Here is a 72089-nt window from a genome sequence, read left to right as displayed (position 1 = left end):
GAAATGAACACGGCAGCTTACTCGGGGAATTTAAACGAAAGATTTGTAAAGCTTGCTTTATTACAGCCTAGTTGATCAGGCCCTGATCCATCGGGAGGCCTGGTCATAGACCGGGCCGCGGGGGCGTTGATCCCCGGAATAACCTCCAGGTATATTCCCCAAGGAAAAGTAGAGTTCAAAAGCTCCTCCTCCTCCTGAGGGCAGGTCCAGACCGTCTTCCGAGCTTCTTAATAACCAATACACGCTGGTGAATCAGATTATGATTAGAAGCCGAGTGTCTAGTGATGCTGCATACAGTTCTTACTCCACAATTAGGAAAATGGTGATCGAGATAGCAAGCCACTCGATCCTTCAGTGTGACTCTCGGCTGTCCTCAGGATGATTTTCTAAACGGAGGATCGTAGGATCCAGCACCTTTGGAAAATCTCAAAAAATATTTATAACTCAAGCTAGAGCCTTGAAAATACCCAGTCTACTGTTTTAGGTTTCGACAGCGTTTTCGTGATTTCTCACATGATCAAAGAACTGTAAAAATAATAATGTGAGAAATCACCAAAGCGCTTGAAAATTCGCTGTTTTATTCACATTGGTTATTTTGCATTTTGTGATATCACCTGTTTACTGGAGGTGGAAAGTTCAGTGTCTGCACTCTACAGGAGGGGTTTGGGATGCTTACTGTTTAGAGGGACATCTAAACTTCCGTATCCGGATTCATGAGTGAGGTGCTGGACTCACTAGTCAAGTACTGGATTGACAAGCGAGGCACTGAACTTGTGAGATTCACATGCACGGTAAATGTATTTCTCAACCACATGAAGTTATCTCTTGCAATGTTTTCATCGTTTTAACAGTACCACAACAGTGTCCATCCCCCCTCTCTTGCCCAGAGTTTCTCCCGCTCGTTGACGGCTTCTACCCTTGTCTACATATTTTACCCATTGTCTACAGCTTCATCCTCGTCTACATCTTCTCCCTCCCCGGCTGCATCTTCCTCCCCCGCCTACATCTTTCATCGACAGTTTTGTCTGTCGTTTACAAGTACAGTCATCAAGGTGCGTCACTTACCCACTCAGGAAGATTAAGACGACTGTCAACAGTTCTCTGGGCGGCTTGAGCCAAGACCTTCACTTCTGCAGCAGAGTATCATCGACCACCATAGCGACAACCAGACAAACGCTTTGAGTACGATTGCTCGTCCGTGTTTTCCTTTTAAGCACTCTTCGAAATGCCTCTGTCGGCTGCTTCTGTTCAGCTCTGGCTGAGGGATAGAAACCTTTTCGGGAGAGTTAGTGTGAAAGACCGTGATATTAAGAGAACTCGAGGACCCATCAACGTTAAAGAGCCTATGGTCACCACATACCCAGTGTTACTTTCACTTCCTCGCCGCGTTAACGCACTGCTTTTTGCTACTCGGAGGGTGTAGTAGAGGAGCCTGAGTCACTGTTTTATGAGGAACAAGATAGACTGACGAAGCTCCGCTGACGGTGCGGGTGTGAGGAGGAATGAGATGCAGGGAGACGGTGGGAAGAAGAGGCAGTGACGCTTGTCCCAGTTTGAGTGTGGTGATCACTGCTACTGGCTGCCTTTCCCACCACCTTCCCCTTCCCCTTCCCCTTCCCCCTTCCCCTCCCCCTTCTGAGTCCACACTACCCCCCACCCCTTCCCCCTTCCCCACTTCCCTCCCTTCCATCCTCCCCTCAAGGTTCCCTTGATGCTGGTCAATGACCATGCATCCAGGAACCAGGAGCTGTCCTAATTCTGATCAAACCTGATAACCTACCAGTCTCCAGGTGTTGCACAGCCTCCCCAGGTTCAGCGCTTCTCCGCTATAATGAGGATTATTCTGGGTATTTTACATTATATATCATCATTGTACTTACATGTATACCTGCGCATCAGTAAACTTACTAAAGAAATGTGTATAAAATTGTCTATTTTTTTTTTCATCCAATATTTCTATGAGGTAACTTAAAAACTTTTATAACTAATGTACCTATATCATTAGTGAAAACAGAATAGCGGTTTCTCTGCAGAAACCTCAGAATGTCTCTTCTGGTTGTCTTCAAACTTATACCACTGGAATAATCCCAGGATATACTATATATCCCGAGGGATGTGATGAATGGTTTTGAAAACCGACAAGTTGAAGAATTGAGACACTTATGCAACACATGGGAATCTTTATTGAAGAAACGTTTCGCCACACAGTGACTTCATCATCAGACTTCAACGCTTGCCCAACCTTTGGACGACGACCTACTTACACTAGTGGCAGGTCCCACTGTGATCCCGCCGCCTCCTGCTTCAACTCATCTCACCGCAGTATATAAGCCACCTCTCTGGCCCTATGCTGCACTTCCTTCAAGAGTGATGGACTGAACACATCGATTCCAGGTTGAGGGACTGATTACCTCAAACCTCAACTCTCCTTACCCACTTCTACTTCGTATTGGACTGATGAAGCCACTGTGTGGCGAAACGTTTCTTCAATAAAGATTCCCATGTGTTGCATAAGTGTCTCAATTCTTCATCCCGAGGGATGTATCTCTCTCAGCGTATATATGCCGAGAGTTTATTTTAATCCCTATTATAGAGATTAAACTAAATTCTCAGTGTACATACACAAAGATACACAACTCGCGGACTACTCAGCCTGTGCTGAAGTCTTGAATGAGGATTATGGGTAGTGTGACGTCAAGACTGTGAATGAACGTGCGTGGAGTGAGGTGTTAAGAGGGAGTGCATCATCAATGAACGTGCGTGGAGTGAAGTGTTGGAAGAGTACATCAATGAACGTGCTTGGAGTGAAGGGTTAAGCGGTAGTACATCAGTGAACGTGCGTGGAGTGAAGTGTTGAGGAAGAGTGCATCAATGAACGTGCTTGTAGGTGTTGAGGGGAGTGCATCAATGAACGTGCTTGTAGGTGTTGAGGGGAGTGCATCAATGAACGTGCTTGTAGGTGTTGAGGGGAGTGCATCAATGAACGTGCTTGTAGGTGTTGAGGGGAGTGCATCAATGAACGTGCCTGTAGGTGTTGAGGGGAGTGCATCAATGAACGTGCTTGTAGGTGTTGAGGGGAGTGCATCAATGAACGTGCTTGTAGGTGTTGAGGGGAGTGCATCAATGAACGTGCTTGTAGGTGTTGAGGGGAGTGCATCAATGAACGTGCTTGTAGGTGTTGAGGGGAGTGCATCAATGAACGTGCTTGTAGGTGTTGAGGGGAGTGCATCAATGAACGTGCTTGTAGGTGTTGAGGGGAGTGCATCAATGAACGTGCTTGTAGGTGTTGAGGGGAGTGCATCAATGAACGTGCTTGTAGGTGTTGAGGGGAGTGCATCAATGAACGTGCCTGTAGGTGTTGAGGGGAGTGCATCAATGAACGTGCTTGTAGGTGTTGAGGGGAGTGCATCAATGAACGTGCTTGTAGGTGTTGAGGGGAGTGCATCAATGAACGTGCCTGTAGGTGTTGAGGGGAGTGCATCAATGAACGTGCTTGTAGGTGTTGACGGGAGTGCATCAATGAACGTGCTTGTAGGTGTTGAGGGGAGTGCATCAATGAACGTGCCTGTAGGTGTTGAGGGGAGTGCATCAATGAACGTGCTTGTAGGTGTTGAGGGGAGTGCATCAATGAACGTGCTTGTAGGTGTTGAGGGGAGTGCATCAATGAACGTGCTTGTAGGTGTTGAGGGGAGTGCATCAATGAACGTGCTTGTAGGTGTTGAGGGGAGTGCATCAATGAACGTGCTTGTAGGTGTTGAGGGGAGTGCATCAATGAACGTGCTTGTAGGTGTTGAGGGGAGTGCATCAATGAACGTGCTTGTAGGTGTTGAGGGGAGTGCATCAATGAACGTGCTTGTAGGTGTTGAGGGGAGTGCATCAATGAACGTGCTTGTAGGTGTTGAGGGGAGTGCATCAATGAACGTGCTTGTAGGTGTTGAGGGGAGTGCATCAATGAACGTGCTTGTAGGTGTTGAGGGGAGTGCATCAATGAACGTGCTTGTAGGTGCTGAGGGGAGTGCATCAATGAACGTGCTTGTAGGTGCTGAGGGGAGTGCATCAATGAACGTGCTTGTAGGTGCTGAGGGGAGTGCATCAATGAACGTGCTTGTAGGTGTTGAGGGGAGTGCATCACTGAACGTGCTTGTAGGTGTTGAGGGGAGTGCATCAATGAACGTGCTTGTAGGTGTTGAGGGGAGTGCATCAATGAACGTGCTTGTAGGTGTTGAGGGGAGTGCATCAATGAACGTACTTGTAGGTGTTGAGGGGAGTGCATCAATGAACGTGCCTGTAGGTGTTGAGGGGAGTGCATCAATGAACGTGCTTGTAGGTGCTGAGGGGAGTGCATCAATGAACGTGCTTGTAGGTGTTGAGGGGAGTGCATCAATGAAAGTGCCTGTAGGTGTTGAGGGGAGTGCATCAATGAACGTGCTTGTAGGTGTTGAGGGGAGTGCATCAATGAACGTGCCTGTAGGTGTTGAGGGGAGTGCATCAATGAACGTGCTTGTAGGTGTTGAGGGGAGTGCATCAATGAACGTGCTTGTAGGTGTTGAGGGGAGTGCATCAATGAACGTGCCTGTAGGTGTTGAGGGGAGTGCATCAATGAACGTGCTTGTAGGTGTTGAGGGGAGTGCATCAATGAACGTGCTTGTAGGTGTTGAGGGGAGTGCATCAATGAACGTGCTTGTAGGTGTTGAGGGGAGTGCATCAATGAACGTGCTTGTAGGTGTTGAGGGGAGTGCATCAATGAACGTGCTTGTAGGTGTTGAGGGGAGTGCATCAATGAACGTGCTTGTAGGTGTTGAGGGGAGTGCATCAATGAACGTGCTTGTAGGTGTTGAGGGGAGTGCATCAATGAACGTGCTTGTAGGTGTTGAGGGGAGTGCATCAATGAACGTGCTTGTAGGTGTTGAGGGGAGTGCATCAATGAACGTGCTTGTAGGTGTTGAGGGGAGTGCATCAATGAACGTGCTTGTAGGTGTTGAGGGGAGTGCATCAATGAACGTGCTTGTAGGTGTTGAGGGGAGTGCATCAATGAACGTGCTTGTAGGTGTTGAGGGGAGTGCATCAATGAACGTGCTTGTAGGTGTTGAGGGGAGTGCATCAATGAACGTGCTTGTAGGTGTTGAGGGGAGTGCATCAATGAACGTGCTTGTAGGTGTTGAGGGGAGTGCATCAATGAACGTGCTTGTAGGTGTTGAGGGGAGTGCATCAATGAACGTGCTTGTAGGTGTTGAGGGGAGTGCATCAATGAACGTGCTTGTAGGTGTTGAGGGGAGTGCATCAATGAACGTGCTTGTAGGTGTTGAGGGGAGTGCATCAATGAACGTGCTTGTAGGTGTTGAGGGGAGTGCATCAATGAACGTGCTTGTAGGTGTTGAGGGGAGTGCATCAATGAACGTGCTTGTAGGTGTTGAGGGGAGTGCATCAATGAACGTGCTTGTAGGTGCTGAGGGGAGTGCATCAATGAACGTGCTTGTAGGTGCTGAGGGGAGTGCATCAATGAACGTGCTTGTAGGTGTTGAGGGGAGTGCATCAATGAACGTGCTTGTAGGTGCTGAGGGGAGTGCATCAATGAACGTGCTTGTAGGTGTTGAGGGGAGTGCATCAATGAACGTGCTTGTAGGTGTTGAGGGGAGTGCATCAATGAACGTGCTTGTAGGTGTTGAGGGGAGTGCATCAATGAACGTGCTTGTAGGTGTTGAGGGGAGTGCATCAATGAACGTGCGTGGCGTGAGGTACTGAAGAGGAGTGCATCAATGACTAGATGTGAGGCTGCACATTAGAGTTGTAATGATTGTGGTTTGTTTGTCAGGAAACAGATAAGTGTCTCTAGATGATGACCTAAAGTGACCAAGTATCAGCTGATGCTGTTTTTCATCAGATGAATCGCCCAAGTGATGCTGCATCTGTCTATATCCCGATTCTGGGGTTTCCTCGCAAAATGAAAACTAAAGAATTATCTTTTCATTAAACCCCCCCTAGGCTTCCAGGGGAGGAGGGGGGTTTGTGTGTGGGTAGTGTGTGTGTGAGGGGTGGAAAATGGGTTGGTGTGTGAGTAGTGTGTGGTGGTGGAAGGTGGATTGGTGTGTGGGTAGTGTGTGGGGATGGAAGGTGGATTGGTGTGTGGGTAGTGTGTGGGGATGGAAGGTGGATTGGTGTGTGGGAAGTGTGTGGGGGTGGAAGGTGGGCTGGTGTGTGGGTAGTGTGTGTGTGAGGGGTGGAAAATGGGTTGGTGTGTGGGTAGTGTGTGCAGGGTGGAAGGTGGGTTGGTATGTGTGTAGTGTGCGGGGGGGGGAAGGTGGGTTAGTGTGTGGGTAGTGTGTGTGTGTGGGGGGCGGTGAGTGGAAGGTGGGGTGTGTGGGTAGTGTGTGTGTGTGTGTGGGGGGGGGGCGGTGGGTGGAAGGTGGGGTGTGTGTGTGTGTGTGTGTGTGTGTGTGTGTGTGTGTGTGTGGGGCGGTGGGTGGAAGGTGGGGTGTGTGTGTGTGTGTGTGTGTGTGTGTGTGTGTGTGTGTGTGTGTGTGTGTGTGTGTGTGGGGGCGGTGGGTGGATGGTGGGGTGTGTGGGTAGTGTGTGTGTGGGGGGCGGTGGGTGGAAGGTGGGGTGTGTGGGTAGTGTGTGTGGGGGGGGGGCGGGGGTGCCGACCAACACCTGCTTGACCCAATACGAGCGAGTGTTGACACTGGGCATCACCCTCCTACGTCGCTCCTGGAGGAGATCTCTCCAGGAAAAGCTTGTGACTGAGGCACTCCTGCTGTACTTACCCAGAGTTATGGGGACCCCCTGGGGTTTAGAGGGCCCCCAGGGTGCGGGGGTTCTGGGAGTAGGTAGGCAGTTTTGAAATTTGAAGATCAATTTAATTGTTTAGATCATTCAACACTTTTTATAATAAATACAAAATAAATAAAAAGAGAAAAACTACTAGCATGATTAAAACACGTAATTAAAACAAATATTTTCATACCAAGTATGATAATGTATGGAGAAAGTGTGAGCTGCTCAAGAACGTTGAAGATACTTTCTTTCCCCTCCGTCATCTTTCTCTCTCTTTTCTCTATACCAGGTTAAGATAACCAGAACTAGTTAAAAATTCCATAAAATTGTTAATGTTAAAAGATTCTCTCCTAAAAGTTCCCCGAGGTCCCTAAAGTCACATCGGTAATTATTTAAAAAAAAACGACGAAAGTGGAAAGGTCTAAGCCCTGAGTAAACAGCTTAAAAGCATTTCATAGTCAGCTGCACTCCACAAGCTACACAGGCAGGGCGATGGGCGGGAGCACCTGCAAACAGGTAGCTATGAGTGAGATATGTGTTCCCAATCTTCAGTTTAGAAATTAATTTCAAAGTGGCGATTCCTGGTGAAGGAACCCTGTATAATTTGCGTCTTGTCTCTAGGCCCATCACTTCCCAAAGATGCCTTGGCATCAGCAAGTGCAGCAGGAAGTAACTGGCCGAGGAATAGATCTGAAAGCCATACTCCAACATGAAATGACACAAGCCTGCAAACAAGTGGAGAGCGATCCACGGAGTCACTCTTTCCCTTAGGTACGGTGGGAAAGCAGAGTACCCACTTTGAGCTGCTTTATATGAGAAGCCACGTCAGGCCACTATCTTCTGTAGTGGCCTGACTGCTTCTAGGGAAGTATCACACCATGGAACAGCACATGGGGAACAAGGCTGTCATCCCGAGCGAGTAAAATATTCACTTTGTTAGATACAGCAACACAACGGTATCTTGGTACAGAGGACATCTTCGACAACTGTATTGCACCACTAGCCATGAGAAAGGTTGTATTTGAGAAAAACCTACCCAGTAGGTTTGCTACACTGCCTCTCAATGATTACCTTTTTACTTCTACTAGTGAGCCCAGCCTCTTCTGTCATCAAGATTATCTGTGCCTCACCTTAACAGTATATAGTCCCCGTTCTGTAGCTTCAGCATCACATTGTTCCAGACTATGGAGCACAATTCTTCTCCAGGCTGAGGGACTGACCACCTCAAAACTACGTCTTCGAGGAAGATGGACTGATCACATCTTTACATCTCTACTGCTTTTGCTGTCTCCTCTGTAAACGTTTCAGAATAAAGATACCTAACTGTTGCATATATGTTTTACTTATCAACTTGTCTGTATAGTATACCATTATCATATTTCCTTAACCTGCTGGTCGAGTTGCTCAACAGAGGGCGTCGTTGGTTCAGTCTCACAGAGCTTACAAGTACGTCTTCACACGATACATATCACCTCACTACTCCAAACATCACCTCAGCATCATACAGATCATCTCATTCACTACTAGAATGACTCGAGCCTGGAACATGTACGCCATAACATTAAGGGGCGTTTAAGGTGTCCCGCGCGCGGAGCAAAAAAAAATTCGAAAATATATGAAAACTGAGTTATTGTTACCAAAAAATAGCTGAACTTTCTGGCTACACGCTGGTATAATTATTATCCTTGTACGATGTTTCTAAAAGGAATTACAGCCATTTATAACAGGCATGGTGACAGTGCTGACGCGACATATTGCGTAAGAAGCGCTGACTCAGCTTTGTTGACGTTTTTGTTGCGTTTTCCCCCGTGTTATTTTGATCGTTTTCGTACATCTTTATGTCTAATATAATACAAATTCACCATCTGAGATCATGCCAGAGTGGGCGGAGATAATATGGTCAAGGAACCAATCGGGAACCCCTCGGAATAGTGCATAAAATGGCCGACACCTCCAGCCAACAAAATATTCCATACCCACGCTAATATCAATTATAAGGCTTATTTATCTATCACAATTGATCTATTATGATATAATGCAATATAATAATAGCATATAAACATAAAAAGTACACCTCAAAAAAAAATATATAGCATAATATGACGCCCCAAGGAATAAATTTCTATCGATATTTCCCCTGAAGGTGAAGAGAGGGTCCGCCCTCTCTCATCAGTGATGAGAGAAAACGTATTTACAATGGTTAACTGTAATAAACACTCGTAGGCCGCGGAAAAAGTGTAAAATAAAGCGAATTTTTCGGGGAAAAAAATTATTTCCCGGGCAGCGGGGGTGCCGCGCGCTTCGGCCTATATCTCGAAAGTAAGTTATTTACCTATTTATGGATCCCCTATCCTTATTTATGAATGAATTGACTTGATTTTCACAACAAACATAGAAGAATGATTGCTTTACAAACTGTCAGAAGCGTTTCTGAAGTATCCCAAATATTTTCAGATTTGTGTGGGCAACAAGACCGACATCTTCCAAAATGTCAAAAAAGTTATGAAACTTTATTTTTTTTAGCATGAAGATAAGATTTATTATATAATTGCGGTCTTACATATGATGGAATTAGAAGTGTTCTATCAGCAGAAAATGTCAAAACCACTTTTCCAAGTACCACTGAGTACTTGAGTACTGCCAAATGTAATTTTTCGTAAATTTTGCATATTTCATTTCCTTTTTGGCCGATATTTTTGAAACTTCAGCACAGGAGGTGTTATATAAGCTTCTAATAGTACACCAAAAATGAATGTAATCGGTTCATAAATAAAGACGTCAAATTTTTTTAAACGACGAAAGTGGAAAGGTCTAAGCCCTGAGTAAACAGCTTAAAAGCATTTCATAGTCAGCTGCACTCCACAAGCTACACAGGCAGGGCGATGGGCGGGAGCACCTGCAAACAGGTAGCTATGAGTGAGATATGTGTTCCCAATCTTCAGTTTAGAAATTAATTTCAAAGTGGCGATTCCTGGTGAAGGAACCCTGTATAATTTGCGTCTTGTCTCTAGGCCCATCACTTCCCAAAGATGCCTTGGCATCAGCAAGTGCAGCAGGAAGTAACTGGCCGAGGAATAGATCTGAAAGCCATACTCCAACATGAAATGACACAAGCCTGCAAACAAGTGGAGAGCGATCCACGGAGTCACTCTTTCCCTTAGGTACGGTGGGAAAGCAGAGTACCCACTTTGAGCTGCTTTATATGAGAAGCCACGTCAGGCCACTATCTTCTGTAGTGGCCTGACTGCTTCTAGGGAAGTATCACACCATGGAACAGCACATGGGGAACAAGGCTGTCATCCCGAGCGAGTAAAATATTCACTTTGTTAGATACAGCAACACAACGGTATCTTGGTACAGAGGACATCTTCGACAACTGTATTGCACCACTAGCCATGAGAAAGGTTGTATTTGAGAAAAACCTACCCAGTAGGTTTGCTACACTGCCTCTCAATGATTACCTTTTTACTTCTACTAGTGAGCCCAGCCTCTTCTGTCATCAAGATTATCTGTGCCTCACCTTAACAGTATATAGTCCCCGTTCTGTAGCTTCAGCATCACATTGTTCCAGACTATGGAGCACAATTCTTCTCCAGGCTGAGGGACTGACCACCTCAAAACTACGTCTTCGAGGAGGATGGACTGATCACATCTTTACATCTCTACTGCTTTTGCTGTCTCCTCTGTAAACGTTTCAGAATAAAGATACCTAACTGTTGCATATATGTTTTACTTATCAACTTGTCTGTATAGTATACCATTATCATATTTCCTTAACCTGCTGGTCGAGTTGCTCAACAGAGGGCGTCGTTGGTTCAGTCTCACAGAGCTTACAAGTACGTCTTCACACGATACATATCACCTCACTACTCCAAACATCACCTCAGCATCATACAGATCATCTCATTCACTACTAGAATGACTCGAGCCTGGAACATGTACGCCATAACATTAATGAAGTAAAATTAGTTGACCAATCCAAAATCTGGCTCACAGATGGTTCTAGCTTCATCCTGTTCTCTATATAGATGTTTCATAAAAGGTGATGCTAGGAAAGGTTTTCAAATGAACTGACATTTGTAAACAGCTCTTAGCTTGTAAATAAAGGTAGAAACTCTTAACCTAACCCTGTAAAGAAATCCTCATTGTGCAAAGAGAGAGAGAGAGAGAGAGAGAGAGAGAGCAAGAGGCGGGCAGTATACACATGGGATGAGACGAAGGAGATACAAGCAGGCAAGACATCCAGCACTAGGTCAAGTGGTCCTCCTGCTTCCTTACTCCCAGGGGTCCCTCTGCTACTGGTCACGAGAGGGTCACTCCCTTAACCCCCAAGGGGGGGGGGTCTGAACTACTACTGTTCTTAGTGGAGCTCCCCTCCCCCCCTTTGAGGGCCCTATTTCCACTAGTAATGAGAATCCTTCCCTCACCCTTGGAGACCCCCACTATAACTATCCATACAAAGCTTCCGTCCTGCCCTACAGAACCCTTAACCACTGGATGTAAGAAGCTCACACACCACCATCACTGTAGTGAAGAATATGTGGAAACCCATTTTCTTACTCCCACCAACATCTATGTGGATTTCTAACACATTTCAGCAAATTTCCCGGTTAGGTTATGTTAAGTTAGAGTAGCTTAGGTTAGGTTAGATTAGATTAGGTTAGGTTAGGATAGATTAGGCTAGATCAGGTTAGAGTAGATTAGGATAGGATAGCATAAGTTAGGTTAGGTTAAGTTAGAGTAGCTTAGGTTAGGTTACATTAGATTAGTTTAGGTTAGGTTAGGATAGATTAGGCTAGATCAGGCTAGAGTAGCTTAGGATAGGATAGCTTAAGTTAGGCCAGATTAGATTATGATCTCATCTATCCATAAAAGAAAATTATAACATACCACAACGGAAAAAAATGTAAATATAAGAAAAAAGGCGACAAAAAATATTCTACGAGGTGAACAGAAAACTCAGATTTTCACTGTTTAAGGAACCTTCATAAGTCACCCATTTGACTGTCTTAACCACAGTGGAACAAGCTAAAGGTAACAGTGGGAGGTGTATTGCCCATGGACAGGGCGGAGGGGGCGTTGGCCCCCGGAACTCCCTCTAGGTAGGTCACACATGTTATAATCACATAAATATATCATGTAGATTTAACTTATGGTAAACTAATGATGTCTATGAGATTATACTTAAATAACTAGCACAAGGGAGAATGAAACTTATGACAACGTTTCGGTCCGACTTGGACAATTAACTAGTCACTAGTTGATGGTCCAAGTCGGACCGAAACGTCGTCACAAGATCATTCTTCTATGTGCGAGTTATTTGTGTATTGTTCCAGTCAGGGTATTTTGTCTTTTCATTCTTTAAAGTCAATGAGATATATTTCCAGAGTGTCCCTGACAGTGGTGTCCCTGACAGTGGTGTCCCTGACAGTGGTGTCCCTGACAGTGGTGTCCCTGACAGTGGTGTCCCCGACAGTGGTGTCCCCGTCAGTGGTGTCCCTGACAGTGATGTCCCTGGCAATGGTGTCCCTGACAGTGGCGTCCCTGACAGTGGCGTCCCCGACAGTGGTGTCCCTGACAGTGGTGTCCCCGACAGTGGTGTCCCTGACAGTGGCGTCCCTGACAGTGCAGTTCTGACTCAGGTCTTACGTGACCCGTTAACTACTTAAACACCCAGTAATAAATTACAGCGAAGCTCTATTGGCACAACGTTTCGCCCATGGTTGAAGCGGTGTTGAAGAATCTGACACATGTGCAACATCTGGGTATCTTTACTTATAGACGTTTCGCCAACCAGTGAATTTATCAATACAATAATGTGAAAAATGTAGAATTACTCACCGGAGCGCAGGCGAGAGAGATACATCATAATCTACACCTGGAAGATCCTGGAGGGATTGGCCCCTAATCTGCACACAGAAATCACTCCCTACGAAAGCAAAAGACTTGGCAGACGATGCAACATACCTCCAATGAAAAGAAGGGGCACCACTGGTACATTAAGAGAAAACACAATAAGTGTCCTGGGCCCAAGACCGTTCAACAGCCTCCCAACAGCCATAAGGGAGTTACCAATAGACCCCTGGTTGTCTTCAAGAGGAAGCTGGACAGATACTTAAAGTCGGTGCCGGATCAGCCGGACTGTGGTTCGTACGTTGGACTACGTGCGGCCAGTAGTAACAGCCTCGTTGATCAGGCCCTGATCAACCGCAAGGCCTGGTCATGGACCGGGCCGCGGGAGCGTTGATCCCTGGAATACCCTCCAGGTAGACTCCAGGTAGATGTTGCAAATGTGTCTAATTCTTGATACAGAGGATATCTCCACAACCTTCTTGCTTACTGTGATAATTGGGTTTCAAAACCGACAGGTTGAGGATTGAAACACTTATACAACATATGGGAATCTTTGTTAAGGATCCTTAATAAAGATTCTCATATGTTGTATAAGTTTCAATCTTCTTGCTCACTACCGGCCCTTGGGTATGACAAACTTCCACTGGGAAATCCCGCTTACCAATGACAAAATCTTCGTCTGTTACACCTCCCTCACCTGACGCCAGTATATAAGCGCCAAGCCTCATGTCTGTGCTTCAGAGTGCGACGAACCAGAGCAGCAGCAGCAGCAGCAGCAACACACACAGCAAGAGGCATTCTTGAGCCTCCTCACCGCTTGGGCCTCGGCCCAAAGCTGGATTATGGCTCGAAAAGGATCCTGTAGTGCTTGCTGCCTTTGCACCTCCTGACATCATCTGCTGCTGTGCAGCTGCCACACCCTTCGAGCCCCGTGGGGGCGGGGAATGAGGGCTAGGCCTGGGGACAGCTAGCCCCAGAAGACGAGGAGGTACTTGTACCTCCTCCCATGGCAGACATTGGTCTGAGACACTCCCGCGAAAGGGAGCCAAGGCCGGGCCACCACTTGGAAAAGGCCCGGGCCGGGGGATTATACCGGCGAATCTACAAAGAAAAAGTCTGCTTCAGTCTTTAAGACTACGGTGCTCTTCACCATCTCCGAGGCTGAGGGACTGATTACTTTATTTTTCGTATATAATTCTACAATTTTCACATTATCTTTTGGGTATTAAAGCTGGTACCTATTAGATCTAAAAATGATTATAACTATGACCATAATTTTTAAAGGGTAAGCCAGCGGAAGGCCTCGGTCAGATGACCAAAAGCTCCATAAACTTATCTTCAGGTTATGTCCTTGTATTAAGAAAGCCACTGGTTGGCGAAACGTCTACAAATGTGTCTAATTCTTCATCTTGTCGGTACTTATATCATTCATGTACATGAAACTGTGTAACAGTGAAGATTGTTAGGTAAGACACATATGCAACAGTTAGACAACTTTATTCCGAAACGTTTCGCCTACACAGTAGGCTTCTTCAGTCGAATACAGAAAATAGGCAGGAACAGTAGAGATGTGACTATGGAACTGAACTTCTCCAGGCCGAGGGACTGACAACCTCAAATTCTACGACTACAAGGGTGATGGACTGATTACATCGTCTTCACATCTCTACTGTTCCTGCCTATTTTCTGTATTCGACTGAAGAAGCCTACTGTGTAGGCGAAACGTTTCGGAATAAAGTTGTCTAACTGTTGCATATGTGTCTTACCTAACAACCTGTCGGTATTGTATACCATTTTGATGTTCAACAGTGAAGATCTTCACTGCCAGTAGTGACTATCAACACAGCTTACCAGTGGTGAACCTCCAGTGTTACCAGGACCATCCGAAACAAGTATTACAATATACTGAAAAATGAATTATCACTTAAAAGATAGCTTTCAAATTAAGTGAAAATAGAGAAGGAATGAAAGGGACAGTGGGAAGGAGAAAGAGAGAGAGAGAGAGAGAGAGAGAGAGAGAGAGAGAGAGAGAGAGAGAGAGGGGGGGGGAGAGAGAGAGACAGACAGACAGACACAGACAGACAGGCACACAGACACACAGAAAAGCAATTCGAAAGACGTCTTTTCTTTATATTTTCATTCCGCTGTAGACATGACACAACCAGGCTGTAATGGATATGTGGGACTTACGGGCCACCAACAGCAACAGCCTGGTTGATCAGGCAAGCACCAGACGAGCCTGGCCCATGGCCGGGCTCCGGGAGTAGAAAAACTCTCGGAACTCATCAGAGGCACATCACCTGTCGTCTCCCACCAGAGTAGAGTGACTCAGGAAAAAAGGAATCACGTTCACCATCATTCCTTTAATAGCTATCTTACCAGAAGACAGTCTATAACTCGCCTCAAATGATCATTAATTTACCATTTAGTTTTTGGTTCAACACTTTCATAATTACAGTCATAAGGGGTACGGCTAAACCCGCATGGGTTACACAGCTCCCGAGGGAATGAGAGGATTAAATTCAATCCAAGGAAGGGCCCAATTACTTGAGATAAGAGTGACTCGGCAAGCACCAGCGCACCTCCCTGCGGGTGTAGCCGGGTCCGTCTGGTGGCGTCCACCTTCAATATTCACTCAGCGTTCCATCAGAGGTGTACAGTACTGAGAGGATGATCAATAACACAGATTTGTCATGACTGACGGACTGAACACTTATCGTGACTGAGGTAGATTACTGACCTTTAATTCTTACAAAGAAAGTAGACTGTGGTCTGTGCCATGGTCTTGGATCACTGTAACCAACTCTACGATCTTGGATCACTATAGTCAACTCTATGGTTTTGAATCACTGTAGCCAACTATACAATCTTGGATGGACTGGAGGGCACACTCAGGGAGTCAGGTTTACACTGGGGTCACAGTGTAGCTTCACATTATTGATATATAGCGCTAAATAATGGCATTTACTTAACGAGTTATTTACCTGAATACAACTGTCCGAGTGCTGTAAGATGCGGACACACAGCTGACTCTTAGTTTTACCAGTATGTATACCATAACAGTCGAGTCAGTTAGTATATTAATAGACTATAGAACACCGTAGTTCTATATGTCTGATTTGTTTTTTTAATTTAATGAGATACATCTCTAGGCTATACTAAAGAATATTTCTTACTAAATGCACATATTTATTATATACATATATATATATATATATACATATATATATATACATATATATATATATACATACATATATATATATATATACATATATATATATATATATATATACATATATATATATATAGGAGGTGAACGTATTCAGATATTTGGGAGTGGACGTGTCAGCGGATGGGTCTATGAAAGATGAGGTGAATCATAGAATTGATGAGGGAAAAAGAGTGAGTGGTGCACTTAGGAGTCTGTGGAGACAAAGAACTTTGTCCTTGGAGGCAAAGAGGGGAATGTATGAGAGTATAGTTTTACCAACGCTCTTATATGGGTGTGAAGCGTGGGTGATGAATGTTGCAGCGAGGAGAAGGCTGGAGGCAGTGGAGATGTCATGTCTGAGGGCAATGTGTGGTGTGAATATAATGCAGAGAATTCGTAGTTTGGAAGTTAGGAGGAGGTGCGGGATTACCAAAACTGTTGTCCAGAGGGCTGAGGAAGGGTTGTTGAGGTGGTTCGGACATGTAGAGAGAATGGAGCGAAACAGAATGACTTCAAGAGTGTATCAGTCTGTAGTGGAAGGAAGGCGGGGTAGGGGTCGGCCAAGGAAGGGTTGGAGGGAGGGGGTAAAGGAGGTTTTGTGTGCGAGGGGCTTGGACTTCCAGCAGGCATGCTTGAGCGTGTTTGATAGGAGTGAATGGAGACAAATGGTTTTTAATACTTGACGTGCTGTTGGAGTGTGAGCAAAGTAACATTTATGAAGGGATTCAGGGAAACCGGCAGGCCGGACTTGAGTCCTGGAGATGGGAAGTACAGTGCCTGCACTCTGAAGGAGGGGTGTTAATGTTGCAGTTTAAAAACTGTAGTGTAAAGCACCCTTCTGGCAAGACAGTGATGGAGTGAATGATGGTGAAAGTTTTTCTTTTTCGGGCCACCCTGCCTTGGTGGGAATCGGCCGGTGTGATAAAAATAAAAAATATATATATATGTGTGTGTGTGTGTGTGTGTGTGTGTGTGTGTGTATGTATGTATGTATGTATGTATGTATGTGTGTGTGTGTGTGTGTGTGTGTGTGTGTGTGTGTGTGTGTGTGTGTGTGTGTGTATGTGTGTACTCATCTAATTGTTTTTGCAGGTATCGATTCATAGCTCCTGGCCCAGCCTCTTCACTTATAACTACTAGGTTCACTCTTCCTGCTCCATTAGCTTTATTATACCTCTTCTTAAAGCTATGTATGGATCCTGCCTCCACTACATCACTCTCCAGACTTTTCCACTTCCTGACAACTCTATGACTGAAGAAGTATTTCCTAACAGCCCTGTGACTTATCTTAGTTTTAAGCCTCCAGTTCTGACTCCTTGTTATCATGTCATCCCCATCCCTCCTGTTCCCTTAACTTCTAGGACAAACCCCTCAGCTCCAGAACTAGTCTTGTTGTAAACCTTTGCACTTTCTCTAATTTCTTGACGTGTCTGACCAGGTGCGGGTTCCATACTGGTGCTGCGTACTCCAATATGGGCCTGACGTACACGGTGTTCAGCTTCGTGAATGGCTCCTTAGATGCCGAAACGCTATTCTTAGGTTTGCCAGGCGACCGTGTGTTGCAGCAGTGATTTGGTTGATGTGTCTTGGGAGATGTACTCACCTAATTGTAAAGTAAAAGGACACAAGTGCAACTAATGTGACATTTATTATGGCAACGTTTCGCTCTCCAGGAGCTTTATCAAGCCATTACAAACAATACATGGACACAGAGGGTATATAAAGGCTCAGAGTGAGGTGAATACTAGTGAGGTTTTGTCCTGGTACCCCTCATGGAAGGTTCCTTGATGTTGGTGAGGGGCTCTTGATTTAGGGAATTGGATCTGTGCTCCAGTTCCCCGAATTAAGCCTGAATGCCTTCCACATCCCCCCCTCCCCTGGGCGCTGTATAATCCTATGGGTTTAGCGCTTCCCCCTTGATTATAATAATAATAATTTGTCCTGGTTAGATCCTTTATTGAAGTGGTAGAAGCGATGGCGACTCTGGTGTTAGCTTGTGAAAGTACTTTTGAGACGTTTAGTGCAACCTGGCTGTTGGGAAGAATTATAACTGTTATACTACACAAAGCACAGAGAGTGAACACTGAAACAACCTGCCTCATTCCAGTTTATATTTGTCCAACCTATTTTTATGTTACCCAAGTAATAGCTTTTATATCCTTTTACTCATGTACGAATTAATTGCTCTACCATATTGTATTACTTTTGTCACTACCACTACTACTACTACTACTACTACCACTAGTGAACATCGAAATGATACCTCACTAGTATTCACCTCACTCTGAGCCTTTATATACCCTCTGTGTCCATGTATTGTTTGTAATGGCTTGATAAAGCTCCTGGAGAGCGAAACGTTGCCATAATAAATGTCACATTAGTTGCACTTGTGTCCTTTTACTTTACATATTGTCGGTAATTCTACCAACTTTATTACTCACCTAATTGTAGTTGCAGAGGTCGATTCATAGCTCCTGGCCTCGTCTCTTTACTGGTCGCTACTAGGTGCTTGGTATGTTTTGTGTAAGCTACCATTTTGTTATAGGCACATGTCGAATAGACACTAGGCCGTGTGTGTGTGTGTGTGTGTGTGTGTGTGTGTGTGTGTGTGTGTGTGTGTGTGTGTGTGTGTGTGTGTGTGTGTGTGTATGTGTGCACATTATTGTTCCTGTTACCATGTGGGTATAATCAAGGTCAGTTAGGGCAGTACACGTAAAGGAAGTTCATTTATCATCATAATTATAGGGGAGCGCTAAACCCGTAGGACTATACTAAAGGAAACTGAAAAAATGAAATTTGGACATTACAGAAGATTAGAGTTTATTAATACAATATATAACGAATAAATATATATATAAAATCCAAGTAAATTTTACGTGAAGTGAATCTGGATTTTTGCAACATAATGTATCTGAGTCGGTGAATAAAACTCTCGTATAGGGTATATACATTATGAGGTGTGTATCTCTCAATGTATATATACTAACAGGTATCTCTCAGTGTATGTACGCTAACAGGTATCTCTCAATGTATATATACTAACAGGTATCTCTCAGTGTATATATACTAACAGGTATCTCTCAATGTATATATACTAACAGGTATCTCTCAATGTATATATACTAACAGGTATCTCTCAGTGTATATACGCTAACAGGTATCTCTCAGTGTATATATACTAACAGGTATCTCTCAATGTATATATACTAACAGGTATCTCTCAATGTATATATACTAACAGGTATCTCTCAGTGTATATACGCTAACAGGTATCTCTCAATGTATATATACTAACAGGTATCTCTCAGTGTATATACGCTAACAGGTATCTCTCAGTGTATATATACTAACAGGTATCTCTTAATGTATATATACTAACAGGTATCTCTCAATGTATATATACTAACAGGTATCTCTCAATGTATATATACTAACAGGTATCTCTCAATGTATATATACTAACAGGTATCTCTCAATGTATATATACTAACAGGTATCTCTCAATGTATATATACTAACAGGTATCTCTCAATGTATATATACTAACAGGTATCTCTCAATGTATATATACTAACAGGTATCTCTCAGTGTATATATACTAACAGGTATCTCTCAATGTATATATACTAACAGGTATCTCTCAGTGTATATATACTAACAGGTATCTCTTAATGTATATATACTAACAGGTATCTCTCAATGTATATATACTAACAGGTATCTCTCAGTGTATATACACTAACAGGTATCTCTCAATGTATATATACTAACAGGTATCTCTTAATGTATATATACTAACAGGTATCTCTCAGTGTATATACGCTAACAGGTATCTCTCAATGTATATATACTAACAGGCATATCTCACTGTATATACACTAAGACGTATCTCTCATTGCATATACACTAACAGGTATCTCTCACTGTATATACACTAACAGGTATCTCTCAATGTATATACACTAAGAGGCGTGAGTTTTTCAGTGTATATACACAGAGTTTATAATCTCTACCTAAGGTATTAGAGTATTTTTGAGTGGTGGTGAGCAGGTTACACGCAACCTTGATGACTCTTGGGTAGTCGACATAGGTTTTAAACCTAATTAACCACCCGACCAAAACCCACCATACCTCGGCTTCAACAATCCTGCTCACACAAACTATACCCAAAAAAAAAAACCGGACAACATTTCTGTCAATCCTGAACCTTAGTGAAGACACGACCTGATTCAAGGTCGTGTTAAGGGGTTTATGAAAATTAAAACAAAAATTCTTAGAGAACAATTTTTGTTATAATTGTGGTTAAAACTGAGATAGTTAAAACCTTTCATATATTTTCCGTATTCTCGGTGTTCTCACATATAATTATTTGAAATGTAGTTTCGTTACGTATCACATGAATATTTATTCAACAAACTTCATTGGTTTACGAAAATATGTATATTATTATTAAGAGAATTTGCTTGTATTACCTAACTAACTGGAAATGACGTGTGTGTGTGTGTGTGTGTGTGTGTGTGTGTGTGTGTGTGTGTGTGTGTGTGTGTGTGTGTTAGTTGACGTTCTACATATATTGTATACAATAATTCACTCTTCCAAATTTACTATGGAGAGTGTGATTGATGTATCACCATACCAATGGACACACATGTCCAGGGGCATGATGGGGCATGGACACATGTGTCCAAGGGCATGGGGGCCATGGATACACGTGTCCAGGGGCATGGGGGGCCATGGATACACATATCCAGGGGCATGGTGGTGCCAGGGATACACGTGTCCAGTAGCATGGTGGGGCCAGGGATACACGTGTCCAGTAGCATGGTGGGGCCAGGGATACACGTGTCCAGTAGCATGGTGGGGCCAGGGATACACGTGTCCAGTAGCATGGTGGGGCCAGGGATACACGTGTCCAGTAGCATGGTGGGGCCAGGGATACACGTGTCCAGTAGCATGGTGGGGACCGGAAGTTTAGTGGGTGAAATGGTGTATATTGGACAAGTAGTATGAAGACACTAACACAAAATACGACTAAAGATCTCTTGAGACAGTGTTTGGCTCTGTGTAGAGCTTCATCAAGGCGTGATAAAGCTCTACACAGATCGAAACTTTATCCACAGTAAACACTTGGTCTATAACTTGCATGTTCGCCTTGATATAACTTTAAAGTTAATACCAAACCTAAAAATATGTATTCCTGCACACAGTGTTGAATGTATCATTGATAACCTTGTACATGTATGGTATACAGTACCGACAAGATGAAAATTAGACACGTGCCACATCTGGGTATCTTCATTGTAGACGTTTCGCCAACCAGTGGCTTTATCAGTACAATACAAGGGCATAATATGAAGAATTATACACAGAAGATGAGGTAATCAGTCCCTCAGCCTGAGGGCTGAGGGACTGTTTACCTCATACATATATAAACCCACCTTCAGTGGGCCGCAGAAAAATCCTACGATTTTTAACGATGACGCTTCAAAGACACTAAACTTACCCAATATGACAAAAGAGTAAAGAGAGAGACCTGAGGGTAACAATGTAGCAAGATGTTATTATCTTGAAACAGAATAGTTTCATTATAACAAATGCTTGGAAAATGACAGGTTGGACAAGAAGAACCTTGTGAAACAAGAGATATCAACTTAGTGATGATTCCTTATAAGGCACTTGAGATGCTGCTGTACATTAACATTCTCACTAAATACAGACGGAATGTGTGGAGGTATTACAGTTCCCGTGTAAATTCAAACACCTAAATTACTGGGTAGAGCTAAAATTCCTAAAATGTTAATTTCTCGTGTGTAGGCCAGGAAGACATGTTATAATATATTCCTTGAAAGTATTGAAGGTAGTGATTCAAAATCTGCGCGCTGGAATAACCTGTGACGAGAACTGGAAGCACTATAGGCAGCGCGAAATATTCCCAAAACAAGAATGCAATAAGCCCACTAACAACTGAGTGAATAGTTGTAAATAATATAAGAACGTCTACACCACTCCCTTCAAACAGTCTCAGTAATATCTTTACGGGACAACTGATATATTCCTAAAAAACAACTGAACTACAAAATTACAAATGCAATGGACGTTGTATTTAAGGTAATTCACCCCAATGTCCAAGAGTTTTCTGGCTCATTCATGTGCTTATCTTATGGCATCCTTGTTAGGTTAGGTAAGGTTCGTCAGGAAACAGGACTAGTGTATTAAGGCCACAGAAGTGTGAACTGCAGTTACCTAAACTCGATTACTTCGATTTTGTTTACAATAACTCACACTCTTGTTGAGAGGTGACCTCCCATCAGGGGAACCCTCGTGTGTCCTCTACCACTAAGTAACTACATTATAAAATGAATGGACACTATACTTCAGGATATTCATTTATTTCCTATAAGTATTCGAACCTTCACATATACTGTAGTTAGTTCATCACATCCAACGTTCACAGGAGTAAACATATTAGTATGTGAAGGACAGAGTAACAGAACCTACTTACTGCAGTAAACCTACTGGACCATACTAGCATGTACCTGTGTACTACAGTAAACCCACTGGATTATACTAGCAAGTATCTGTGTACTGCAGTAAACCTACTGGACCACACTAGCAAGTACCTTTGTACTACAGTAAACCTTGACCACACAAGCAAGTACCTGTGTACTACAGTAAACCTACTGGACCACACTAGCAAATACCTGTGTACTACAGTATACCTACTGCACCATACTAGCAAGTACCTGTTTACTAGAGTAAACTTACTGGACCATACTAGCAAGTACCTGTTTACTACAGTAAACCTACTGCACCATACTAGCAAGTACCTGTTTACTACAGTAAACCTACTGCACCATACTAGCAAGTACCTGTTTACTACAGTAAACCTACTGCACAATACTAGCAAGTACCTGTTACTACAGTAAACCTACTGCACCATACTAGCAAGTACCTGTTTACTACAGTAAACCTACTGCACCATACTAGCAAGTACCTGTTTACTACAGTAAACCTACTGCACCATATTAGCAAGTACCTGTTTACTACAGTAAACCTACTGCACCATACTAGCAAGTACCTGTTTACTACAGTAAACCTACTGCACAATACTAGCAAGTACCTGTTACTACAGTAAACCTACTGCACCATATTAGCAAGTACCTGTTTACTACAGTAAACGTACTGCACCATACTAGCAAGTACCTGTTTACTACAGTAAACCTACTGCACCATACTAGCAAGTACCTGTTTACTACAGTAAACGTACTGCACCATACTAGCAAGTACCTGTTTACTACAGTAAACCTACTGCACCATACTAGCAAGTACCTGTTTACTACAGTAAACGTACTGCACCATACTAGCAAGTACCTGTTTACTACAGTAAACGTACTGCACCATACTAGCAAATACCTGTTACTACAGTAAACGTACTGCACCATACTAGCAAGTACCTGTTACTACAGTAAACCTACTGCACCATACTAGCAAGTACCTGTTTACTACAGTAAACCTACTGCACCATACTAGCAAGTACCTGTTTACTACAGTAAACCTACTGAACTATGTGATGTAAATGGTTTGGTAAACTGACACGTCAAAAAGTTAAGTTTACGGTACTTTTGAGGTATTCGTATGGACTGAGTCTATTACATAGACTCCGTCTATTATAAGTGTAGACTGCGTCTATTACAAGCATAGACTGCGTCTATTACAATCACAGACTACATCTATTATAAGAATAGATTGAATCTGTTAAACACAGACTTCAATAAATATCTTCTTTTAGAAAATAGGGAGAAAAATAAGTGTTATGAAGGCAGTCACGTCAGGTAACAAAATAGTCACGTCAGATAACAAGAGTCACGTCAGATAAGACAATCACGTCAGATAACATGACAGTAGTTGTTACGGACAAAGTCACAAGTATACCGGAGCTTCAGCTGAGTCAACGTGTCAGTCTGTGTAGAGTTTTAGCAAGCCATGGCTGAAAGAGACTCTGGTAGCATGGTAACCTTATTTGAGAGAACGTGTGGCTTGGAAATCAAGTGCCTTCAGAGATGGTGCGGCCCTCGCTGACCTCTACATGGAATGGTAGATAAGACATATAGGCAACATTTAGGCAACTTTATTCCGATACGTTTCGCCTACACAGTAGGCTTCTTCAGTCGAGTACAGAAAGTAGGCAGGAGCAGAAGAGATGTGAAGTCGTCTACACATCTCTTCTGCTCCTGCCTACTTTCTGTACTCGACTGAAGAAGCCTACTGTGTAGGCGAAACGTTTCGGAATAAAGTTGCCTAAATGTTGCCTATGTGTTTTATCTACCAACCTGTCGGTATTGCATACCATTTGATAATCACCTCTACATGGAGTTCCTTGTTGGAGACAAATGGTATAAAATACCGAAAAGATGGACAAAGACACGAATGCTGTATAATGTGATACTTTATTGACAACACTTCGCCCATAGTGGGTTACATAGTCACAAAGAGATATTCCTGGAGAGAGGGGATGTGAGTATATATAGAGGGAACATAGTGGCGTCACTATGTGTGGACGAAACGTTGTCAGTAAAGGATCGCATTATGCTGCATTTGTGTTTATACATGCAGTTCTCTGAGACCCCGAGACTCTGTGATATCCTTGCGGATGTATCCTCATGCTCCTGGAGTCTACCTGGTGGGAGTTCCGGGGGGAACAACGCCCCCGAGGCCCGGTCCATAATCAGGCCTCACCTGGAGACAATCTCAACGCTAGTGAGTCTTCCATTCAGCTCACCTTACCAGAATATGACAACACCCTTCCTTCCTTTGATGTTCTTATACACACAAACACTAATAGCATCTCTTTTCAATTTAGTGTGTACTGCACACCCACAGACCAGAATGGTCTCGTTCCTGTCTGGTCTCACCACTCGGTCTCTTTCAGAATTTTCAGCCCTGATTTCTTGGAAAACGAGTTAATACTATCCTCGAGGAGAATGCTGGCAACGACGCTATCCCTTGCAGAAGTTTTACTAGGGCATTCGAGGGTGAGTTGGCTAGTGAGTTGTTCAGCAGGATATACGAACTCAGATATGCTTATCGCACCACGAGCATCAACAACGCTTGTGTTTTATATGGTAACACAGCTCCAGTCTGCATTGTTATCCATTCAAAAGACAGAAATAGAAGCAATGCTTTAAATCATCTCTAATTCATGCCACAGACTCCACCACCCAAAAGTGAGGAGGGTTGCAGTTGTCACAACCTCAAGTCTCACATGCTTCCCAGTACATACCACTCTCCTGACCTCACATTGTAAGAACACAGACGAACGAAATAATGGAGGAGCACTCCAGTAGGCCTACTGTCCCATGCTAAGCAGATCCTCATCTAAACCCAACCTTTCTCACTCGTATATTTTTTTAAGGTACTGCAGTGACACCTCATACTTCGTCTTTCTTCACATGCTCTCCCAACACTATATACCTGTCCTTTATAATGGAGACATTGTGCAGCATTTGAGTATCTTTATTCAATTATCAACTTGTCAGTTTTCTAAACTATTTATTCAAATACCTATGTTTACCATGTACTTTCTAATTTACCATGTACTCTCTAATTTACCATGTACTGTCTGATTTACCATGTACTCTCTAATTTACCATGTACTCTCTAATTTACCATGTACTGTCTGATTTACCATGTACTCTTTAATTTACCATGTACTCTCTAAAGGCTTGAAAAGGCTCGATCTCCAAGCAAAATGTTGTCTAATATGAGGTCATTATTGATCAGTTTGACGGTCTAACAAAATTTCTCTGTGTTATGACTAAATAAAACTCTACTCAGTGCAAATCTTGGCCCAGTTAAAGCTGATTTTCCTTGTGTTTTCACCCACATGCCTGTGGGTGTTAGTCACTGATCACAACATACCTGTGGGTGTTACAGCCACTGATCACAACATGCCTGTGGGTGTTACAGCCACTGATCACAACATATCTGTGGGTGTTACAGTCACTGATCACAACATACCTGTGGGTGTTACAGCCACTGATCACAACATACCTGTGGGTGTTATAGTCACTGATCACAACATACCTGTGGGTGTTACAGTCACTGATCACAACATACCTGTGGGTGTTATAGTCACTGATCACAACATACTGAGTGACTAAACAAGACAGTGACTGATCACAACATACTGAGTGACTAAACAAGACAGTGACTGATCACAACATACTGAGTGACTAAACAAGATAGTGACTGATCACAACATACTGAGTGACTAAACAAGACAGTCACTGATCACAACATACTGAGTGACTAAACAAGATAGTGACTGATCACAACATACTGAGTGACTAAACAAGACAGTGACTGATCACAACATACTGAGTGACTAAACAAGACAGTGACTGATCACAACATACTGAGTGACTCAACAAGACAGTCACTGATCACAACATACTGAGTGACTCAACAAGACAGTGACTGATCACAACATACTGAGTGACTCAACAAGACAGTGACTGATCACAACATACTGAGTGACTCAACAAGACAGTGACTGATCACAACATACTGAGTGACTCAACAAGACAGTGACTGATCACAACATACTGAGTGACTAAACAAGACAGTCACTGATCACAACATACTGAGTGACTCAACAAGACAGTGACTGATCACAACATACTGAGTGACTCAACAAGACAGTCACTGATCACAACATACAAGGCGGCTCACCCAAACATACCCAGAAACCTACTCATTTTTCTCGAAGGCTTCATTATATGTACCCTTTCCACTGTTAACAACACGAGCATCACTTTCTTTGCCTTTCACTGCATCCTTCACCTCCTCGTTACTCTTGTGTTTCATGGTACCATTCTCCACAATACCATTCTGGTTCTTCTCCATGGTGTGGTTTTCATTAGCCTCTGTCTTCTCCTTTTCTTCTCGTTCTAACTGCAACTTCCTGAAGAAGATGCGGTTGATGACGAAGTACAATATGCAGGTGACAGCGCAGATGACGCCCATCAACCTGAATGTATTACGCACTCCTATTGGGCCCATCAGAAAGCCGCCCATCAAGCTCCCTACGCCTCGACCTGACAGATGGTGCAATATATTATTATTATTATTATTATTATTATTATTATTATTATTATTATTATTAGTAGTAGTAGTAGTAGTAGTAGTAGTAGTAGTAGTAGTAGTATTCTGGTACAGGTACACATAAATACAGTTACATAAATTGTCATGCATAGCAGCATATGTATAGATTACCTAGGTGTGGTACTTTGGTAGTGGTAGTAGTGATATTATTATTATTATTATTATTAGTAGTAGTAGTAGTAGCAGTAGTGGTAGCAGTAGTAATAGTAATAGCAGCAGTATTAGTAGTAGTAGTAGTAGCAGAAGTAGTAGTAGTAGTAGTAGTAGTAGCAGCAGCAGTAGTAGTAGTAGTAGTAGCAGAAGTAGTAGTAGTAGTATCAGTAGTAGTAGTAGGAAAGCAGTATGTGGTAGAGGACAGAAGCACGTACCAACGCCAAAGTGTATTCCGCCATACACGCCCTGCAGAGTAGCGATGGTTGAGGGCGTGGAGAGTGCTGCTGCGTACGACACAGCTGCTGCTCCCATCAGTGACACCGTGAAGCACTCCAGCGCCTCGAAGGGCATCACCCACCACGGGTTGGTGATGAAGGAGTAACCTGAAGGAGGAGAGAACCACAAATTATCTATCACGAAGGAATAACCTGAGGGAGGGAAATGGTGCCCATTGTTAGCTAGTCCCTCAAGGGAGGTGCCTACATGCGGGTGAAGGGCTCACGATCCAGGAACTGGACTTATCCTCCCCTACCTCGGATCGAACCAGTATGCTTACATTACTACAGATTAAAATCAAAATTATTTTAACTTTCGTAAAGGCAGTGAGTCGATCACTTATATGTGGTTGTAGGGGTCGAATCATAGCTCCTGGTCCTGCTTCTTTACTAGGTCCACACTCTCCCTGCTCCAGGAGTCTTATCGTACCTCATCTTAAAGCTACGTATGAATCCGCCTCCACTACTTCACTCACCAGATTGTTCCACTTCCTGACAACTCTAAGGCTGAAGAAATGCTTCCTAACATCCTTATGACTTATTTGAGTTTTTAACTTCCGTGTGTGTGTGTGTGTGTGTGTGTGTGTGTGTGTGTGTGTGTGTGTGTGTGTGTGTGTGTGTGTGTGTGTACACCAGCAAATCATATGGAAGAAGGTAAGATACTGAATATTATCTGAGATCGCACTTAGAGGTGAACCTTTCGAAGTGAGCGAAACGTTGCTTAGTAAAATCTTGCTCTGATATATGTCTTTATTGCTCTACTTGTCAGTATTATGTCTCCCATCCACGCAGTAAATATTCTTAAAATAATAATAATAATAATAATAATAATAATAATAATAATAATAATATTATTATTATTATTATTATTATTATTATTATTATTATTATTATTATTATTATTGAAGTCATTTTTATGTGAATATTGTTTAAAATCTAATAGCGTTAACAGCTATAATATAATATTAGTTAGTCATCAGAATAATGATATATATAGGAACAAGTTAGTGGTTAGTCTTAATTTCTAGGTAATCGTAAAACATTAAGTTTTAAGTAATATGATATTATTTACCTCTAGGTAAGACTATTCCACTCCCAGCACTTACTACTTAAAATACATCGTTATAGTTTCAAGTATTTTTTTAAAATAGACTTTAAGAGTGAGAAATTGTTGAAAGACTTCTAGTATGTATGTGTTGTGTGAAATGTGTTGGTGACAAGCTTGAAGATAGAGATAAAGGACGCTCTACACAGGGCGGAACGTCCTCCCAGTTAAAGCTTCTTATGCAGCTTATACCTTTTTGTACGTGTCTCGTCACTGTTGTTGCCCATAACAGTTCATTCAATAATAATTTATGCATATCAGAATCACTGTTACAGCTACGAGGCTTCCCATGCTACGTCCAGAGATTCTACATCAACATGAGAACATGGGACGCCTTGAAGGGTGCAGTTTTTCCCTTAGTCCAACCCGCCATTGTCTCCCGAGGGAAAGTTCAGGGAGGTTCAGTGATGCAGCAGAGAATGTAAGGTCTCAGTGTGAGGTTGTGTCTAGAGTGACCCTAATTTCAGCTGTGTCTAGGACGACACTGACTTCAGAGGGGCTGTCTAAGGCGACTCTCACTTCAGGGGATGGGTCAAAGCAACTTTCTGAGTTAGAAAATTTTCGGGTAAAAGGTCCATGGACAAGTATAAGCTAGTCAATTCCGGTAACAAGGTGGGGGTCCAAACCAGGGATCTTAAGACCCTAAATTACATGATGGTACAATGGCTGGTGGAAATCTGCTTACACCTAAGTATCTCCAAGCACAAGTTTTGAGGATATACACAAGCATAATAGACCACATCTAGTCCAATAACTAGAATTTGATCTGCTTTAACGAAAACTTCCATCAGATGGTATTACTACAGATGGAAATTTACTTATAAAGTTAAAACCTCAGAATTTAAATGAAGCATGAATATAAAAACGATATTAAGAACAAGCTCAATTCAGATGCAGTACAGTCGAATATTGAGTATTTATATCCATAGTTATCGGCATTACGACTCCGCTTTAAGGAGCTCAAACTTGCTTTTAAAATACCCCGGCAAGTTCAGTACCCAAGATTATTCTTGCCCATCACGAGGTCCGGCACGGCATCTTGTACTGGTCACAAAGTGTCACTGGCTGACCAGAGGATTTGTCAGCGAGAGAGGAGACTAAATACTGTACAAATGTAACTTGAGACAGGTGTACGGACGTCTCAAGGAAGATGGTGTACAGAGAAAAATAGCTAATGAATTATAATTCACATAATCAATGCAAAATACTGCATTTGTTCATGGTCACAAATTTAAGAGTTCTGGCTGGCAGAAACTGACAACCGTCTATAATTGCTTATAAGAAAGCTAATAAAATTCTTGACATTATATCAAGAAGTATGAATAACAGGAGTCCTCAGGTTATACTTCGACTATATATAAGGCTGCATTGTTATTATTATCATCATACCTGAGCACTAAGCCCATAGGTCATAACAGTGATGTTATATACTTCCTGCCATGATGTTATATCCTGGCGGGAATACGTCATCAATAAACCCCAACAGATAAAGATAAAGAACTGACCAAAACGACAGCTAGGGTTTCCTCTGGCCGGTGTGGGTTATCTCTGAAACATATAGCGGGAATGGTGTTGGTAAACAACACCTTTGCTAAATCTTTCTAAGTGTTGCGTGGAAAACAATTTTCATTTTGTATAATCAAGTCAGATCTGTTTCCTTTCTATGTTTACTATCTATATTTTGCTCTGTAGAGGCAGGTCACTCAGTTTATGTTATTTCCTGTACATGTCCCTCACTACTTCTGTAGAGGTTGATGTTATTATCGTGTTAAATCAATGTAAATAAAAATCCAGTACACGTATCGTGTATTGAATTTTGCATATCATTATTTTGTATGAAATATTTCTGTAAAGTAAAAGGACACAAGTGCAACTAATGTGACATTTATTGTGGCAACGTTTCGCTCTCCAGGAGCTTTATCAAGCCATTACAAACAATACATGGACACAGAGGGTATATAAAGGCTCAGAGTGAGGTGAATACTAGTGAGGTACCATTTCGATGTTCACTAGTGGTAGTAGTAGTAGTAGTAGTGGTAGTGAAAAAAGTAATACAATATGGTAGAGCAATTAATTCGTACATGAGTAAAAGGATATAAAAGCTACTACTTGGGTAACATAAAAATAGGTTGGACAAATATAAACTGGAATGAGGCAGGTTGTTTCAGTGTTCACTCTCTGTGCTTTGTGTAGTATAACAGGAGAGGCTGCAGCATCTCACACTCATGAAATTCCGATGTCATCATAGGCCTAAGATAATTAGCTGGTATTTTAGCCTTTCGTGTAATTTAAGGTGTATTTATTCTCATTGGCGAAATTAGTTAAATGACAAAAAAGGCACAATACCGTGACTGGAACGATACACAAATAACCCGCACATAAAAGAGAGAAGCTTACGACGACCTTTCGGTTCGACTTGACGTGACTTTGTAAATGGTCCAAGTCGGACCGAAACGTCGTCGTAAGCTTCTCTCTTTTATGTGCGGGTTATTTGTGTAATGTTTAGTTAAATGAGAAGATTTCTTTGCCTTTCATTCTTATATTCTTTCCAGTTGCCAGTCACCACTATAATCCCCGATGGTCAGTCACAAGGACATGGCAGGAGTACAAGATGGGTCCTTGGTGGTCAACAGATACACTTGACCTTATAAAGCTCTGTATAGGGCTTTATCAAGTCAGGTCTGTATAGAGCTTTATCAAATCAGGTCTGTATAGAGCTTTGTCAAGCCAGGTCTGTATAGAGCTTTATCAAATCAGGTCTGTATAGAGCTTTATCAAATCAGGTCTGTATAGAGCTTTTTCAAGCCAGGTCTGTATAGAGCTTTATCAAATCAGGTCTGTATAGAGCTTTATCAAATCAGGTCTGTATAGAGCTTTATCAAGTCAGGTCTGTATAGAGATTATCAAGTCAGATCTGTATAGAGCTTTATGAAGTCAGGTCTGTATAGAGCTTTATCACGTCAGGTCTGTATAGAGCTTTATCAAGTCAGGTCTGTATAAAGCTTTATCAAGTCAGGTCTGTATAGAGCTTTATCAAATCAGGTCTGTATAGAGCTTTATCAAATCAGGTCTGTATAGAGATTATTAAGTCAGATCTGTATAGAGATTTATGAAGTCAGGTCATACAGAAAATATTCTCTGTGCAGAGGAACACTTGTCCCCCGAGAAGCTTGTCGGGCAACACGAGTCTCGTCCTCAATGTGTTGGTACTGAACCATTCGGGTTCATTACGGATTTTATCAAAGTACCATCACTGCTGTTCATGAGAAAAAATAAAAACAGGAAATTGTAAGCAACATGTATTTAAATCCCACAAAATACCTGAAGATTTCAACTCACCGAACATCCTTACAACATAGAAAGCAAATCCTAAGACGATGGTGTTGGCGTGACCCAGTTTGTTGAAGATGGCTCCCGACGCAATGAGGATGGGCACGCCTGCCAGGCTGCCCACAGTCACCGTGATGCCCATCAGGTACTTCTGAGCGCCCATGTCTTGCAGCAGCCAGAAGAGGAAGGTATCGAGGAGCCCGAAACAAGTACCTGAGAGAGAGATAACAAATAATATTTGTCCTGGAGAGACCGATACGTCATCTTTCCATTTCAGATTTGTTGCACAATGGTGCAGCTACGAGGAGGCTACAGCCCTCAGGTGGAAAATATTTTGATTTTATTTTCAGTTGATGGCTATTTTTCACTGCATTATGTTGACCAGTGACTACGAACGCACGACAGTTTAAGAAATTTCACATAATATTGAAAATAATACATTTTTAAAGGCGATTTTTGTTAATTCCACAATAACTCGACACATTAAACCAACTTCACACTCCACTACAGATCCTATAAATTAGGGACATTACTGGACACTCGTTACTTCGAACTACAAATGATAAGCTCGAAGTGTTTTGGAATTAAAATCTTATATAAAAAAGGGTGACACAAACGCATCAACAAGATTACACTCTTCCAGAGAGTAAACTAGTACAGACTGATCATAAACATTACAACCAAATATTATACCATCAAGACTACGGTACCGAGCACTTGCTGCGAGGCTGACAGACTGATTACCTCATCTACCTCTTCAGTCTTCTGTTTTAATCCCCGCATTGTACTGAAAGAGCCACTGGTGGGCGAAACGTCTACATAATAAAGACACAGTTGTTACACTTATGTATAATGCTTCCGCTACAGCCAACGTTGTAGGTTCACTGATTTTTTTTTTTGTCTGCTGTCAGTCCTTCCTGAAAGATAAGGTCCCTTGATGGAAAGAGACAATTATAGCGGAAATTATTTTAGTACAATACTACACTTCAAAAAACTGCAACATATTTCCACCCCTCCTTCAGAGTTCAGGCATTGTACTTTCCACCTCCAGGACTCAAGCAGCAGTGATCCGTCCCACCAGTACCAATGAGCAAAACTGTGGAATACACATGTTGACTTGCCCACATCGCGCATGATTCAGATGGTAAATAAAATAAGCTTGTCACCTCGCCACCAGCTCTTATTCTCATTATTACTTACCCTCACAAGACATAATCTCACTCATGACATCACATGTGGCCTGACTTTCTCCGAATCATAACTCTTGGAGTTCTTCCGCCTCACTTTCCAAAAGTGTTGAATGATCTCCATGATTTTACATTTTATATCCTCTTGGATTTGCTGTGTCATGGACGGACGTTACCCTGAGAGACACTGGTGTTACCAGCAAAGGATGTTACGAGGCTGTGCAGTACCCTTTGCAGTGATAACAGTAAACCCAGGCCTAACTCAACAGTGACGTGATAGTGCTGAAAGATACATCACCAGCATCAGTAACTCGAGGTCGCCATCTTGTGACACAGGCAGACGACTCACCTGAGACGAGCATAACCAGAAGGAAGGTCAGGATCTCTGGCTGTCTCAGCAGGAAGCGGAAGTCCTTGACGACAGTGCTGGAGGGCTCACGGAAGTCCATGTTCACGAACAAGATGAGAACAGCGGCAACCACCTTCAAGCAGCAGTACAGATAGAACGCTGGACTGCGAAGAACAATAATGTTATTGAGAGTTCGTGTTTAATATTATTATTATTATTGGAGTTTGTATCATATTCTGCATCTGTATTTTTTGCACTTAAATTCTTTCATTGGGTGCCTAGATGAAGGCGAAGGGTTCTTGATCCAGGGAACTGCAGCTCCCTTCCGCGGGATGAACCAGTGTACCTCTCGTTAACCAGGTGTTGTGTGACCTATGCGGGTTTAATACCTCCTCATGAATTCATAAATTATCAGCAGTTTCGAGTAAAAGTGGGATAATCTACTTACTGTAGCTAAAAAAATAGAGGAGGGCCCCGCTTATACAGCAGGTTAGATTTCTGGCTACAGCTGTGAAGATAAAATCGCTGTAAATTGAAACACAGCCATTTTTTTCACTTTCAGTTAGGTAAGTACAAGACTATCAACGTTATCAGGTACAGACATCACTCGTGTTCTCTTACCTGTAGTCCTGGTAGCCGTGCATGTCTGAGAAAACATCAATGAGGACGCCAGAGACGGGAGTGACGACGATGGCTCCCAAGTTACCGTACAGACGCTGTAAGCCGTACTCTCCCTTATATTCCTTCAGGATAGCCATTGCTGCTCCGTCGAACAGAGTGAAGCTGGTAGCTGAGAAATATACCAATATTTGTAATTTTGACTCTCTCTCTCTCTCTCTCTCTCTCTCTCTCTCTCTCTCTCTATATATATATATATATATATATATATATATATATATATATATATATATATATATATATTATATATGTGTGTGTGTGTGTGTGTGTCTTGCCGAATAGATAAAACTTGCGATTTTGGCATAAATAGCAACGCTCTTCTTGCCGAATTAGGTAAGCAAAAATTTCTGTATGCAATAATTTCGCAAAACTCATGCTGAACCTAACGAAAAAAAAATTTCATTTTGTTTGTTTATTAAATTATTGTAACGTTTTCTAAAATATATTTAGTTGGATTAAGCTAACTTAAATTGAGCTTGTTAGAATATGGTTAGGTAAGTTTTCTAAGGATTTTTTAGTACAAAAATTATTATTTTTTTACATTAACTTAAATGGAAAAGTGTATCTTTAAACGTATAAGAGAAAATTTTAGAAAGAACTTAAATTTAAATGAGTTCTTGCTAATTGACCAGTTTTATCTATACTGTCTCCAGTATATATATATATATATATATATATATATATATATATATATATATATATATATATATATATATATATATATATATATATATATACATATATATATATATATATATATATATATATATATATATATATATATATATATATATATATATATATATATATATATATCACAAGGTTATTAAAACTCTTATTAAGAGAAATTATTGCCAGGGAAATAATATAAGAAAAAGTCTATTTGCAAAAGAAAGATTTTTTCAAATTACTAAGGTGAGCCAGGTGAGTTTAATTACCCAAGGTGAGGCCGTTGAGGAGGCGGACGAGCAGGTAACACCAGAAGGTGAGCATAGGGTCCACCACCTGGACAGTCTCAGTGTTGGAACACAGGTGTTGTCTGGGTAACGTTGCTGAACACTGGAAGATGCAGCTTCCCTCTTTATCTCTCTCACCCACACTGTATGCTGTCTCGTTCTGATGGGCCAGTAACAAATTAATAATAATAATAATAATAATAATAATAATAATAATAATAATAATAATGATAATAATAATATAAATAATAATAAAATCATTTATTTCCTAATAATATACACTTTATACGAATCTTTCTTACATTTAAGAGCCTATATTAAACAAAGCATTTTGGTTCATTGGTTTATTGGGCATAAAGCCTATTATGACACAAATGGTGTATTTCTCAGTGTATATACGCTGAGGCTTTTCTGTAATCCCCATTTTTGGAATTAAAAAAAATTCTCGTCTGATTGAGTGAAGGTCAGACAGCCTTAATGACCATAGTGTAGTCGACAGGCTTGTCAATAAAGTTAGAAATCCTTAACTTGTAAATAGTGTGTCAATAAATCTAGGGTTTCTAAACCTAACCCTGTCAAACCCTGTGTAAAATAGAGAGAGAGAGAGAGAGAGAGAGAGAGAGAGAGAGAGAGAGAGAGAGAGAGAGAGAGAGAGAGAGAGAGAGAGAGAGAGAGAGAGAGAGAGAGAGAGAGAGAATCACTAACCTGATGGGTGAGGTGTGGGCAGGACCAGCCCAACACTTGGAGACCAGTAGTTGTACCAGGAACAATGGTACTGTTGGTGGCGTCGCCGCCAGCTAGGGTGGCGTTGGTGTTGGCACTGATGACAGCGAGCGGTGCCACCTCCTGGCTCTCACACCCGCCCACCCCCGGTGTCAGGCACGGCACCACGCCCACCACCTCTGTCTCTCGGCCTCGCCCACTGCCGGTAACCACACACACATTAAATCACCGTTATTATGGGGAAGCACTAAACCCACACGGGTCACACACAGCCTAGGATGAAGGGTAGTCATGAGGCTCGATATGAGAAAAGATGCAAGAGTAGATTCGATTTCTTGAATCAAGAACTTTTTTACCAGCATCAAGGTGATCCTTCAAGAAACTATAATACACACACACACACAAGTGGGGCCAGGAGCTATGAATCGACCCTTGCAACCACAACTAGGTGAGTACAACTAGGTGAGTACACTCTCTCTCTCTCCAGAGTCTGGCGTTGTGGATAAAGTACTGTGTACTCTGATGCTGAATTTTCAGGTTCGAATCCTGTTGTAGTCTGAGTTAATGTTTATCTTATATATATATATATATATATATATATATATACATATATATATATATATATATATATATATATATATATATATATATATATATATATATATATATTGTGCAAAGGACCTATCCAAGTTGGGTCGGCGCGCGTCAGGTGTTTAACCGTTGTGGGATCTGATAGTGAGGTGCTGGCCAGACCCCTTATATAGCTTCCTTGGATGCTTTACTTTCATAGTTCCTTGATAATGTGAGTAGTCACGAAAGCGCTTGGAATTTCTCTATTCTTTCAGAGTGGTTGTTTTGCATTTTCTGAAATCACCTGTTTACTGTGATCTTATTTCATATATATATATATATATATATATATATATATATATATATATATATATATATATATATATATATATATATATATATATATATATATATATGTATATATATATATATATATATATATATATATATATATATATATATATATATATATATATATATATATATATGTGTGTGTGTGTGTGTGTATTAAAAATATAGGGAAGTACCACCTCTATAGCTGGACTGGGGACCCTCATCCTCAGAGAAGACAATAAACGTACCTCAGAGAAAATTCAAGGTTCTCCCCGGAGCTGTTTGAATATTTTCTTCTCCTACCTCCCCCTATATTTTTAAGCTACATGTGAACTTTATTAATAGACAGAATACATTTACAGAAAACACAAACATGAATACATTGGTACAATGTATTAAAGATTATGAATTTCCTCCAGCTCCTCTGAAGCCAGACGCAAACCAAGTATGCAGCAAGCATTTCCCCTCTGGATGGCCATGCTGAGGCGCTGGAACATGAAACTGGCTGCCCTTGGGTCCCTGGTGGTGTCGATGAGTCTGGAACTCAATTCTTTAAGGAAACGTGTGGCATGTTTTCCCTATGATCCCAAGGTCTCTGATCCCACTGGGACAAATTAATACTATTGGCTTATGTCCCTGTACTTTCTGATCTTGTACTCCTCCCTGGGATCAGCAGCTCTTACCTCTCGCCCGACACTGTGATGGATATAGATGTCAGCCAGTGTGGACACACAGGTATAGTCCCATGCTAAGAGCTTGCCATTCTTCCAGGGATAGATTGTGATCCCGTCGGGGCGGTTTGCTGGGTTGTGGGTATTGTTGGCTGCTAGTGATCGGGGCTCCCTCTCGGCTAGGCATCCAGCTGTAGCAAGGGTTCTCTTAATGATGTCGTTGACCTCATTGTGTCTTGCATGCCAGCCCTTGGTTTTGGAACAGTTAAGACCATGTAGACCATATTGGTCGGCTTGCACTTTGCCGCAAATTCACGTATATTCCCTGTGAATTGGGGCAGCAAGGCACAGTCACTGCAATACGGAGGGTCTTAGGGTTGAGGCGCATTCCCATTGCCGATATGAGAACTGTTTGGAGGAAGTTCCCGGAGTGATGTGCGCTCACAGCCTGGAGACGGGCGGTCTCCCTGTCTGATGTTACAGCTCTGAGCATGTTGGCAAGCACCTTTTCAGCGATCGGGCCATCCCAGCTTGACTGTTTGCGAGCTAGTGCTGCACCGGGGTTTGGTGCTGGAGCAGCAAGAGTCTCCCATTCAGTGCTGGCACTGGCATAGTTAGGGTCCTGTATTCCTGCTGAGTCACTGAGGTTATCAGGAAGAATTTGTCTTATTAACTCGTTTGACGCTATGGAAGAGGATAGGAAAGCTGGTAGGGCAATCTGAGAGGATCTGCATACTCCCAGCCCCCCTAGCCTGACCGGAAGTGAGGCTTGCAACAACTGTCCATCTTCACGGGAAAGATTCAATACACTCTCTAGCATGATCTTAAGGAAAGAGTCATATTCCTTGAGTTTCGGACTGCTGAAGGCTGGGGAGCATCTCAGAAAGTAGGTAAGTTTGGGGATTGACAGGCACCTGGTGAGTAGGTAGAAGGCATCATGTGTATCAGTGTCTTTCATCCTGCCTTCCATCGTCCGGAGGTCTGAGACTTTTTTTCTAGGATCAGATCGATGACATTGGACCCAAGATATATGGTGGCCTGGTAGCTAACGCTCTCGTTTCACACGGCGAGGGTCTGGGTTCGATTCCCAGCCAGAGTAGAAACATTGGGCGTGTTTCTTTCCACCTGTTGTCTATGTTCCCCATCAGTAAAATGGGTACCTGGGTGTCAGTCGACTGGTGTGGATCGCATCCTGGGACACTGACCTAATTTGCCCGACATGCGGAACATAACAAGGGGCTTTCTATGTAGTAGTATGTCACTGTTGTCAGCTAGGCCTTGTACTTGTAGTAAATAAAATTTATTATTATTATTATTATTATTATTATATATATATATATATATATATATATATATATATATATATATATATATATATATATATATATATATATATATATATATATATGTAGCGTCAGTACCTGCCGGAGTGACAGAAGGTGCAGTTGGTGATGGTGATGTTGAGGGTGAGGTTGTCGAGGTTGGGCAGGTAGTCGCATTGGTATGGAGGGAGAAGTTGTACGCTCGGGTTACCACCAGTCCCACAAGCTACCCTGAATGGCAGCTGTTCAGGCAGCTGGTGGTGGTAGCGGGCAGTTGGCACTGCTGAGAACACCAGCGACGCCGCCCCGCTGGCTGCCATCGTTATACTCAAGAACAACTGGAAAGACGTCAACATTGTAACACCGAAATGTTCATGATTTACACCATAATGCTTAAAATTCTCCAAAAAATACACATGAAAACGCCTAAAGCTTTCACTACATTTTAAAACGCCAATAATTTTAAGGAAAACCTCATTAAAAGGCCTAAAATATCAAGAAACACACGTTGATACACTCAAAATGTTCAGAAAATGCATACTAAATAAGGGTAAGCTAGGAAGATGCAAATGAGACGAGGATATTTAAGCAAGATACATGTGACATTTCACCTTTAGGAATCTTACGTAAGTGTACTTCATCAGGATACATGTAAGGTCTTACCTTGAAGAATCTTACGTAAGTATACTTCATCAGGATACATGTAAGGTCTCACCTTGAAGTTACCAATCTTGTCAGCGATCATGCCGGTAAGAGGAGGGCCCACGATAGCAATGACCGGGTTGAAAGCATACACAATACCCAGCTCCTTCTCTGTGATGCCCAGGGATCGTGCCTGCAGCGTCAGGAACGGGAACATTGCCATGGAAGCTGCGGGAGACACAACACGTCAGGAGGATGGAGGTAGAGGTGGAGGAAGGGTCGGATTGAGGGAGGTTGGGAGGGAGGAAGGGAGGTTAGGAGGGAGGAAGGGAGGTTAGGAGGGAGGAAGGGAGGTTGGGAGGGAGGAAGGTAGGTTGGGAGGGAGGAAGAGAGGTTGGGAGGGAGGAAGGGAGGAAGGAAGGGAGGTTGGGAGGGAGATTTCTGAAGAATCTTAGGAGTCTCCCATACCTGAAGTTGTGTATTCAGATGACAGTGTAGAACCCACACCGCACAACACAAGCCACACCACACAATACAACCCACACAACACAACAAAACCCACACCACGCAACACAACCCACACCACGCAACACAAGCCACACCACACAACACAACCCACACAACATAACACAAGCCACACCACACAACACAACCCACACCACACAACACAACCCACACAACACAACACAAGCCACACAACACTACACAAGCCACGCAACACAACACAAGCCACATAACACAAGCCACACAAAACAACACAAGCCACACAACACAACACAAGCCACACAATACAATCCATGCCACACCACACAATCCACACCACACAACACAAGCCATACAACACAATCCATGCCACACAACACAACCCACACCACACAACACAAGCCACACAACACAATCCATGCCACACAACACAACCTACACCACACAACACAAGCCACGCAACACAATCCATGCCACACAACACAACCCATACCACACAACACAAGCCACACAGCATAACACAAGCCACACAACACAATCCATGCCACACAACACAACCCACACTACACAACACAAGCCATACCACACGATCCATGCCACACAACACAAGCCACACCACAACACAAGCCACACTACACAACACAAGCCACACCACACAATCCATGCCACACAACACAAGCCACACCACACAACACAAGCCACACCACACAATCCACACCCCAGACTTTTTTTATACTGACACACAGTAAACTCTGCTATTACTGAAATAACACACATACACACATACACACACACATAAAACACACACACACACACACACACACACACACACACACACACACACACACACACACACACACACACACACACACACACACACAACCACACACACACACACACACACACACACACACACACACACGCACACACACACCACACACACACACACAAGGACATGAAGCATTAAACTTCAGACCAGTGTCACTGACATGTATAGTATGCAAAATCATGGAGAAGATTATCAGGAGAAGAGTGGCGGAACACCTAGAAATGAATGATCTCATCAACAGCAGCCAACATGGTTTCAGGGACGGGAAATCCTGTGCCACAAACCTACTGGAGTTCTATGACATGTTGACAGCAGTAAGACAAGAGAGAGAGGGGTGGGTGGATTGCATATTCTTGGACTGCAAGAAGGCGTTTGACACAGTTCCACACAAGAAATTAGTGCAAATACTGGAGGACCAAGCAGGGATAACATGGGAAGGCACTACAATGGATCAGGGAATACTTGTCAGGAAGACAGCAGCGAGTCATGGTACGTGGCGAGGTGTCAGAGTGGGCACCTGTGACCAGCGGGGTCCCACAGGGGTCAGTCCTAGGACCAGTGCTGTTTCTGGTATTTGTGAACGACATGACGGAAGGAATAGACTCTGAGGTGTCCCTGTTTGCAGATGATGTGAAGTTGATGAGAAGAATTCACTCGATCAAAGAGCTGGCAGAACTACAAAGGGATCTGGACAGGCTGCAGACCTGGTCCAGCAATTGGCTCCTGGAGTTCAATCTCACCAAGTGCAAAGTCATGAAGATTGGGGAAGGGCAAAGAAGACCGCAGACGGAGTACAGTCTAGGGGGCCAGAGACTACATACCTCACTCAAGGAAAAAGATCTTGCGGTGAGTATAACACCAGGCACATCTCCTGAAGCGCACATCAACCAAATAACGGCTGCAGCATATGGGCGCCTAGCAAACCTCAGAACAGCATTCCGACATCTTAATAAGGAATCGTTCAGGACCCTGTACACCGTGTACGTTAGGCCCATATTGGAGTATGTGGCACCAGTTTGGAACCCACACCTAGCCAAGCACGTAAAGAAACTAGAGAAAGTGCAGAGGTTTGCAACAAGACTAGTCCCAAAGCTAAGAGGTATGTCCTACGAGGAGAGGTTAAGGGAAATCAACCTGACGACACTGGAGGACAGGAGAGATAGGGGGGACATGATAACGACATACAAAATACTGAGAGGAATTGACAAGGCGGACAAAGGATGTTCCAGAGATTGGACACAGTAACAAGGGGACACAGTTGGAAGTTGAAGACACAGATGAATCACAGGGATGTTAGGAAGCATTTCTTCAGCCACAGAGTAGTCAGTAAGTGGAATAGTTTGGGAAGCGATGTAGTGGAGGCAGGATCCATACATAGCTTTAAGCAGAGGTATGATAAAGCTCACGGCTCAGGGAGAGTGACCTAGTAGCGACCAGTGAAGAGGCGGGGCCAGGAGCTCGGACTCGACCCCTGCAACCTCAACTAGGTGAGTACACACACAAACACACACACACACACACACACACACACACACACACACACACACACACACACACACACACACACATACACGCTACCACACACACTACCACACACACTACCACACACACTACCACACACACTACCACACACACTACCACACACACTACCACACACACACACACACACACACACACACACACACACACACAAACACACACATACACACACACACACACACACACACACACACACACACACACACACACACACACACACACACACACATACACATACATACAAATACACACAGACAGTAATAATAATAGTAATAATAATAATAATAATAATAATAATAATAATAATAATAATAATAATAATAATAATAATAATAATAATAATAATTCTAATAATAACTTAAGTTCTACGCAGTCGCAATAACAAAAAGAAAAGAACTAATGTTCACCCCGATATTGTTCATCTAAAACTCGGCAGATTTAAGTCACAGCTGAAGCCAATGAAACCTTCCCAGAGAAAGTGCTCTAGATCCGAGGACTTGGAGCTTCCCTTCTTCGATTCCAACCTCATTTCCTCCCAGTCCCCGAGAGCTATGTGACCCCCTACGGGTCTAGCGCTTCCCTATGAATATGTTTGTTGTTGTTCTCTTGTACAGGTTGTTCACTTGGAGACGTTGAGATTGTTCTCTTCCTGTTGTCTGTTGTTCATCCCTGTTATGCCTTGATAATTGCTCTGTTGTTGCTGTTGTTAGCTGATTTTATATTGTTGTTGCTGTTGTCGGTTAATTATTCTGTTGTTACTGTTATCTGTTAATTATACTGCTGTTGCTGTTGTCAGTTAATTATTCTGTTGTTGCTGTTGTTAACTATACTGTTGTTACTGTTATCAATTAATTATACTGTTGTTGCTGTTGTCAGTTAATTATTCTGTTGTAACTGTTGTTAGTTAACTACACTATTGTTACTGTTATCAATTAATTATACTATTATTACTGTTGTCAGTTAATTATACTGTTGATGCTGTTGTGAGTTATGCTGTAAGAACTGTTGTTAGTTAATTATACTGTTGATGCTGTTGTGAGTTATGCTGTAAGAACTGTTGTTAGTTAATTATACTGTTGATGCTGTTGTGAGTTATGCTGTAAGAACTGTTGTTAGTTAATTATACTGTTGATGCTGTTGTGAGTTATGCTGTAAGAACTGTTGTTAGTTAATTATACTGCTGATGCTGTTGTGAGTTATGCTGTAAGAACTGTTGTTAGTTAATTATACTGTTGATGCTGTTGTGAGTTATACTGTAAGAACTGTTGTTAGTTAATTATACTGTTGATGCTGTTGTGAGTTATGCTGTAAGAACTGTTGTTAGTTAATTATACTGTTGATGCTGTTGTGAGTTATGCTGTAAGAACTGTTGTTAGTTAATTATACTGTTGATGCTGTTGTGAGTTATACTGTAAGAACTGTTGTTAGTTAATTATACTGTTGATGCTGTTGTGAGTTATACTGTAAGAACTGTTGTTAGTTAATTATACTGTTGATGCTGTTGTGAGTTATACTGTAAGAACTGTTGTTAGTTAATTATACTGCTGATGCTGTTGTGAGTTATGCTGTAAGAACTGTTGTTAGTTAATTATACTGTTGATGCTGTTGTGAGTTATGCTGTAAGAACTGTTGTTAGTTAATTATACTGTTGATGCTGTTGTGAGTTATGCTGTAAGAACTGTTGTTAGTTAATTATACTGTTGATGCTGTTGTGAGTTATACTGTAAGAACTATTGTTAGTTAATTATACTGCTGATGCTGTTGTGAGTTATACTGTAAGAACTATTGTTAGTTAATTATACTGCTGATGCTGTTGTGAGTTATGCTGTAAGAACTGTTGTTAGTTAATTATACTGCTGATGCTGTTGTGAGTTATGCTGTAAGAACTGTTGTTAGTTAATTATACTGCTGATGCTGTTGTGAGTTATACTGTAAGAACTGTTGTTAGTTAATTATACTGCTGATGCTGTTGTGAGTTATGCTGTAAGAACTGTTGTTAGTTAATTATACTGTTGATGCTGTTGTGAGTTATACTGTAAGAACTGTTGTTAGTTAATTATACTGTTGATGCTGTTGTGAGTTATGCTGTAAAAACTGTTGTTAGTTAATTATACTGCTGATGCTGTTGTGAGTTATGCTGTAAAAACTGTTGTTAGTTAATTATACTGCTGATGCTGTTGTGAGTTATGCTGTAAGAACTGTTGTTAGTTAATTATACTGCTGATGCTGTTGTGAGTTATGCTGTAAGAACTGTTGTTAGTTAATTATACTGCTGATGCTGTTGTGAGTTATACTGTAAGAACTGTTGTTAGTTAATTATACTGCTGATGCTGTTGTGAGTTATGCTGTAAGAACTGTTGTTAGTTAATTATACTGTTGATGCTGTTGTGAGTTATACTGTAAGAACTGTTGTTAGTTAATTATACTGTTGATGCTGTTGTGAGTTATGCTGTAAGAACTGTTGTTAGTTAATTATACTGCTGATGCTGTTGTGAGTTATACTGTAAGAACTGTTGTTAGTTAATTATACTGCTGATGCTGTTGTGAGTTATGCTGTAAGAACTGTTGTTAGTTAATTATACTGCTGATGCTGTTGTGAGTTATGCTGTAAGAACTGTTGTTAGTTAATTATACTGCTGATGCTGTTGTGAGTTATGCTGTAAGAACTGTTATTAGTTAATTATACTGCTGATGCTGTTGTGAGTTATGCTGTAAGAACTGTTGTTAGTTAATTATACTGCTGATGCTGTTGTGAGTTATGCTGTAAGAACTGTTGTTAGTTAATTATACTCATGTTTGCTAATTATACTCTTATTGCTGCTGTTAAATAATTTCATTATCGTTGATAAGGCACATGTGCAACAGTCTGGCATCACGTTTACGAAACGTTTCGCCCCACACAGTGGGCTTCTTCAGTCGAGTACAGAGGAGGTAGATAAGGACACAGCAATGGAGAGGTTAAGATGTAGTCAGTCCCTCAACCTTGAGTAAGTAGTTTGAACTAGACTGATGAAGGTTCCTGTGTAGGACGAAAGGTTACACCTAATTAGGGATATCTTTAACATATGCGGCTGATATATCTACTTGGCGGTACTGTTTACCGTTGTTAAAGTGAATTCTGTAGCGTTATTGGTGTTCTTCCGCGAGCATTGCTGGTAATAACGATTATTTTATTATTGTTATTAGGGGGAAGCGCTAAACCCATACGATGGGTTCAATTTAGGTTCGATTTAGGGGACTGGAACACAGATCCAGTTCCCCTAGATGAAGAGCCTAACTCACCAGCATCAACGAACCGCCCCTGAGGGTGGTAATGACGAGGTGTTTGTCAGGCCATGTGGGAAAACTTGTCCTGACGCGCGTGTTAGTTACGCGGTGATCAGTTCCGTGGGGATTACCCGATATGTGACTGGAGCCTTCCACTGGCTTACCCTGTATGTGACTAGAGCCTTCCACTGGATTACCTAACATGTGATCGGAGCCTTCCACTGGCTTACCCTGTATGTGACTAGAGCCTTCCACTGGATTACCTAACATGTGACTGGAGCCTTCCACTGGCTTACCCTGTATGTGACTAGAGCCTTCCACTGGATTACCTAACATGTGACTGGAGCCTTCCACTGGCTTACCCTGTATGTGACTAGAGCCTTCCACTGGATTACCTAACATGTGACTGGAGCCTTCCACTGGCTTACCCTGTATGTGACTAGAGCCTTCCACTGGATTACCTAACATGTGACTGGGGCCTTCCACTGGCTTACCCTGTATGTGACTAGAGCCTTCCACTGGATTACCTAACATGTGACTGGAGCCTTCCACTGGCTTACCCTGTATGTGACTAGAGCCTTCCACTGGATTACATAACATGCGAGTGGGGCCTTCCACTGGCTTACCCTGTATGTGACTAGAGCCTTCCACTGGATTACCTAACATGTGACTGGGGCCTTCCACTGGCTGACCGACCGATGCATTTTGGTCGCTGCACGATCCGAGAAAGGTATCTTTGTATTGCATAACCCCAGCCAGTGTGCGCCAATGCACGCGGAAGGAATAGTGCAGAGTGAGGCAAAAGTTTCTAATGCAATTAAAAATTAGGGTCGAAGATTTGAAGACAGTCCAAAGAGTCATTCACTAGTTATCACACGGAGACCAACCTCCTAACTTTCTCCAATTTAAATGACTATGACAAATTAGGACATACACAGCCCATTAAGAAATATCAGTGTTGAAGCTAAACTGAAGGGGCATTCCCTTCTTATCTCTGAGAGACCCATTATCCTAGATTACACCGGCACCTTAAGTTTGAAGCCGATCTAAGTGTTAATTCACAGTGTATAAAAGTCAAGATTGTTAATAAACGGTGTATTATTCTCAAGACAATGTTAACACACAGTTATAAGACGTAATCAGACATTTATTAAGATATCTGGCTAAACAGCTGATCATTAACTGACTGGTTAAAGGGATTTGAAGTCTATCGACTACACGAAGCTCAATTAAGACTAAATCACTATAGAATATACAGATAAATGTATTAATAAAAATACAATATACGGCTTATGGCACTGTATCCGTTTATATATATATATATATATATATATATATATATATATATATATATATATATATATATATATATATATATATATATATATATATATCGTGTTAATATGTTCCTAGACTTTAGTAATCAAAAAATTATGATAGGTAATCAAATCAAGGCTTATAAATATTTTTCTCTGTACAAAATAATCATTTTTACAGTCATCGTCATCATCATCATCATCATCATCATCATCATCATCATCATTATCATAACTTTATACGTCTCTTTTAAAATTGGAAAGTAATGCAGGCTTACAGTGATCAAGGAATAGTGTATTATTATTACTGCTATTATTATTACTATTAATGCTACTGTTATTGCAATTATTACCATTATTACAATTATTATTATTGCAGACAGCTGGCCCAGTGGCTGACGCTCTGGCACGGAGTTTTATGACTCACACGCCATGAGTTCAAACCCAAACCGTTCCCTGGTTTGATAATTACCTTTGTCATCATCATTATCATTATTATTAGTTATCGTAATTATTTTCATTTTTTTTTTTTGGGGGGGGGGAATCGTTTAACCCGCAGGGGTTATAGAGGTAGAAGGCAGTCAGATCTGATCCAATGAAGCAGAGAGTGGATCAAATTCCATGGATCAAGAACTCTTCACCGCAACAAGGCACCCTCCCCCTCCGTCCTCCTGGAGAGACACGGGCGAGGCGGAGACCTCAACACCGTCGTCAGTAGTAATCCAACGATTTATATCGTAAGCTCTTATATTCTTGCGTCCAAGAAGGAAGCGCAAAGCCCGTAGGGGACATACAGCGTCTGGGGGAGGAACGGAAGGTATTCAGGCTTGGTTCAAGGAATTGGAACACGTGCTAAAGACCTTGGATCAAGAGTCCCGTACCAGCATTGAGGAACTTCCTCTGAGGATATATACGTTGCAGAAATGACTTGGTTCTGGAGCCACAACCCTGACTGTCTTTTACTCCCCAGAGCTCAGTCTTGATTATAAGACTAATGAAAAAAATAATTGAAATCACAATACCATGGCTGGAACAATTTACCAAAATCCGTGTTTTTGAGAGGAACCATAAGACGACGTCTCGATCCATCCTGGACCATTGTCAAGTCTACGGAACTTCTCTACTTTTCTCACTTCAGTTGTAATATGACAATGGTTCAGGATGGGCAGAAACATTGCCATTGCTGGTCTTTGGTGAACTGTACCAGCCATGGTACTGTGACTATCTGTACAACCATTGCCCACTCATCACTAGTACATCAACAACAAAAATGTTATTCCCACAACTATCACCACAACTATCACCACAATAACTATCACAACCATTTCCACACGAGGGAAAAAAGGACACAAAAGCCGCTAATAGGCATTGTCAAGATAACACAAGCCACACACATACACACACTGGAAACCACTGTGAAACACACATACACACACTGAAAACCACTGTGAAACACACATACACACACTGAAAACCACTGTGAAACACACATACACACACTGAAAACCACTGTGAAACACACATACACACACTGAAAACCACTGTGAAACACACATACACACACTGAAAACCACTGTGAAACACACATACACACACTGAAAACCACTGTGAAACACACATACATACACTGAAAACCACTGTGAAACACACATACACACACTGAAAACCACTGTGAAACACACATACACACACTGAAAACCACTGTGAAACACACATACACACACTAGAAACCACTGTGAAACACACATACACACACTGAAAACCACTGTGAAACACACATACACTGAAAACCACTGTGAAACACACATACACACACTGAAAACCACTGTGAAACACACATACACACACTGAACCACTGTGAAACACACATACACACACTGAAAACCACTGTGAAACACACATACACACACTGAAAACCACTGTGAAACACACATACACACACTGAAAACCACTGTGAAACACACATACACACACTGAAAACCACTGTGAAACACACATACACACACTGAAAACCACTGTGAAACACACATACACACACTGGAAACCACTGTGAAACACACATACACTGGAAACCACTATGGAACACACATACACACACTGGAAACCACTGTGAAACATACATACACACACTGGAAACCACTGTGAAACACACATACACACACTGGAAACCACCGTGAAACACACATACACACACTGGAAACCACTGTGAAACACAACACATACACAACGATATATAACACTCTGAAACGCACACACATGTATACACACGGTGATAACAGTCATATATAACACTCTTAAACACACACACACACACACACACACACACACACACACACACACACACACACACACACACACACACACACACACACACACACACACACACACACACACACACACACACACACACACACACACACACATATATATATATATATATATATATATATATATAACATTCTGAAACACACAAACATACTTACACACACGCGTGCGCGTACACGTGCAGAGATATATAACACTCTGAAACACACACACACACATACACACACACACACACACACACACACACAATTCGAATCCTGAAATACCGGTTTTAGCCGCACAGACTCACAATATATGTTTCCAATACCGAGAAATATCCACGAGAGAGAGAGAGAGAGAGAGAGAGAGAGAGAGAGAGAGAGAGAGAGAGAGAGAGAGACAGACAGACAGACAGACAGAAAGAGAGACTAACAGTGCTAGACTACCATAGTCACCTCACAGAACTAGTGTTAGACTAGTCTGTGTCAAGTGTCATAATGACACTATCATAACCAGCTCACAGAACGAGTCTTACACTAGACTGTGTCACTTCACACAGCTCTCTAGATTTCAATACATTAAGGATCCACGTGGCAGACTTCAGACAACGAATACAAACTACAGAACGAGCGGGGTTCGAACCCGAGGAAAGTGAGCTCTAAAACTCACTTCTGACTACTGGATGGATATGGGGGTACACGATTAATTATCCATTACGTTCAAAGGGTGGACAAGGGGTGCACAGAAAACTAGCCACTGCCATCCACAGAGTGGACATGGAATGCATAATAAACTAGCCACTACCGTCCACAGGAAGGATGGTAGTGGTTAGTTTATTGTGCACCCCCATGTCCATCCTGTGGATAGACATGGGGTGCACAAATAGACACCATGAAAATAAATAGACACCAAGAAAAAACTCGGGAGGCCTACAGGAAGAGCAGATTTGTATCTAAATAGTCAGGTCAGGACGAGAAAACTTTCAAAGAGCCAATTCGGGGGCACAGTGACAAGTGCACTGTCAACTCTCACTGTTTCTGAGATCGAAATTTCTGGCAGTGATTTTTTAGGTCTGTTAGTTGTGAAATAGCACTAACCTTTGACTATTAAGCACAATAATCCGTTAGCTGTGAAATACCAATCTCTTGATTGTGAAATTCAACAGTCCGTTGACCGTGGAAAATAATCTGTTGGCTGTGAAATACAGCAAACTAGTGACTGAGCGGGTAGTGATAGGACATTCTCTCTGTTATTAAGGTTAATGAGTACGAGGAGAGAGGAACAGAAACGAGAGACGGGAAAGGTAAAAAGAAGAAAGAACGAGAATTGAGGAGACAGAATCTCCTGCCTGCGTGGTCACGCTGGCAGGAGATTCATCTGTAAAAACTTGTAAGACTAAGCTTACATAAGCGTATCTGAGATGCAAGGAATCCAAAACCATGCACACAGAAAAAGCGATTCGTTTCATGGAATCCAACACCATAGAGACAACATCCCGTCTAAAGGGATCCAACATCACAGAGACAACGTTTTATAGAAAGGAATTTAGCATCAGAGACACAACACCCTGTCTTAAGAAATCCAACACCACACACCACAGACATAACGTCTTGCCAAAAGAAATCCAACATCACAGTGACAGCGCACAATGACACCACAGTGACAACAAATAGACGACGTCTTATCTTAAGGAATCCAACACCACACACCACAGAGACAACTTCCTGTCCAAAGGGATCCAACACCCCACCACCACAGTAATTACACGCCTCCTGATGTTGTGATCGTGACAGAGATGATCTTGGCCCACTGCCCTCCAGGTTTTCCTTGTTCCATTCTCCTCTCCTTACCACAGTTACCAGGAAGGAAACTCTCAAGCTATAGCTTAACAATCTGACACATGTGCAATACCTGGGTATTTCTTTTATTATTGTTAATATAGATTAATTTTACAGGCTACTGGCTCTTACCCTACAGCAGGTCATTTACAGGCAAAGAGCTGCTGTCCTATCTTAATTTATTTATAATAATAAATCTTTATTTACTACAAGTACATGTACATGGTATACAGTCCTAGATGACAACAATGACATACTACTACATAGAAAGCCACTTGTTATGCTGAGCATGTCGGGCAAATTAGGTCAGTGTCCCAGGATGCGACCCACACCAGTCGACTAACACCCAGGTACCCATTTTACTGATGGGGAACATAGACAACAGGTGGAAAGAAACACGCCCAATGTTTCTACTCTGGCTGGGAATCGAACCCAGGCCCTCGCCGTGTGAAGCGAGAGCGTTAACCACCAGGCCACCAGAGCTAAGAACTGCTGTCCTACCTCTGTTCATTTTAAAGTCCAGTCCTATCTAAGGTATACTACCACCCCCCAGGATGCCACCCACAACAGTCAACTAACACCCAGGTACCTACTTACTGCCAGGTGAACAGGGACAGCAGATGTAAAGAAATATGCACACTGTTTCCACTAATGCCGGGGATCGAACCACGGGAAGACGTTTCGCCAGTCACTGGCTTTTTCAGTTCAATACAGAGATTTTAAAACGGAGAAGGAATTATAAAACAGTAGAAGGTAAGGTAATCAGTCCCCTCTACCAAGGTTGAGGGACTGACTACCTCATCTTCAAGTCTTGCGTCTATAATCTCTGTATTGAACTGACAAAGCCACTGGATGGCATCATGTGTCTCAGTCATCAACATGTGTCTCAGTCATGAGTATGTGTCCCAGTCATTAAATGTGTCCTAGTCATCAGTATAGTGTCTCAGTCATCAAGCTGACGGTGCGAAAGCTTAGACCTCTCTCTCTCTCTCTCTCTCTCTCTCTCTCTCTCTCTCTCTCTCTCTCTCTCTCTCTCTCTCTCTCTCTCTCTCTGTCTGTCTCTCTGTCTGTCTCTCTGTCTCTCTGTCTGTCTCTCTGTCTGTCTCTTTGTCTCTCTCTCTCTCTCTCTCTCTCTCTCTCTCTCTCTTTACCATAGTGTAAGTTTAGATAGAGACAGTCTGCAGATTGTTTCGCTCAATGTTGACTGAATACAGTTCAACACTGTGCAAAACAATAATACACTTTCTTATATCCAACTGAAGAAACCTTCCGTGCAGGTAAAACGTTTCGCCTGTACGTATCTTATTCATCAATTTATTGGCACTGCATACCATCAATGTGTTACTGAGCGAAACGTCGTGAGAATAAATACACATTCTGAATAATGCGTCTCTTTAATACAGCTCTTAGTTCAGTGATTAAGCTAGCTTTAAAACTAAAGTTTAAAGCTAGCTCTCGTTGTACTTTATAGGTGTTAGTGTCTGTTGAGAATTTGCATAGCAATGTGTATGTTAATATGCAAGTTAATATGCCTGATGCACTCAGTTTATGTGTCAATGTTTATGTCAATTGGTAAATATTTCTGTCTGTTCATACATACATACATACGCAGATACATACATACACAGATACATACATACATACACAGATACATACATACATACACAGATACATACATACATACACAGATACATACATACACAGATGCATACATACATACACAGATACATACATACACAGATACATACATACATACACAGATACATACATACATACACAGATACATACATACATACACAGATACATACATGCATACACAGATACATACATACATACACAGATACATACATACATACATACACAGATACATACATACATACACAGATACATACATACATACACAGATACATACATACATACACAGATGCATACATACATACACAGATACATACATACAAACACAGATACATACATACACAGATACATACATACATACACAGATACATACATACATACACAGATACATACATACATACACAGATACATACATACACGGATACATACATACATACACAGATACATACATACATACACAGATACATACATACATACACAGATACATACATACATACACAGATACATACATACACAGATACATACATACACAGATGCATACATACATACACAGATACATACATACATACACAGATACATACATACATACACAGATACATACATACATACACAGATACATACATACATACACAGATACATACATACATACACAGATACATACATACATACACAGATACATACATACACAGATACATACATACATACACAGATACATACATACATACACGGACACATACATACATACACAGATACATACATACACAGATACATACATACATACACAGATACATACATACATACACAGATACATACATACATACACAGATACATACATACACAGATGCATACATACATACACAGATACATACATACATACACAGATACATACATACATACACAGATACATACATACATACACAGATACATACATACATACACAGATACATTCATACACAGATACATACATACATACACAGATACATACATACATACATACACGGATACATACATACATACACAGATACATACATACACAGATACATACATACATACACAGATACATACATACATACATACACAGATACATACATACATACACGGATGCATACATACATACACAGATACATACATACACAGATACATACATACACAGATACATACATACATACACAGATACATACATACATACACAGATACATACATACACAGATACATACATACACAGATACATACATACACAGATACATACATACACAGATACATACATACACAGATACATACATACATACACAGATACATACATACACAGATACATACATACACAGATACATACATACATACACAGATACATACATACATACACAGATACATACATACACAGATACATACATACATACACAGATACATACATACATACACAGATACATACATACACAGATACATACATACACAGATACATACATACATACACAGATACATACATACATACACAGATACATACATACATGCTGCTGTGGTAATGTGTATGTGTGCATTAAACTGTTGTTTTTACATCACCTTGGTAGTTTCGTGTGTGTGTGTGTGTGTGTGTGTGTGTGTGTGTGTGTGTGTGTGTGTACTCTCCTATTTGTACTCACCTATTTGTGGTTGCAGGGGTCGATTCATAGCTCCTGGCCCCGCCTCTTCACTGATTGCTACTAGGTCCTCTCTCTCCCTGCTCCATGAACTTTATAATACCTCGCCTTAAAGAACATTAAAATGGTATAAAATACCGACAGATTGTTAGGTAAGACACATATGCAACAGTTAGGTATCTTTATTTCGAAACGTTTCGCCTACACAGTAGGCTTCTTCAGTCGAGTACAGAAAAGTTGATAGAAGCAGAAGATACTTGAAGACGATGTAATCAGTCCATCACCCTTAAAGTTTTGAGGTGGTCAGTCCCTCAGTCTGGAGAAGAGCATTGTTCCGTTGTCTGAAACAATATGAACCTTTTCTGTACTCGACTGAAGAAGCCTACTGTGTAGGCGAAACGTTTCGAAATAAAGATACCTAACTGTTGCATATGTGTCTTACCTAACACCTCGCCTTAAAACTATGTATGGTTCCCGCCTCCACTACTTCACTTTCTAGGCTATTCCACTGCCTGACAACTCTATGACTGAAGAAATACTTCCTAACATCCCTTTGATTCATCTGAGTCTTCAACTTCCAATTGTGACCTCTTGTGTCTGTGTCCCATCTCTGGAACATCCTGTCTTTGTCCACCTTGTCTATTCTGCGCAGTATTTTATATGTCGTTATCATGTCTCCCCTGACCCTCCTGGCCTCCAGTGTCGTCAGGCCGATTTCCCTCAACCTTTCTTCGTAGGACAATCCCCGTAGCTCTGGGACTAGTCTTGTTGCAAACCTTTGCACTTTCTCTAATTTCTTGACGTGCTTGACCAGGTGTGGATTCCAAACTGGTGCTGCATACTCCAGTATGGGTCTGACGTAAATGGTATACAGAGTCTTGAACGACTCGTTACTGAGGTATCGGAACGCTATCCGTAGGTTTGCCAGGCGCCCGTATGCTGCAGCAGTTATCTGATTGATGTGCGCCTCGGGAGATATGCTCGGTGTAAGTTTTCCTCTCTAGGTTGTTTTGTAGTTTTTAAACGATTAGAGAACTGCTATTAAACAAACACACACACACACACACACACACACACACACACACACACACACACACACACACACACACACACACACACACACTCCTACAGAGAGTGTTAACTGTGATGGATCATGGTAAAACAGTGATAACTAGCTTGTTAGTACTGGATTTAGGGTCTGGAAATTAACTCAGTGTTGTCAGGAAGTACGAACGTGTGTACATGTTGTGTGTGTACATGTGCACGAAGCAGTGTTGTGTGTGTACATGTGCACGAAGCAGCGTTGTGTGTGTGCACATGTGCACGAAGCAGTGTTGTGTGTGTACATGTGCACGAAGCAGTGTTGTGTGTGTACATGTGCACGAAGCAGTGTTGTGTGTGCACATGTGCACGAAGCAGTGTTGTGTGTGTACATGTGCACGAAGCAGTGTTGTGTGTGTACATGTGCACAAAGCAGTGTTGTGTGTGTACATATGCACGAAGCAGTGTTGTGTGTGTACATGTGCACAAAGCAGTGTTGTGTGTGTACATGTGCACGAAGCAGTGTTGTGTGTGTACATGTGCACAAAGCAGTGTTGTGTGTGTACATGTGCACAAAGCAGTGTTGTGTGTGTACATGTGCACAAAGCAGTGTTGTGTGTGTACATGTGCACAAAGCAGTGTTGTGTGTGTACATGTGCACAAAGCAGTGTTGTGTGTGTACATGTGCACAAAGCAGTGTTGTGTGTGTACATGTGCACAAAGCAGTGTTGTGTGTGTACAAATAAAATCTGGAGGCTCTCCACCTGGCGGAGGCCCCTGGACTGCAGTCCCTGGAGACTCTCGAGCTGGCGGAAGCCCCTGGACTGCAGTCCCTGGAGACTCTCCAGCTGGCGGAGGCCCCTGGACTGCAGTCCCTGGAGACTCTCGAGCTGGCGGAAGCCCCTGGACTGCAGTCCCTGGAGACCCTCCAGCTGGCGGAGGCCCCTGGACTGCGGTCCCTGGAGATCCTCCAGCTGGCGGAGGCCCCTGGACTGCAGTCCCTAGAGACTTTCCAGCCGGCGGAGGCCCCTGGGCTGCAGTTCCTGGAGACTCTCCAGCCGGCGGAGGCCCCTGGACTGCAGTCCCTGGAGACCCTCCAGCTGGCGGAGACCCCTGGACTGCAGTCCCTGGAGACCCTCCAGCTGGCGGAGGCCCCTGGACTGCAGTCCCTGGAGACTTTCCAGCCGGTGGAGGCCCCTGGACTGCAGTTCCTGGAGACTCTCCAACTGGCGGAGGCCCCTGGACTGCAACCCCCGGAGACCCTCCAGCTGACGGAAGCCCCTGGACTGCAGTTCCTGGAGACCCTCCAGCTGACGGAAGCCCCTGGACTGCAGTCTCTGGAGACTTTCCAGCCGGTGGAGGCCCCTGGACTGCAGTTCCTGGAGACTCTCCAACTGGCGGAGGCCCCTGGACTGCAACCCCCGGAGACCCTCCAGCTGACGGAAGCCCCTGGACTGCAGTTCCTGGAGACCCTCCAGCTGACGGAAGCCCCTGGACTGCAGTCCCTGGAGACTTTCCAGCCGGTGGAGGCCCCTGGACTGCAGTTCCTGGAGACTCTCCAGCCGGCGGAGGCCCCTGGACTGCAGTCCATAAAGATCATACCTTAATCCCGCCCTGTCTGTGACTAACTTAATGTCTGTACCTGCACACATATGAGCCACAACAATCGACCAGGTTTTTCTGCATTGCGAGTCATAATTATTATAACACACACCTTTTTATGTCTATGTAACAAGATTTTGAAGTTTTATCAGTTAGTATTTTTATCTGTTAAGGATTTTATGCCAGTTTTTATCTGTGGTAATTTTTTTTTAAATTCCAGCAGTTGAGAACGTAATATCAAACATGTCTGACGTGGAAATTAAAGTTGTTTATTATAGTGGCGTAAGTTTTAAGTCGAAATTCAAGGAATTTTACGATGGCCTTCCTTCTTTTTTCAAAATAGCAAATAAATCTTCTGTGGAACTGAAGTTCTACTCTGAAGTTCAACTCGTTAAGTTTATATCCAGTGGGAGAGAATATTTCTCTTCTGTATGTTAAACAGAGTAAATCGTATTTTTTTTTTCTTTTTTTTTTTGGTATAACTGGTTTTAAGTTGTCTTTTCACTGCCGATGTGTGTTTTTGTATCCCTCAGTGGTCATCTGACCCCTAACTACCACCTGGACAACTACTACTACCACCGTAACTACCACCAGGACAACCACTACCAACATCGTAACTACCACCATGTAACTACCACCAGGGTCACCCATCACACTACTAATAACCACAACAACTGTTATTCTAAATACTTGTGTGGTGGCTAAACACAGGTAACGGTGACTCTACTGTCTCTTAAGTGTCACTATGTCAAGGCTGCTGCGAGGCACTGTTGTGGCACTGAAGCACTGTATGAAGCAAGGTAGGTGACGTAACACTAACTGTAGTGGTGCGTTCAGTCATCTGGCCTTCACTAAGGTAACAGTAGTGGTGCGTTCAGTCATCTGGCCTTCACTAAGGCAACAGTAGTGGTGCGTTCAGTCATCTGGCCTTCACTAAGGCAACAGTAGTGGTGCGTTCAGTCATCTGGCCTTCACTAAGGTAACAGTAGTGGTGCGTTCAGTCATCTGGCCTCACTGAGGTAACTGCAGAAAGTGTATCTAAGTGCTGCCAGACCTCCAGTAAACACTGTGTTTTATTAAACAATGTATTATTAACTGGATATTTATGAATGTTCTATTTATTTTGCGAAAATGATGTGTTCCTGCATGCTCATGTACACATAGGTATACATGTACGCATGGAATCCCCCGAACGCACGCACACAAACACACACAGGTTAATGTCTCTCGGTGTGTTTACACTGAGAGTTCGCTCTAAATCTCTATTTAAGACAATACAATAATCCCAGATAGGTGAGAGGTGACATATGACCTTTGACCCTAGTGCAGTAGATAGCCTTCAAACTTAATAACCCCCCCATCCAATCATTGTTTTTTTTTTAATCTTAGGCGTATAGAAATCTTAAAAAAAAATGTCGAAAGCAATAAGCTGTGGAGTGACTTACCTCCATAAATGAGGAAAAAGAGGAGTTTGATAGGGATAAATTCTTTGGTAATGAGATCAGCCCAGAAGCGCTTGGCCCAGGCTGGCGTCTGCATGATGCTGGTGCGGCGACGGCTGCTCAACCTGCCGATGGAAAGTGACCGGTCAGGACACGGAAAGTTGACTGGCATTCTTGTGTCATTCTGCTTCCAGTGAACTTGTAGTTATTACATCACTGCTGGTCGGCCACATTATAGTTATTACCAGCACTGTAAGTCTTATTATAGGTGTTATCATTCATGGTTAAATTATAGGTGTTCTTATTAATATGGTTAAGTTACAGACACTCATCATGTAAAGATTTACAGCGAGGTGAGCACCCTCGACCCTCTCCGTCTCTGCCTAGCCATTAAGGGAGTCACAGGAAGTCTGTCCAGAGACCTCATTGTCTGGTTCTTGCGTGATGGCACTCTGGCTGGTACTCCAGAACCCCTGCTGGAGAGCTCAGCATCCAAGCTTAGATTGCTGTACTCTAGATAGCAATGCAGAACTCGTACAAGAGGATATAAGGGTAATAAAAGCACTCAGAATGAATCTAGGGCTTTCCCTAAAACCGTGAGAATGTTAAGCAGTTTCAAGCAACAGATTATTGACCGGGTGCACCAGGCATGAAGCCGGTTGACAGCACTCTCCTTCGTACTCCTCTCGGCTCAGCATCACTAACCTGTGATAAATGGTTTTGTCTCAATCTTCATCACTAACCTGTTGGCCTTCTATCTTGATAAGATAAATGGAAGGCAGTATGGAACATAGTAATGCACATGCCTTCTGCCTACTCATCAGATGACTGTCCCTCCCAAAACTCACCTGATTTTGCGATGCTCAATGCAAAGATGTAACAGTAGCTCCATCTATTGCATTTGCATTTATCATAAATTCAGACACACACACACAAACACACACACACACACACACACACACACACACACACACACACACACACACACACACACACACACACACACACACACATACACACATACAAGGTCAGGTGGGCGAGTCCACAAATTCCACCAGTGTTTCCTCTTACCACAAAGATTTTATCCACATGATTTAATAAAAGATGGATTACAAGAAGGAAACACTGGTATACAAGATGTAGTAGTAAGTACTACAGCCACTGTATGCACACTGCACAATACATACACAATACCCACAATACATACACTGCACAATACATACACAATACCCACAATACATACACTGCACAATACATACACAATACCCACAATACATACACAATACCCACAATACATACACAATACCCACAATACATACACTGCACAATACACAATACTTAATAAAATTTCTTCACAGTATGAAACATGACTTGATAAATCTCTACACAGAGTGTGACATAAAAGGAGAAAGCTCTACATAGAGCAAAACGTCGTCTCAGTAGAAGCTCTCTCCTTGCAGCCGGTGACTTTACTCCCCTCTTCCCTGGAGCAAAACATTAGGATTCACGTGTTAAAGTGTTCTAATGGAGTTACTGTTTTATTGCAATAATGACATACAATACAAGTTGACCAGTGAGACACATGTGCAACACCTGGGGTATCTTTATTGCCCCCCCACAGCAATAAAGATACCCCAGGTGCTGAACACTGTGCCACTTCCCAAGTCGTTACATTCTCTTTCGCACTGAACTTCCGTGTTGCCATGGTTGTGGCGAGACTGTAAAAGTTTTAGCGTTCGTAAAAGTTCAAAGGTGACGTATAGATGTGTTGGTGACCTCTGAAGGTTCCACAAGGCTACTCACAGCTTGGAGTCTGCCAGCGAGTGCTGTTTTGATGCTGGTGGAGGGTTCTTGATGCTGGCGAAGGGCTTTTGATGTTGACGAGGGGCTTTTGAAGTTGACGAAGGGTTCTTGATGCTGTTGCAGGGTTCTTGATGTTGGTGAAGTGTTCTTGATGCTGGGGAAGGGTTTTTTATGTTGACGAAGGGCTTTTGATGTTGACGAAGGGCTTTTGATGTTGACGAAGGGCTTTTGATGTTGACGAGGGGCTTTTGATGTTGACGAAGGGTTCTTGATGTTGACGAAGGGCTTTTGATGTTGACGAGGGGCTTTTGATGTTGACGAAGGGCTTTTGATGTTGACGAAGGGCTTTTGATGTTGACGAAGGGTTCTTGATGCTGTTGCAGGGTTCTTGATGTTGGCGAAGGGTTCTTGATGCTGGCGAAGGGTTTCTTATGTTGACGAAGGGCTTTTGATGTTGACGAAGGGTTCTTGATGCTGTTGCAGGTTCTTGATGTTGGTGAAGGGTTCTTGATGTTGACGAAGGGTTCTTGATGCAAGTATTGAAACTACCAGTCATCTTATAATTCTAACAACAGTGTACATCGACCAGCTGATAAGACACACGTACAAAAGTCTGGTATCTTTATCCAACAACGTTTCGCTCACACAGTAGACTTCTTCAGTCAGATACATAGGTGACTAATATGGTAATGTAAAGATTATGTGGTCAGTCCATCAGCTTTAACAACGTATCTAGGATACGTCTTCAAGGTGTCACACTATTTTACATTTAACTTCTTTGAGCGAAACGTTGCTTCCTCTCGTTTCCACAATTTCCCTGCGAATGGAGGTACAAGGTATGAAATGCTGACACGATGGGAAATTCTGTATAAGCACAAATGCTGTATGATGCGATCCTTTATTAACAACGTTTCGCCCACATAGTGGGCTTTATCAAGTCACCAACAGATCTACCTGGGTGAAGAGTGCACGAGTATGTTTATCCTCGTGTACTCCATACTCGGGTAGATCTGTTTGCGACCTGATAAAGCCCATTATGTGGGCGAAACGTAGTCAATGAAGGATCGCATGATACTGCATTTGTGTTTATTTTCCCCGCGAATATTACAAGCAGTTCATAATGTTTTTATCCGGAAGTCAGTACACGATATTTCCATTGGCTGGTAACTTGGTTACAACTGTGTGTTTGTTTCGTCCTTCGGGAGAGAGGCGTGTCTGCTGCTCTGGCTCGCTGTTTTGCTGCTCTGGCTCGCTGTTTTGCTGCTCTGGCTCGCTGTTCTGCTGCTCTGGCTCGCTGTTTTGCTGCTCTGGCTCGCTGTTTTGCTGCTCTGGCTCGCTGTTCTGCTGCTCTGGCTCGCTGTTTTGCTGCTCTGGCTCGCTGTTCTGCTGCTCTGGCTCGCTGTTTTGCTGCTCTGGCTCGCTGTTTTGCTGCTCTGGCACGCTGTTCTGCTGCTCTGGCTCGCTGTTTTGCTGCTCTGGCTCGCTGTTTTGCTGCTCTGGCTCGCTGTTTTGCTGCTCTGGCTCGCTGTTTTGCTGCTCTGGCTCGCTGTTTTGCTGCTCTGGCTCGCTGTTTTGCTGCTCTGGCTCGCTGTTTTGCTGCTCTGGCTCGCTGTTCTGCTGCTCTGGCTCGCTGTTTTGCTGCTCTGGCTCGCTGTTCTGCTGCTCTGGCTCGCTGTTTTGCTGCTCTGGCTCGCTGTTTTGCTGCTCTGGCTCGCTGTTCTGCTGCTCTGGCTCGCTGTTTTGCTGATCTGGCTCGCTGTTTTGCTGCTCTGGCTCGCTGTTCTGCTGCTCTGGCTCGCTGTTTTGCTGCTCTGGCACGTTGTTCTGCATTACAATGTAGGTGTCATGACAGGCACGCCAGACGGTACCTGGGCAGTCATGACACAAGCTTCGCATGAGCGAACACTGAAAGCACTGAACCTGTTCTCCGTCAGGAAATGAAGCCTAAGAGATCTCACTGAAGCCTTTATGATACTGAATGGATTCGATACTCTCAAACACACTGGACTTTATTTGAAGTATCCCGTAGCGACTTCTAGTTCACACATTGAGGTCTGTGGTTCGATTCCCGGTTGGGGTGCAAACATTAGGACGTGTTTCGTTAAGACACCTGCTGTCCATGTTCACCTAGCAGTAAAATAGGTACCTGGGTGTTAGTCAACTGGTGTAGGTCGCATAATCCAGACAAAATTGACCTAATTTGCCCGAAATGCTCTGCATAACAAGCGGCTTTCTATATAGTAGTATGTCATTGATGTCAGCTATGGTCTGTATACCTTGCACATGTGCTTGTAGAAATAAGGATTATTATTATTATTATTATTATTATTATTAGTAGTAGTAGTAGTAGTAGTAGTAGTAGTAGTAGTAGTAGTAGTAGTAGTAGTAGTATAGTAGTAGTAGTAGTAGTAGTAGTAGTAGTAGTAAGTAGAACAAAGAGTTAGTAACAGTGACTGTATCATGTCAGGACATCAGAGGTAATGTAAACATAACATAATGCGAGTTATGGACGTATGTGGACGCCTCGTTCACCTGGGACCCTCTCCATTCAGACGATGGTGGACGAAACGTCTTAACAATAAAATGATATAACCCCGCATTGTATGTCTTATTTAAATACTAGTATTGTGGGTGTACTGTACCATTGTACTGCTGTCAGAGATGATGCTGGAGTTCCTCTCGCCAAGTGATGCTAGCTAGCCTTCACTCACCAAACCGTAATACTATTGAAAACAAACCAGGGAACAGGTGAGGTTTGAACCCAAGGCGAGTGAATCGTAAAACTCCAGGCCAGTGTGTAAGCCACTGGACCAGCTGGCTACAATAAGATTCATCCAAGTAGGTATATTTATACACCATAGGGAGGTTAGCACGGGCCACCACTGTGACCACAAATGTGGTGTGTGTATATGTGTTTATAGCTGCATCCACTCGTGTAAATATGATGCTTAATTTGTTTTATTAACACAAAAACTCTTTCAACAATATGAATTTACTCAACTTGTTAATACGCTGGAGAAGTCCAGACAGTTGCGCAACTTGCTGGCCAGAGGTGCACACTGTGAGGCTTCCCACCACACACTGGATCTTAGAGGGAAATTCTGGGAGAAGTCGGCTGGGGTAGGGCAGAGCTACCCACCCCCACACCAGTCGAAAATCTAACATTTTTAACCCAATAAATACCAGCTTTTAACCCGCATGAGTAGCCCAAAATGGTACGACTATTGTGAACTCCTTGGCTGAGTGGTTATAGCGTTGGGCCTGGTGTATGGAAGGACCAGGGTTCGAGTCCTTTGATAGACTAAACACATTGACTCCAAGATGACGGACAGATTATCTCAAACTCCTCCTCATCTTCCACCTTTCTCTGTCTTGGACTGAAGAAGCCACTGGCTGGCGAAACGTTTCCGGAATAAAGATTCCAGAATGTCTTATTTATCATCTTCTCAGTTTTCTAAATTATTTATTCACACGAAGAGTGTGTGCACGACTTATTTTGGTTTCCAAGGGAGTTTATTGCAAAAATATGGACAAACGGAATGAACAGTTGTAATTTTTTTTATGGGGGGTTTGGAGACTCGAACTGGGGTCACGATGACTCTAATATGAAGACCTGATACAGTACTAGCCGTACTTAGGAAATGTTATCAATGTTGACTATCAGTGATACTGGACTATGTTTATACGAGTCAAAGCATAGCTCCTGTCCCCTCTAGCTCTTAACGAATCAGAAAACTAAATAATAAGAAGTCACAGTACCGTGACTGGAACAATACACAAGTAACCTGCACATAGGAGAAATGAGCTTACCAAGACGTTTCGGTCCGTAATGAACACTTAGATAACTTTTTTACGTAGGGGAGCTTGGGGGTTTCGAACTGGGGACAAGTAATTATCAGGTACGGCGCTGTTAATATTTCTTGAGTCCAGCGTGTGCTGTGTTCAGGTCCTTCATGTTAGTCATGACGACCCCAGATCGACGACCCTCAAGTATCTTATGTAGATTTATTACACCCACGAGGCCTTCTCATGGACCAGGCCGCGGGGACGGTGACCCCCGGAACACCCTGTAGGTACACACACACACACACACACATACACAATGTAATTGACATATGCCAAGGACAAAATGGTAACTAATACACTCTCATACTCACTCACTCATACACTCACACTCAAGGAAAAGGATCTTGGGGTGAGTATAAAACCAAGCACATCTCCTGAGGCGCACATCAACCAAATAACTGCTGCAGCATATGGGCGCCTGGCAAACCTAAGAACAGCATTCCAATATCTCAATAAGGAATCGTTCAGGACCCTGTACACCGTGTATGTCAGGCCCATATTGGAGTATGCAGCACCAGTTTGGAACCCACACCTAGCCAAACACGTAAGAAAATTAGAGGAAGTGCAAAAGGTTTGCAACAAGACTAGTCCCAGAGCTAAGGGGTATGTCCTACGAGGAGAGGTTAAGGGAAATCGACCTAACGACACTGAAGGGCGGGAGAGATAGGAGGGATATGATGACATATAAAATACTGAGAGGAATGGACAAGTTGAACAAAGACAGGATGTTCCAAAGATGGGACACAGCAACAAGGGGTCAAAATTGGAAGTTAAAGACTCAGATGAATCACAGGGATGTTAGGAAGTACTTCGTCAGTCACAGAGTTGTCAGAAAGTGGAATAGTCTGGGAAGTGATGCAGTGGAGGCAGAATCCATACATACACACACAAACACACACACAACACACACACACACACAACACACACACAACACACACACAACACACACACACATACACACACATACACACACAACACACACACAACACACACACACACATACACACACACACACACACACACACACACACACACACACTCGTGGAGGAGTCACGCGGTTTGAGCTCGTGTTTTGGTGATAATTTCTGACTGTGCCATAAGGAATAGAGTGTGGGATATAGGCGTGTGCACGCATGAGAGTGCATATAATCACTTAAGACCCGAAAAAAGGAAATATAAGTGATCACAGAAAAGAAAACAAAGGAAATAGTTGCTGAGTGTTTAGTGGAGGCCGTTGGAAGGGTGAAGGTTGTGTCAGGCCTAAATAGTGTTGCCATAATAACACAGTGGGGTATTTTGAAGAATAAATGCGACTCAAGACCAGGGAGATAAGAGATATGTATAGATGTGTCAGTAAATACAGTGAGTGAGTGAAAAAATTAGAAGAGCTAGAGAATATAGTGCATACAGGAAGTTAGTGGAAAAATTACCGAGAAGCATCAAACATCAACTTCTGGGACACAGGACAGACCAGCAACGTTACTCCACTGCCAGCCGCAAGTAATATTCACCTGTTTGAGTTGCATGGGGTCAATAGTACCTGTCTCTAGCTGGAATTGGGGGTCACTCTCCTTGAGCTATCAGAGTTAGAATAAGCAGCATTTACTGGCATTTAATAGAATTTAGAGGTAGCGGCGTATAGGTGAAGCCTAGTGTATTTATTTCTGAATGTAATTTTAAACGCATAAGACAGTACAGTGGGAACCAAGAGATCGGGTACATATACAATACATATGTAGTACATATGTGGGAAATAAGGACTGTTTACATAAACATATGCACACACACTTGGTGAGAACAGTACTGTTGTTAGGCACTTGAATAGCTGTAGCACACACACACACACATATGCACACACACACACACACACACACACACACACACACACACACATACACACACACGCACACACACACACACACACAAACACACACATAAACACACACACACATACAGACACACACACACACATACAGACACACACACACATACATAGACACACACACACATATACAGGATTTACACCTTCCTGTGAAGAGACCCTATAACCCTTCCTTTCCCCCCCCATCTCTCTCTCCTCTCCTCTCTCTTCCTCTCTCTCTCTCTCTCTCTCTCTCTCTCTCTCTCTCTCTCTCTCTCTCTCCCCTTTCTCTCATCCTCTCTCTCATCCTCTCTCTCATCCTCTCTCTCATCCTCTCTCATCCTCTCTCTCATCCTCTCTCTCATCCTCTCTCTCTTCCTCTCTCTCTTCCTTTCACTCTTTCTCTCTCTCTTTCCTCTCTCTCTCTCCCTCTCCCTCTCTCTCTTCCTCTCTTCCTCTCTTACTCTCTCTCTTCCTCTTCTTTTCTCTCTCTCTTCCCTTGTCACTCCCCCCTCTCTCTTACCTTTTCCCTCTCTCACTTTCTCCCCCCTTTTCCCTTCTTTTCCCCTCCTTCTAGGCTCCCCTTCTCTCTCTCCCTATCTCTCACTCTCTCCCCTTTTTCTTTTTCTCTTTCTCTCTCTCTTTCATTAAAAAAAAAGATGGTTGGGACTCGCAGGAATCAGGGATCAGATGACAATGGTACTGGTAGGGAGGAATGGATGGAGGAACAGTGGAAAAGGATAGAGCAAGAATGGGAGAGAAAATTAGGAGAGCTTTCTGAAAAAATGGAGAAAGAGCTCTCTGTGAAATGGGAAAAGAGGTTGGAGAAGGAGACGAAGAAATGGGAGGCACAAGTCGAAACTGCAGTAGCCAGGGTAAAGGTCCTAGAATTTGAGGTAAACAGGCTGAAGCAAGTCTCAGGGGTAGTGACCAGAGAAGACACACCATACGATGATGAGAGGCTGAACAGGAAGGAAGGAGATATGAATTATGCTAAGGTCATGTCAGCCTGCAAAGAAGGGCCAGTGAGTGGAAGGGAAGAGCAGATGGGTGCAGATGGAGAGGGAGATAGGTCGAATGCTGAGGCACAACCATGCTATCAAGAGCCACTGGAGAAATCAAGGGAGAAAATGACCACATACAGACAGGAACCAGAGTCACAGAGGAAGAGGCAATGGGAGGAGGAAAGGGCAAAATCAGTGATTATCCATGGGCTTCGGGAGAGAGAGGAAAGGACACACACTGAAAGACGGCAGGAAGAAAGAAAGGAGATTGAGAAAATCATCACAGAAATAGGGGGAGAAGACATGGATGAGATTGTAAATTTTCAGAGAATAGGGGGGTACTTGAAGGGGAGAAACCGACCGATCAAGCTGATTCTCAGGACAGAAACAGTGCGGAACAGGATCCTCCAAGAGAAACCACGGTTGAAAAGTTCAGAAGAATACAAGAAGGTGTTCCTAGACAGAGACAGAACACAAACAGAGAGAAAGCAGCTGAGGGAGAGGAAAAAAAAGTGAAAGGAGCTAGGAAAGGAGACAAGAATGGAACCAGCAGAGGTCAGTCAGAGCAGAACAGAGCAGCAAGGGCAAGCACACACACAACTATCCTCAGAACCCCACAACCTATCACACCATCCCAACACACAATACAATCCATACCCACAGCTTCCACCCAACCCCCAACCATAGAATCCCACAGTAAGCTACCAGGTCTCCCACCCCCACAGGCCCCCCAAACCACAGTGTTGGAAAGGAAACTGAAGGTTGGAATAACAAACAAGTGGGAGGAGTGGCACAAAAGAGTCAAAGAGGCATCACCAGACATCATAGCGATCACAGAAACCAAGCTTACAGGTATGATAACAGATGCCATCTTTCCAGCGGGATATCAGATCCTGAGAAAAGACAGAAGGAACAGGGGGGGTGGAGGAGTGGCATTGCTGATCAAACACCGATGGAATTTTGATGAGCTGGAGAGAGGAGACAGCGGAGAAGAAAGTGATTACATAGCGGGAACGCTTCACTCTGGTGGTCCCAAGGTGATAATTGCAGTAATGTATAACCCACCACAGAACAGCAGGAGGCCAAGGCAAGAGTATGATGAGAGCAATAGAGCGATGGTTGACACACTGGCTGCAGTGGCCAGAAGAGCTCATGCATGCAGGACAAAGCTCCTGATCATGGGCGACTTTAACCACAAGGAGATCGAATGGGAGAACTTGGAGCCACATGGGGGCCAAGATACATGGAGGGCTAAGATGATGGAGGTGGTACTGGAAAACTTCATGTACCAACACGTAAGGGACACTACAAGAGAGAGAGGAGAGGATGAACCAGCAAGACTGGACTTAGTATTCACCTTGAGTAGTGCAGATATTGAGGACATCACATATGAAAGACCCCTTGGGGCCAGCGATCATGTGGTTTTGAGCTTCGAATACACAGTAGAGCTACAAGTGGAGGGGGAAGCAGGAAGGCAAGGACAAATGAAACCAAACTATAGGAAAGGGGACTACACAGGAATGAGGAACTTCCTGAATGAGGTTCAGTGGGACAGAGAACTGGCAGGGAAGCCAGTTAATGAGATGATGGAATATGTAGCAACAATGTGCAAGGAGGCTGAGGAGAGGTTTGTACCCAAGGGTAACAGGAATAATGAAAAAGCCAGGATGAGCCCATGGTTCACCCAAAGATGCAAGGAGGCAAAAACCAAGTGTGCTAGGGAATGGAAGAAATATAGAAGACAAAGGACCCAGGAGAATAAGGAGAGCAGTCGTAGAGCCAGAAACGAATATGCACAGATAAGAAGGGAGGCCCAACGTCAATATGAAAACGACATAGCAGCAAAAGCCAAATCTGACCCAAAGCTGTTATACAGCCACATCAGGAAGAAAACAACCGTTAAGGACCAGGTAATCAGGCTAAGGAAGGAAGGAGGAGAGACAACAAGAAATGACCGTGAAGTATGTGAGGAACTCAACAAGAGATTCAAAGAAGTGTTCACAGAGGAGACAGAAGGGGCTCCAGAAAGACAGAGAGGTGGGGTACACCACCATGTGCTGGACATAGTACACACAACAGAGGAAGAAGTGAAGAGGCTTCTGAGTGAGCTAGATACCTCAAAGGCAATGGGGCCAGATAACATCTCTCCATGGGTCCTGAGAGACGGAGCAGAGGCGCTATGTGTACCCCTAACAACAATATTCAATACATCTATTGAAACAGGGAGATTGCCTGAGGCATGGAAGAAAGCAAATGTGGTCCCAATCTTTAAAAAAGGAGACAGACATGAAGCACTAAACTACAGACCAGTGTCACTGACATGTATAGCATGCAAAATCATGGAAAAGATTGTCAGGAGAAGAATGGTGGAACATCTAGAAAGGAATGATCTCATCAACAGCAGACAACATGGTTTCAGAGACGGGAAATCCTGTGTCACAAACCTACTGGAGTTCTATGACATGGTGACAGCAGTAAGACAAGAGAGAGAGGGGTGGGTGGATTGCATTTTCTTGGACTACAAGAAGGCGTTTGACACAGTACCACACAAGAGATTAGTGCAAAAACTGGAGGACCAAGCAGGGATAACAGGGAAGGCACTGCAATGGATCAGGGAATACTTGTCAGGAAGACAGCAGCGAGTAATGGTACGTGGTGAGGTGTCAGAGTGGGCACCTGTGACCAGCGGGGTCCCACAGGGGTCAGTCCTTGGACCAGTGCTGTTTCTGGTATTTGTGAACGACATGACGGAAGGAATAAACTCCGAGGTGTCCCTGTTTGCAGATGACGTGAAGTTGATGAGAAGAGTTCAGTCGATCGAAGACCAGGCAGAACTACAAAGGGATCTGGATAGGCTGCAGACCTGGTCCAGCAACTGGCTCCTGGAGTTCAATCCCACCAAGTGCAAAGTCATGAAGATTGGGGAAGGGCAAAGAAGACCGCAGACGGAGTACAGTCTAGGGGGCCAGAGACTACAAACATCACTCAAGGAAAAAGATCTTGGGGTGAGTATAACACCAGGCACATCTCCTGAAGCGCACATCAACCAAATAACTGCTGCAGCATATGGGCGCCTAGCAAACCTCAGAACAGCATTCCGACATCTTAATAAGGAATCGTTCAGGACCCTGTACACTGTGTACGTTAGGCCCATATTGGAGTATGCGGCACCAGTTTGGAACCCACACCTAGCCAAGCATGTAAAGAAACTAGAGAAAGTGCAAAGGTTTGCAACAAGACTAGTCCCAGAGTTAAGAGGTATGTCCTATGAGGAGAGGTTAAGGGAAATCAACCTGACGACACTAGAGGACAGGAGAGATAGGGGGGACATGATAACGACTTACAAAATACTGAGAGGAATTGACAAGGTGGACAAAGACAGGATGTTCCAGAGACTGGACACAGCAACACGGGGACACAGTTGGAAGCTGAAGACACAGATGAATCAAAGGGATGTTAGGAAGTATTTCTTCAGCCACAGAGTAGTCAGGAAGTGGAATAGTTTGGGAAGCGATGTAGTGGAGGCAGGATCCATACATAGCTTTAAGCAGAGGTACGATAAAGCTCATGGTTCAGGGAGAGTGACCTAGTAGCGACCAGTGAAGAGGCGGGGCCAGGAGCTTGGAATCGACCCCTGCAACCTCAACTAGGTGAGTACACACACACACACACTCACACACACACACACACATACACACACACACACACACACACACACACACACACAACAACACCCACACACACACACACACACACACACACACACACACACACACACACACACACACACACACACATACACACACACACACACACACACACACACACACACACACACACACACACACACACACACACACACACACACACACACACACACACACACACACACACACACACACACACACACACACACACACACACACACACACACACACACACACACATGGAGGGCTAAGATGATGGAGGTGGTACTGGAAAACTTCATGTACCAACACGTAAGGGACACTACACACACACACACACACACACACACATACAAGAGATGGAGAGGAAAACTTCATGACCAACACGTAAGACACTACAAGAACCAGCAAGGCTGGACTTAGTATTCACTTTGAGTAGTGCAGATATCGAGGACATCACATATGAAAGACCCCTTGGGGCCAGTGACCATGTGGTTTTAAGCTTCGAATACACAGTAGAGCTACAAGTGGAGGGAGAAGCAGGAAGGCCAGGACGAATGAAGCCAAACTACAAGAACGGGGACTACATAGGAATGAGGAACTTCCTGAACGGGGTTCAGTGGGACAGAGAACTGGCAGGGAAGCCAGTTAATGAGATGATGGAATATGTAGCAACAAAATGCAATTAGGCTGAGGAGAGGTTTGTACCCAAGGGTAACAGGAATAATGAAAAAGCTAGGATGAGCCCATGGTTTACCCAAAGGTGCAGGGAGGCAAAAACCAAGTGTGCTAGGGAATGGAAGAAATATAGAAGGCAAAGGACTCAGGAGAATAAGGAGAGCAGTCGTAGAGCCAGAAACGAATATGCACAGGTTAAGGGAAATCAACCTGACGACACTGGAGGACAGGAGAGATAGGGGGGACATGATAACGACATACAAAATACTGAGAGGAATTGACAAGGTGGACAAAGACAGGATGTTCCAGAGATTGGACACAGTAACAAGGGGACACAGTTGGAAGCTGAAGACACAGATGAATCACAGGGATGTTAGGAAGTATTTCTTCAGCCACAGAGTAGTCAGCAAGTGGAATAGTTTGGGAAGTGATGTAGTGGAGGCAGGATCCATACATAGCTTTAAGCAGAGGTATGATAAAGCTCACGGCTCAGGGAGAGTGACCTAGTAGCGATCAGTGAAGAGGCGGGGCCAGGAGCTCGGACTCGACCCCTGGAACCTCAACTAGGTGAGTACAACTAGGTGAGTACACACACACACACACACACACTCATACACACTCACACTCACACATACACACACAAACACACACACACACACACACACACACACACACACACACATACACACACACACACACACACACACACAACACACACACACACACACACACACACACACACACACACACACACACACACACACACACACACACACACACACACACACACACACACACATACCGAGATTCGAAACTTTCAACCACATTCATGCTTACTCTCTCTCTAGGTCTCTGTCTGTCTGTCTGTCTCTCTATCTCTCTTTCTCTCTTTATCTCTCTCTCTCTCTCTCTCTCTCTCTCTCTCTCTCTCTCTCTCTCTCTCTCTCTCTGAGGCGGCTAAGTGTGAAAGGTTCGCATATGAAAGG

The 72089-nt window shown here is 42.9% G+C and overlaps 2 protein-coding genes across 3 annotated transcripts in view; both read right to left on the bottom strand.

The window, feature by feature from the left end:
* The window catches only part of LOC128705755 (excitatory amino acid transporter-like), a 22522-nt gene extending 20941 nt beyond the window's left edge, over positions 1-1581 (bottom strand). The window contains exon 1 of the mRNA XM_070095138.1: positions 1066-1581. The gene's annotated coding sequence lies outside the window, so the exon portion shown is untranslated. The remainder of the gene's footprint in view (positions 1-1065) is intronic.
* Positions 1582-24085: 22504 nt separating this feature from the next.
* LOC128696959 (major facilitator superfamily domain-containing protein 6-A) lies at positions 24086-58345 on the bottom strand. 2 transcript variants are annotated; one of them, XR_011393306.1, is made up of 11 exons: positions 58229-58345; positions 39369-39523; positions 38753-38991; positions 35740-35956; positions 35017-35194; positions 34022-34190; positions 33401-33564; positions 31874-32077; positions 27370-27537; positions 26216-26934; positions 24086-25921 (listed from the first exon to the last, which is right to left on the bottom strand). XR_011393306.1 is itself a non-coding variant. In XM_070095135.1 (10 exons), exons 1-10 carry the CDS (start codon positions 58320-58322, stop codon positions 26588-26590), a joined length of 1935 nt encoding a protein of 644 aa, XP_069951236.1. In that variant the 5' UTR covers positions 58323-58345; the 3' UTR covers positions 24086-26587. The 2 variants fall into 2 exon arrangements, 1 of the variants encoding a protein (XP_069951236.1); XM_070095135.1 differs by having other exon boundaries at positions 24086-26934.
* Positions 58346-72089: the final 13744 nt, after the last annotated feature.

The sequence above is a fragment of the Cherax quadricarinatus genome, chromosome 49, assembly GCF_038502225.1.
Source record: "Cherax quadricarinatus isolate ZL_2023a chromosome 49, ASM3850222v1, whole genome shotgun sequence".
Classification (NCBI taxonomy): Eukaryota; Metazoa; Arthropoda; class Malacostraca; order Decapoda; family Parastacidae; genus Cherax; species Cherax quadricarinatus.
This window is presented reverse-complemented; position numbering and strand designations above follow the sequence as displayed.

Excerpts from the sequence above, each read along its gene's own strand:
- LOC128696959 (XM_070095135.1), bottom strand. The coding sequence starts at position 58,322 with ATGCAGACGCCAGCCTGGGCCAAGCGCTTCTGGGCTGATCTCATTACC. Across the intron at positions 32,078-33,400 it reads TCTGGTTATGCTCGTCTCAG|GTACTTGTTTCGGGCTCCTC; the intron begins GTGAGTCGTCTG and ends TCTCTCTCTCAG. Across the intron at positions 26,935-27,369 it reads CGGAATACACTTTGGCGTTG|GTCGAGGCGTAGGGAGCTTG; the intron begins GTACGTGCTTCT and ends ACCATCTGTCAG.